The sequence below is a fragment of the Myotis lucifugus genome, unplaced genomic scaffold, assembly GCF_000147115.1.
Source record: "Myotis lucifugus unplaced genomic scaffold, Myoluc2.0 scaffold_124, whole genome shotgun sequence".
In the NCBI taxonomy this organism is placed as follows: Eukaryota; Metazoa; Chordata; class Mammalia; order Chiroptera; family Vespertilionidae; genus Myotis; species Myotis lucifugus.
The window spans coordinates 2,463,305-2,535,393 of NW_005871172.1; the positions used below are offsets into that span (position 1 = coordinate 2,463,305).

The 72,089-nt window shown below is 40.1% G+C and overlaps 2 protein-coding genes and 1 pseudogene across 7 annotated transcripts in view; 1 reads left to right on the forward strand and 2 right to left on the reverse strand.

The window, feature by feature from the left end:
• The window catches only part of PLEKHA7 (pleckstrin homology domain containing A7), a 134,125-nt gene extending 126,535 nt beyond the window's left edge, over positions 1-7,590 (forward strand). For 2 of the 6 annotated variants that reach the window (XM_006093829.3, XM_023758127.1), the window contains one exon: positions 1-1,368. This exon is cut by the window's left edge and continues 59 nt beyond it. Coding sequence is in view for 3 of the 6 variants with exons in the window: in XM_023758124.1 (XP_023613892.1) it covers positions 1,488-1,639 (152 nt within the window). In the remaining 3 variants the exon portion in view is untranslated. Of the gene's footprint in view, positions 1,369-1,487; positions 1,880-2,213; positions 2,341-7,498 lie in introns of those variants that run through there. The other 4 variants (XR_002830497.1, XM_023758124.1, XM_023758125.1 and 1 more) reach the window with 4 other exon arrangements.
• Positions 7,591-18,620: 11,030 nt separating this feature from the next.
• On the reverse strand, positions 18,621-32,317 carry CUNH11orf58 (chromosome unknown C11orf58 homolog). The gene is made up of 5 exons (XM_006093830.3): positions 32,096-32,317; positions 26,859-26,942; positions 23,804-23,864; positions 22,178-22,287; positions 18,621-19,105 (listed from the first exon to the last, which is right to left on the reverse strand). The coding sequence occupies exons 1-5, from the start codon at positions 32,156-32,158 to the stop codon at positions 18,875-18,877; spliced, it is 549 nt and encodes a 182-aa protein (XP_006093892.1). The 5' UTR covers positions 32,159-32,317; the 3' UTR covers positions 18,621-18,874.
• Positions 32,318-49,829: 17,512 nt separating this feature from the next.
• Positions 49,830-50,368, reverse strand: LOC102435131 (annotated as a pseudogene).
• Positions 50,369-72,089: the final 21,721 nt, after the last annotated feature.

Genomic DNA, 72,089 nt, shown 5'->3' on the forward strand with positions numbered 1-72,089 from the left:
TGTGGAACCAGCTTGCTCCGAGAGAAGACTGAGTTTTCTTCCCCCAAGAAAACCCCTCCCAGCTGAGCAGGGGTTCTGGCTGGGGGAGGGGGCAGCCCACCAGATGGGGGTGTCCCCCACAGGGCTGGGTCCCCCACCCCCGCCTCGTGTTAGGTGACTCCTTTTGACATGACAGACGCACTTTTGATACACACTGTAAAATGCTGACACTGTATTTTAGAATCAGAATATATTTTCTAATGTTCACCTCAAGGGCTGAGTGGCCGGAAAGGCGAGGGTGCAGGAGGTGGGGGCTGCGCACGCAGATTCAGGTACTGTTGGGTGGTCGGTGTGGAGGGGGAGGAAGGCAGGGCAAAGCAGAGGCAAGTCCGACACCGATGAACTCAGGTGAAGGCTGGATCTGAGCAGGTGCTTCCAGTGGACTCTGCCGTCAGGGTCCTGGGCCTGCTCCCGGGAAAAGAGGGGCCCTGGGGCTGCAGAGCTCAGCTGTCCCCGACCTGGCCCATGACCGGCTCTGGAGTGGAGACTCCACCAGGACGGCACGTGGAGCCCAAGTCTGTGCCTTGGCCCTTGGGTTTGGTTTCGGGAAACAGTGAGTTCAAGAGCTTTGGCTCCCGGCCGCCCCCCCATGAGGTTCTCTCAGCAAAGGGCCCCTCTCAGAAAGAAAAAAGTGGTTTGCTTTCATTTAAAAAATATACTTTGAAATACAGAAAAGGTGAGAGGAAGCACCTTTTGTTGTATCGTAAGCAATAAACTCCACACTGGGTGGCATCTACCCAGCACTACTTGACTCCAGGCTAGGCTGGGGTCGGAATCCGGGACCTTTGCTGGCTGCCCCTGGAGAACCTGAGTCAGCTTTCCCAGGACTCGGTCTGGTGGCCAGAGGCCTGGCAGTGTGCCCCACCGTCCCTGCTGGCTGCCAACCAGCAGGGCACAATGGCAGGACCTTGACTTGACTTCCAGCCTCAGATGAGGAGGGGGCTGCCAAGCCAGGCATAGAGTTGGTGGCCCTTTATTTAAGTCATGAGCTCATGACATTCTGCATACAGAAAGCGCTGTTTAAAGGAAAACAAACAAACGAAAACCCCCATCCGGTGGAGCCACGCTTTAAATGAAAATTGGTCTTTGACTATGGTCAGAAAAAACGTCTTGAATATATTTAGGAGTTGCCGTCTATTTTTAACTAACTCCATATGCTGCCAGTATCGACGTCATGCCAATTGCCAAAATAAGATTTTATTTTTGCCTTTATAAAGATTTTGTTGGAAAAATGAAATGAATATTTTGCAAGAAAAAGTTAATTTAAATAAAAGTGTAATGGTTTGCAAAAAAAATGTGATGTACAGATTAAAATATTAACCTGATACACTTCCTGCTTCTCGCTGGCTGTGTTCTCACGAGGGGCCTGGGTTAGTCTTTGGAAAATCCGCACTGTCAGCTCCTGCTCCTGCTTGTGTTCACCTAAGGAAAGTTTCTCCTGCTGACAGCTCCTTGCTACTCGATGGACCTCGGAGGCCTGGGGGAAGAAGGCCTGTGCTCCTGGCCCAGCCGCTGCTCAAGGCGGCCCGCCCCCACCCCACCCCACCCGTGTGGACTCCGTGTGGGGCCGGCTTGGCAGGCAGACTGCAATCCAAGATAGCAGGAGGGACTCCACCGGCTCCCTTCCAACCCACACACCGCCCGCCCGCGCGGCCCAATGAGGTGGGTTAGTGAAGGGCCATTGCAGAGTGGATTTGTATTTAATTCCTTTTGACTTGCGATATATGCTTAAAACAGAAGGCAAGAGGCCAGTTGCGTTTAGGGACGTGTGTATTTCCAAGTTTGTTGTAATGGCAGTTTTTCTCTCTTGCCAAGAAGAGCACCTGTGGTTTAGAGTGACTTTCCAGCTACTTAAAGGGGTGGGTGCGGGGGGTGGAGCGAATACACTCCAAGGCATTCTGAACAGGGGACACTGCCCGTCTTTTAGCTACTGATCTCTCTCTGAGTTTTACAATAAAAATCCTCTCCTATTTAAGCATTTCTTGGAGATATTTCCATAACAGAGAAATGGGGTTTGCAGGAGGATTCCCCCAGGACAGCGAGCACAGGAAAAACAAAAGGTACTGGGCGCCATGCCCCCGACATGGTGAGAGCAGGTCAGGGTTTCCTTACTGTTGGTCTCACACCCAGTCCTCTGTGAGGGGGAACGTGGCCGCTCTCACTGTTCTCTCCAGCTCCTGCAGGAAGGAGGTGTAGACTTCTCTGAGAAGCATGGCCCACATTTCAACCTGCAGAGAGCATGATGAGCCCCCAACCCAGGCTGCATGCAGAGCTCACGCTGCATCCGGGGGCAGCAGGCAGCAGGCCCAGCCCCCGTGCGAGGACCCTGGCTTCCTGAGGTAAGAGGGGGCCATCTGGGGAAGTGCTGGCTGACCAGGGGCCCTCCCATGGGGGCAACCCTGGGGAAGTCCACGTGGCCAGTTTCGCTTTTTTTAAAAATATATATATAAATTTTTATTGATTTCAGAGAGGAAGGGATTGAGAGAGAAAGAAACATCAACGATGAAGGATTGGCTGCCTCCTGCACACCCCTGACTGGGGATCAAGCCCACAACCCAGGCATGTGCCCTGACCAGGAATCGAATTGTGACCTCCTGGTTTACAGGTTGATGCTCAACCACTGAGCCACACCAGCCAGGTGAGCTTGGCCTCTTTAGCGGGGACACAGCGCCCCAGCAGTTTTAATGATGCAGTTGCAGTTGACGAAGGGGGTACCTGCATCTGCTTGTTGACATCTCCTGAGTTTTAACTTCAACCCGGGCCCAGATTGAGAACCAACGAGAACATTTTAGGATCCAGTCGGAAATATGGGGGCTGGGAATGAAACCTTTTCCTGATCCCCAGTGGAGCCTCCTGACCACCTAGATTCTCCGCCTGCCCAGGCTCTGTTTCAGTGACTAGAGCTGAGGCGGGTGCACATTTGTGAGTGCACGTGAGGCGGATGCTGAAAACAAGCATCTGTTTGTTCCCGTCATTAACTCCGTGTTTGGTTGTGGGATGGAAACTGCCCCCCAGCCCCTTCCCCCTTCGCTGTCTTCCGTTAAGCTGGGTTCTGCAGAATCTTCCTAGCCGTTGTAGGTCGCAGCCAAGGCCAGGAAACCCTCTGTCCGCCCCAGGTCAGCTCAGGGTGGAAGGCGAGGAGGATGGAGTGGATGCGGAGCCTGACTCGGCCAGATGAGGGCCCATTTTGGGCTTTGAACGTTTCCCCCGATTCTGGCACAGTGCTCCACGGCAGGGCCTTTTTTGGTGGGCACCAGGGGTGGGAAAGAAGCAGCCAATTATTTGTCTAACCTACAAATCACATTTCTGAGGCATGGCGGGCAAATGCTGGGAGCCCCCTGCTTCCGATTCAGTGTCAGATGCCGGGACTCGTGAGGGACTTTGTCCACGTGAGTTTTGTGCTGTTATGAAAAGAACAAAGAGATGAAGCTGGGGGTGGGGGTGTGTGTGTCAAAAACGGCAGCCCCTCCCGGCCCAGTAAACATGCCATTGCTTGGCCGCCTCCACTCCAAAGGCGACCACTTTCATTGCTCTCCAAGCAAAGAAACCTTTCTTCAGCGCGAGTGGCGGGGTACAAAGGCAGAGCACAAAACGTGCGCACATCAGAGTCCCCGCAATTCCGTTTGAACAGGCATATTGATTGGGTCTGACCCTGTTACATTTCCCCCTATTATTTGAAAAGGTGCATCTAAGTGTAGTGAATTGAACCAGCAGAGCTGAACTTTCCATGAGAACTTCTCGGGGTATTTCTTTAGTTCAAAGCTTTTGAATTTTAAAGGGCATTTTTAATATGAGTCTGTTGAGTATTCTCTGCCGCAGCCCAACAAGGGATGTTCAGTGCAGATGAGGCTGGAGTGTGGGGGTGGACTCGCCCGCCTGGCGGAGGCCGTGGGTCGTGGTTGGGGGTGAGGACCAGCCAGGAAGGGCTGTGCTTTGGGGTGGAGGCTGAGCCCCGCTGTGGAGCCGCACACAGAAGGGTCCTCTCTGAGCTCTGGGGACAGCGTAGGGGACAGGGAAGAGGCTTCCCAGTTGAGCTCCTCGGAGGCGCTTGTGGGAAGCAGGGAAGGATTTGCTAGGGGCTCCGTGGAATGGATGAGGGTTTCGTCTTCAGGAACAAGGGGCTCCTCACTTCTCCGTGGCTCACTGTCTCACACTGTGCTTTAGAAGCTTAGAAGTGTGCTTCCCTGGCCTGGGGCTGCAACCTACAATATGAGAGCAGGAATGGGAGGCCTAGTCCCTTGGCTGAGGTCACGGAGTCAACAGGAAGCTGCCACTGTCCTCGGCCCCTGGGCTGACGTCACTAATCAGCCCCAGATGCTTTCCCGCCGAGCCCTGAGCCGCATTCCAGTCCGTAACCGATTCAGCATTTCGGACATTTCGCTGGTTGTGTGGCCCATCGCAGTGGTCCCTCTCGCCACCCTGGCCCGGGGCCCTGGAACATCCGCAAAGGCTCGTTTTCCGCACATGCAGAGGGGCTGTCCCGGCCCACCGAAGGCACACAGCCCGGGTGGACTAAGTTTCTGGCTCCTGTGGGTCCCAGTCTGTTTGCCTTCAGAGGCCTCTTGGATCTAGAAACCCCCTCCTTCTCAGACCCAGCATCTGGGTTCAGATCGCATGGTCACTGGGAGGAGCTGGGAAATTGGGTCCTGTGCTGAGAAGACCAGGGTGTAGGCATCTCGGCAAAACCCTCCCCGTGTTCTGGCCAGAGCTGCAGCCTGGAAGATGGGCCTGGGGAGGGCTTCCTCTGGGACAGAATAAGACAGCACGGCCCCTCCGGTGTCTCCTTTGCATGTCACCTTGGCTGGCACCAGGGAAAGGAGGCAGCCAGGAGGCGGAGGTGATGAGCGCGGACCCTGGAGCCAGGCTGCTGGGATCTAATTCTGGTGCCATTTTGCCAGCCCCGTGACCCTGGGAAAGTTACTTCACCTCTCCATGCCTCACCTGCAAAATAGGGATTCATATTAGCAACTACCTCGGGGAGCTGTTATGAGGGTTCAATGAGTTATTACAGAGAAAATGCTAAGCATGGCTCCTGACCCCACAGGAAGCACTAGCAAAAGTACACATATTCGCTATCATTTACCTGCTTTTAAGTTCTAATCATTGGATGCCTGCCACATTCTTCTTTATGATTGCCGTCTCCCTCAGAAGAATATAAACTTCAGAACAAGAATGTTGCTTTTTCATTATATTATCTCTAATGCTCGGAACAATGTTTGCCACGAAGAAGGCGCTAAGAAATAACTTGTTGAATGAATGAAAGGAGTCAAGGCCTGTGGGCCGGGGAGCCTTCTCGCTTCTCCAGGTGACTTTGCTGACCTCTGCTCTGCTGTTCCATGTTTTATACTCTAGCCCAGCGATTTTCAACCGGTGTGCTGCAAGAATTTTTAAAACATACGATACCTGACTATTTAGTCAGGGGCTCTGACCTCTTTTCCCTTAGATTGTCAAATAAAATTTTAAAAATGACAACAGCCAACCGGTGTGAATGAATCAAAATTATACCTATATGTTTGGTCAGAATTTCAGTCATTAGTTTATGTGTACCATGAGAGGAAAAAGGTTGAAAATCGCTGCTCGCGGCCCCTGGGAGCATCCCTATGCCTATTTCTAAGTTTCTTGAGAGTAGCTAAGAGCAGGGATTGTGGAATTCAAACCCACCCTCATGAACACTGACCGTGGGCGAATCACGGAGCCTCCCGAAGCATGAGTTCCTGCTCTGAAAAGTGGAATAACAGTATCTCCTTCCACGTGTGATCTGAGGACGAACTGAGGTCATCCTTAGGCACTGACCTGGCATGGAGCACTCACCGACCACCACTGTGCTGGTTTGCCCTCAGGTATGAACCTTATTATGAGCCCAGGGCCCCAGGGGCTTCTTCCCAGGTAAACCCCGTCTTCTTTACCTGCCTCGGCAGGATGAACAGGTTTAGGGTCTGCTGCCCTCTGCCATCTGCCTGCCATTTTAGACAGTTGCCTGCAGCAAGCGAAGCAATGGCTGTGCTTTTGAAGTTGGGGTTCGCAGGGCCGTGCCACTGCCAGGCTGCTTCCCTGAACCCTCCGGGGGCCGGAGGACAGGCGACTCCTGAGGCCTCCCCGCAGCCTGCAGCCGCCCGTGGGCCGTCAGACCCGCCTGTGCGCCCCCTTTGATGTCAGCTCCCAAACCGGAGCCCCGCGCCGGATCTGAGGCCCTGGCTTTGAAGTCGGCCTATACACGGAGGTTCAGGAGCAGAGTCGTCTGTCATGGCTCGGAGCACGGCTGGGCCTGTAAAGGCAAGCGGAGTGCCGCCAACACCTGATAAATAATTCTTTCTGGGCCCAAGGAAGATGCGTTCCATTTAAAGGAGAGGAAAATTCCCTTGACCTTTCCATTGAAGTTCGGATGGAGGGAGGTGGTAAGAGAGGGTTTTCGCGTCTTCTCACTGAAGTCATATGGGGCAGGGCGGTTGTCTCTGAGAGCCGAGCTCCAGCGGCTGCTCCAAAAGGGCTCCCTGCACCTGACTCCTGACCGGGGCCCAGCAGCCAGCCCCGGTGCCCCTCACACTCACCTCCTGCAATGACTGCAGGAGGCTGGGCCCTGTCTCAGCCCCTCCAGGCCAAACCCTGCTGCAAACAGGGCTTCCAGGAGGCACAGCCCCACTGCCTTCCTTTCTTTCCAGTGCTTGGCACCATCAAGAGGTGAGGCATCAGGAGCTCCCACTGGAAGGGGTCCCGAAAGTGGACACTGGCTCACATATAGCCAGCGCTCCTCCAGGCCAGCCCCTTGGTCTGCCTTTGTGTGTGGCTGGATAATAGGATGTGGGTTTGTGTGTAGGTTTGTGAAATCTCTCCTTATGGCGAAATGTAACATACATATAGAAGGTACACAGAATAACAATGTTCTGCCCCGTAAATGATCAGAAAAGAAACACCTGGCTAACCCCCACCTCAGTCAAGAAGTGGCCGGGAGCTGTGGCCATACCTATGCCTCTTTGGAAGCACTCGGCTTTCCCACAAAGGATAACCACTGTTCTGACTTCTGTGGTAACCACCTGCTGGCCCTTCCTTTTTCTTTTTAATCCTTACCCAAGGATATTTTTCCATCGACTTTTAGAGAGTGGAAGAGGAGGGAAAGACAGAAACATCAATGTGAGAGACACACTGATTGGTTGTCTCCCGCACGTGCCCCGACCAGGGTGGTCTGTGCCCTTGACCAGAATCAAACCCGGGACACCTTGGTCTGCAGGCCTACGCTCTATCCACTGAGCCAAACCGGCTAGGGCTAGCCTTTTCTTTATGGTTTCACTATGGAAGCAGGCATCGCCAAATACTGTAGCTTAGTTTTGTTTGTTTTCTGAAATGTGTACGGATAGACAAATAAAGAATGCATTCCTTTGTCTGGCTTTTTTTTCACTAAACATTATGATGTGATACTCATCCATGTAACTACGTTTCGCTTATTTTGTTGTATCCATTGAAGGCATATTCAACAATCATGTATCCATTCTACTATCGAAGGACATGTGGGTGTTTCCAGTTTGGAGCTATTACAAATAAATGATGCTGTGAACATTTATATACATGTCTCTTCGGGTATGTGAACCCTATTTCTTTTGGAATATACCTAGACATAGAGGTGCTAGTTCATAAGATAAACATATCTTCAATTTAGGAAGAAAATGCCACTGTTTTCCAAAGCAGTAGTACTACTCTGTACTCCTACCCTCAATATATGAGTTACTCCACATGCTCGCTGTGGTGCAACCTCTCAGATGGTCCCCAATGACCCCATGAATAAGCCCTCCCCCCAAGTGTTCGCTTCTACTGAATAGAATATAACGGAATACAACAGGATGCCACTTTCAAGATGAGGTGACAAGACTGTAGCTTCTGTCTTGGGCATCCTCCCTTGCTTACTGTGAGGAGTCATGTTGTGAGTTAATCTATGAAGATGCCCCCAGGGAAGGAACTGACATCTCTGACCAACAGCCTCAGAGCACCTGAGAGCTGAGAGGGAGCTTGGAAGCGGGGTCTCCTCCACGTTGAACTTTGAGATGATTGCAGACCTGGCTGACACCTTGATTACAGTTTGTAGACAGCCTTGGCCAGAGGCACCCAGCTAAGCCCAGATTCCCAACTCACAGAAACTATGAGATAAATGTTTGTTGCCTTAAGATGCTAACTTTAGGGGTAATTTGTTACCCAGCAATAGATAATATATGCAAAAAACCTTTCTTAAGGCATTTTGATGTGTATGATACAGGTGTATTAGCATCTCCCTTATTAGTGACATTGAACATTTTTTCAAATGTTCATTGACCATCTTGATTTCCTTTTTTGTGACGTGCCTGTCAAATCTCATCCTTCTTCTATTGGGTCGTGTATCTTTTTCTTGCTGATTTGTAGGGATTCTGGATATAAGCCTGTCTGAGCCTGGGTTGCCCTTAGAACACAGCGACAGGGGCAGGGGCTTGCAGGTAGATAGTATATTTGGGAAATGACTCTGTGGAACAGAAGCGGAAACAAAAGGAGGGGAAAACAATAGAAAGGTAACTTCTCGAGCTGGTCTGACCACTGTTGTGTGAAACTTGGGGCTCAGTCTCACTGAGACTTGAAGAGCCATGTAAAAGCACCTCAAAATTACTCACCCGAGGAAAGAAGAGCATGTATCCTCTAGCTCAGGGTCCCCAATGACCAAAGGTTCCCTGTCAGCATGTTAAGTTCCTCAGGTCCCCAGATCCCACATGTATGAGTGACTCCCATAGGAACCCCACCCTGGGGCAGCTAAGAAGCCTTGGGGCATCCAATGGGAGGTGTAGCTAGAGATTCCGCAGCAGGAACAGCCAGAGGACAATGGGGTGGAGAGGATGTGCAGAGGAACAAGCGTGGGGAAAGCAGTTTTGTGCTTTAGAACTAATGAATATGGAGTCTTTTGGGGGGGGGGGGAGGGTGATGTATCTCTCTCTCTCTCTCACACACACACCACACACACACACACACACACACACACACTCACACATTTACATACATTCCTTCCTCCCCTCTTCCCTGGTCTGGCTAATCTTCAGGCAGAAAGTTAACCCTAGTTCCTCAGAACCCACCCTCACTGGAGTGGCCTTTTTATTTTTTTCTCACAAGGTTTTTTTCTAACCTCTAAACCAGCAGTTGGACATCCCCGAAGGGTCCTGGATTGTGAGAGGGTGCAAGCCAGGCTGAGGGACCCCCACCCCCCAATGCACGAATTTTGTGCACTGAGCCTCTAGTGTTTAACCTAACAGTCCTTTAGAAAACGGCCTCACATAATTTGGAAAGATGTGCAGGCAAAATGTCTCCATACAAAAGCCTTAGGAGGCAACATCTTGGTGCTGATGATGGCACAAGAGGCAGCATCTTCAGTAGGTGCAAGTTAGGGTCCTTCCAGCTCTGGGGGGCAGTGAAGTGTCAGGTATTGGAGGAAACAGGGAAGGCACTGCTTGGTAACTGCAGTGGTCCACCTTGGGAGGAGCATGCCGGAAGCACTCCTGTGGCTTTTCCCGTTGCCGGAAGTAACTGTGGGACATCTGAGAGTGGGAGAAAGGCTGCTGTGAAAGGAGAGGTAGTTTTCAGGGGGGTCAATTTAGGAAGAAGTACAGTAACTGCCCCCTGATCTACAGTTTCACTTTCTGTCGTTTCAGTTTCCCACGGTCAACCAGACTGAAAATATTAAATGAGAAATCCCAGAGGTAATTCGTAAGTTCTAAATAGCATCCTGTTCCGAGTAGCACAATGAAATCTCAAGCCATCCCACTCTGTCCTGCTTGGGATGTGAACTGTCCCTTTGTCCACCATATCCACTCTGTATATGCTACTTGCCCAATAGCCACGCCATAGCTGTCTTGGTTACCAGGTCAACTGACGTGTTGTGTTCAGGCAACCCTTATAGTAGCCAAATGCTGTCACAATGCCTACAGCATTAACCTTACTTCATTGTGTCATCCTACCTCATCACAAGAAGGGTAAGTACAGCATAATATTTTTATTACAGTATATTGTTACAATAGTTGTTTTATTAACCTCTCTGTGCCTAATGTATAAACTTTACAATAAGTATGTATGTATAGGAGAAACACACATTACACATAGGGTTTTGTACTATATAGTTTCAGGCATCCACTGGTGGCCTTGGGACATATCCCCCATAGATAAGGTGGGGGGACTAGTGTGTGTATAAATATATAGGGTTGGGAAATTGATTCTGTAGAACCCCTCATTTACCAGGAGTGTATATTCATTTGAAGACTACTGGTTAACAATGCCAAGTAACAGGTCAAGCAAGGAATGAAGTGAAAAAAATACCTGTTTAAGGAAAATGGAATCATTGATGTGATGAAAGTAGTTTTCAATGTAGTTATATCAAAGTTGGGTGAAACCATATTAAGTAACTGAGGAGGGAAGGGATGGCAGTGAGTAAATAGAGGCAGTAATAGAAACAAGTTATTAAAATTGGATGTAGAATGTGTGGAATTAGGATTACAGCTGAAGTACATGATATCCAGGAACAATCTTTTTTTAAAAAGATGTGAAATCTTTTGGAGTATAAATGCAGACAGAAAAGGGAGGGTTCAGTAGATTAAGGGAGGGGTTGAAGGCTCAAAAGCAGATAATCAAAAGCCCGAGGTTCACAAGATGCAAAGGATTAGCAGTAGCTAGCATTTATTGAGCACTTATTAACTACTGGTATGCTAAAGCTTCTTACCTGTTTTATCTAATTCTCACAGTAACCACCTAGGGAGGTTGCTATTGCTACACTCATTTTACAGCCAGGGACTAGGGCTTCAGGCCTATTTAGGCCCACGGTCACTCAGTTTATCAGCTAAGGTGGCAGAACTGGGATGTGACCTGTAGTAGTGAGACTTTTCCATGGCTGTGGATTTAGGTGGACATTCAGAGACCGTCTGCCTGATAAAAATCTCTATTTCTTATGTAAGCTGAAAGGCAAAGACACGTTAAGAGGGAAGGAGAAAAGAGAGGGTCATTGATGTCAGACAAGTTTGCGAACAGAGGTTTTAAAATGTTATTTAGGAGAATTGAAAAAGAGTTTGACTAGAGAAAACACCAATGCAGTGTTGAGACCAATTAACATTAACTTTTAGTAATATTGATTTGTGTACTTGGTGTTTTTCTCTAGAAATAATCTGTAGAGGATTAGCTATTTCAAGGAATTTTCCAGGAAGGCATCACATAGGGAAGGGTTATTTGGGATACTGACAACAGTGATATTGAAATGATAGATCAATTAAAAATTTAAATAGAGCTTATGAGACAGGTGAAGATAGATGGATAATAACCTGACTTGACTGTGTAAAGAAATAGAGCTGTTATGGTCAGAGGTGAATTTCTAAATTTGAGATTTCGGAGGTAAAGTTGTTTTGGATATTTAAAGTACCTAGGAGACAGTACTACAACTAAAGCTCTGTATGTAAATGGTCATTGATGTCAATCAGATATCTGAAATTTACTTCCTCAAAATTTACTGAAGGAATGTGACCTTTCTGCTCTCAAATGATCTTTATCCACAATGATCACTTCAGACTTTCTTCTGTACTGTCAGTGCCCCCAGGTTTAAAAAATTCTAGATTTGGCCCTAGCTGGTTTGCTTCAGTGGATAGAGTGTCGGCCCGCGGACTGAAGGGTCCTGGGTTTGATTCCAGTCAAGGGCACAAAAAGAAATAAATTTTTTAAATTATTTAAAAAGTATAGATTTGAGGAGAGGAATTTTATATATTAATACACACAAAATTGAAATCTGTGTTCCTAAATAACTTTTCAATCACAAGACAGTTACCCCCACTTCCCAGTTTGCTCCTCTTGCTCCTTTGTCAACTCTGGGTCCCAGTCTTGGGTGGGCACAGGTGGGTAAACAGCATGCTGAGCCTCTTCTATTTAAACTACCCAGAGCTAGCAGTAAATTCAACATCAGGTCCAGCCTTTTCGTTCAGCATTGCGTACAAACTTTTTGCTCATAATCCATTATAACCTGGTGGGACCAATGCTGTATATGCAACATGACTGAAACATGAAGCAGCACATGACTAGAGGATTTCTGAAAGAAAAAATGTAACATTCTGAGGTGAGTCCAAGATGGCAGCATAGGACACTGAACTCGCCACCTCCTAAGAACACAGTGAATATACAACTCTATATAAAGCAATTCTTCCCAAGAGACAGCTGAGAACCAAGTGAATAGCTTCCACACAACAATAAAGACCACGTACTTGTAAAGAAGGTTGGGCAAGAGCCATTCAGGAGCTGAGAGAATGCCTCAGCACCAGAGGAACCGACAGCACCACTGTCTGTCTCCCCTGCACTTGCATAGTGGGTGGGGAGCCCTATCCAGGTGTTCCTACATGGCCCCTGTATTGTGTCCCCAGCCACCCCTTCTGGAACTAACTGGAGCAGGAACATGAAGGTACCACAGCACGAGTGGACAGGGCCTCTCCATCCAGAAACTGATCCAGCAGGTACAAGGTGCGGTTGCACACAGGGCTACTCCATCCAGAGAAGGAGAATCTAGTACAAGGTTGCCTCGCTCAGACCTAGCTCTGGTAATAAAGTAACAGGGGGCACCACACATACACCAGGTCAGAAGGACAAGGAAGTGCACACACATCAGGCTGTCCTGCCCTGATTCCATTCTGACCATGGGCAGCCGGAACAATAGGGAGCTACCACACACACGTGTACACCAGGGTGTCCTTACTGGACCCTGTTCCTGGTCCATGGCTCACCAGGTACTGCGTGCACCTGCCCCAACTTCAACCTGCTGGCACTGTCTACACAGTGGTCACTTCTATACAAGACTACTGTTTCAAGATTGGGAAAGCAATATATCTATCATCTAACTCATGGGGACAAAACAGAAAGTCAAATAGGGGAAGAATATGCCCCAAATGAAGGGACAAGAAACACTGGATAAAAACTCTAATGAAATGGAGATAAGTAATTTGCCTGATAAAGAATCAAAGAAATGGTCACAAGGATGCTCAACAAACTTGTGAATAGAGGAACTCAGAACTTCAGCAAAGAATTAGAAAATATAGGAGTGGGCAAAAGTAAACTTACAGTTTTAAGTGTGCAAAACAGTTTATTCTTGTACTAGAGGCCCAATGCACGAAATTTGTGCAAGGGGCTCAGCCCCCGCCGCCATGGTGGCCGCCTCTGCCTTGGCCTCACTGCCCTCAGCCCCCGCCTGCCTAGGTGGCCATCTCTGCCTCAGCCCTCGCAGCCCCGTATTTGTCCAGAAGGATGTCTGGTCTAATTAGCATTTACACTTTTATTACATAGGATTATTTAGTAATTGTATTATTTTCCATACGAATAATTATAAACCTACTTTTGCCCAGCCCTGCACAACAAAGATCAGACATGATGAATACAGTAACAGAAATGAAAACTATATTATAAGGACTTAACAACAGGTTAGTTAATACACTACAGATTAGCAACCTGAAAGAATAATGGAAATCACTCATTCAGGAAAGCAAAAAAAAAAAAAAAAAAAAAAAAAAATGATTGTACAAGGATCTCTGGGACAAAATCAAGCACTCTAATATTCACATGGTAAGGGTCCAAGAAGGAGAAAGGGGCAGAAAGTATATTTGAAGAAATAATGGCTGAAAACTTTCCTAATCTGGGTAAGGAAACATGACATCCAGGCCCCAGAAGTATAGAGAGTTCCAAACAAGAGGAACCAGAGTCCCACACCATTTTAATTTTTGTAATTAAAATGGCAAAAGTTAAGGATAAAGAGACAATTTCATAGGCAGCAAGAGGGAAGCAAAAAATCACAAGGAAAACCCTCCATGGCTGTATCACTTGATTTCTCAGCAGCAACTCTACAGGCCAAAGGGAGTGGCAGGAAATATTTAAATGTTCAAAGAAAGGTTATCATTCAGAATTGAAGGAGAGCTGAAGAGTTTCCCAGAAAAGCAAAAACTAAAGGAATTCATCACGACTAGAATGCCTTTATAAGAAATGTTAAAGGGGCTTCTTTCTACAGAAATGAAAAGGCCATAACCAGAAATAAGTTAATTGAGGAAATAAAAAAAAAAATCTCACTGTAAAGGCAACTATATGATAAACAATGAGTAAACCATTTAAAAAGCTAATATGAAGATCAAAAGAAAAAAGCAAAATTAACTATAATCTGTCAGGGGATACACAAAACAAAAAATAAACTATAATGTCAAAATTGTAAAACGTGGAAGGGCGAGTAAAAATGTAGTGCTTTTAAAGTGCATTTGAATTGAAATGTCTATCTGCTTAAAATAGAATTCTACATAATATGTATGAGCCTAATGGTAACCACAAACCAAAAACCTAAAAAAAAAGCCCAAACAAAACATTGAACCAGAAAACCAAGAATAAATCAAGAGAAGAAAAAAGGAACAAAGAAAAAATACAAAAACAATCAATAAGCACGTACCTATCAATAATTACTTTAGAGGACTTCCAGTCCAGATGGTGGATTAAAAAAACACTGTGCTCACTTTCTCCCACAACCACATCAAAATTACAACTAAATAATAAACCATCATTGACAATCACCTGAAGAGTAGTTGAACATTATTCCTATAACTAAGGATATAAAGAAGCCAATCAAGACTAGTGGGAAGGGCAGAACAGGCAAGTCCCACATCCATGGTGTGGTAATTAAAGATCAGGAGGGATATCTTGGCTATGGAGGTCCTCACTGAGCAATGAGGGGTCCCAGCCCCACACCAGACTCCCTGACTTGGGGGCATCAGTGCTGAAAAGAGGAGTCCCCATAACATCTGGCTGCAAAATTCAGAGTGAATTGTGACAGAGAAAGACAAAGCGCTAATAGAGACCAAGCTGTTTCTTTTACTTTTACTTTTAAAGGGACCACACACACACTCCCTTGCTCACAGACCACTCACTCTAAGCTCCAGTTAAGAGGCAGATGCTCAGAAAGTGCCAGGGATACAGGAGGAACTAAATTGACTAACTTCAGAGCAAGGGCTGGAGGGGCACAGTTAGGGGAAACTCCAGAGATGGAAGCACTGGCAGGCACCAAATCTGACCTCTTCATTAACCTGGCTAATACCATTTGCCTCGCCCTGGCGATTCCAAGACCCGATGCCACCCAACTTGCCTGCCTGGCCTAAGACTCTACCATTGGCTCCTCCACACAAGTGGCCTGCCTCAGCTCATGCTACAGATTCCCCCAAACCACTCAAAGGTCCAGAAATGGCCAACAAGCAGCAGCCAGCCTTAGTGTGCCTGTAGCTCTCCCTAAGCATCCCCAAGCCCAACACAAGCTGTGACTGGTCTCAACTTGCATTGTAATCCTATCAGCTGGCACCAAGCCTGGCATAAATGGCAGCCAGTCTTGGTCTGGAATATAGCTTCAATTAAGTGACCACAAGCCTGGCACAGGGGCAGCTGGACTCAGTTCACATTGTGATCCCCACCAAAGCCTGGAACAAGTGGCAGCCAGCCTCGGTTCGCAGCATAGCCTCTCCCAAGTTCTTCCAAGCCCAGCACAAATGGCAATCAACAGATCACTTTGTAGCTCCTACCAAGAGGCCCCAAGCCAGGCACAAGTGGTAGCTGACCTTGGCCTAAACCAGAGCTCCCCCCCCTCCACTCCCAAAGAGGTTCCATATCCAACACACCCAGTGGCCAATTTCAGACCACACCAGAGCACCACCAACCAGCTCCACAAATGACACACCGAAGGTCAGACTCAGCTGGTACTAGAGCCCAGTTAAAGTGACTCCTGTTCCACGGGGTCAGCCCCAATATAAAAGCTCATTTCCTATAGTTATAGCCAGTTCTCAGTCAGCCAGCCTGGGTCATCCCCACCCACTGATGTGCCAATGGCAATCGAGGCCCACCTACAACAGGTGAGCGCACAAAAGCCACACAGGGGACATCCCTAGAGCACCCAGCTCGGTGATCAGGGAGACTGTGCCACTGGCTCCCCCAGGACAATTTCTACATAAGGCCACTATGTCAAGACCGGGATACATAGATCTACCTAATACATAAAACAAACACAGGGAGTCAGCAAAATGAGAAAAAGGAACATTCCTCAAGTGAAAAAACAAAATAAAACAAAAAAAACCCAGGGCAAAAATCCACAAAAAGAACTAAAAAAATGGAGATAAGCAATCTATCACACAGAATTGAAAACATTTTATAAGGATGCTCAATGCACTTAGGATGAAACCATGAAATGGGAAAAAAAAGATTAGATGAAGTAGAGGACCAAATCAGCAATCTAGTAGACAAGGTAGTGGAAAACACCCAAATGGAACAGCAAAAAGAAAATGAAATTTTAAAAACTGATAGTTTAAGGGGCCTCTGGTACAACCTGAAGTATACCAACATTTGCATCATAGGGGTACCAGAAGGAGAAGAGAGAAAACAAGGGATTGAAAAAATAATGGTTAAAAAATTCTCTAACCTGGTGGTACTCACATCAACAAATTGAGGGATAAAAATCACAACCATCTCAATAGGTGGAGAAAAAGCATTTGACAAAATTCAACATCTCAGCAATGTGGGGCTAGAAGGAACTAACCTCAAAATGATAAAAGCTATATATGAGGGGGGGAAAAAGAGACTCATGTAATACTTTAAATAAAAAATTTTTTAATAAAGCTATATATGATAAGCCCACAGCTAACATCATACTCAGTGGTGAAAAGCTGAAAGCTTTTTCTTTAGGATCAGGAAGAAAACAAGGATGTTCACTTTTACCACTTCTATTCAACATAGTAGAAGTCCTAGCCACAGCAATCAGACAGAAAAAAGGAAAAGAAAAAAATTATAACCAACCAAATCAGAAGGGTATAAATAAAACAATCACTATCTGTAGATGGCATGATATTACATATAGAAAACCTTAAAGAATCCAAAAAATAGAATAAATGAAGTAGCAGGATACAAAATTAATAGAAACCCATCACCTTTCTATGCTCTAATAATGATCAAAAAGAAATTAACAATCCCATTTATAACTGCATCAAAAGGAATAAAATACCTAGGAATAAGGTTTTAGCGAAAGAGATGAAAGACCTGTACTCTGAAAACTATAAGGCCCTGAAGAATTTGAAGAGGACACAAATAAATGGAGAGACATACCAAGCTCACAGACTAGAATGATTAATATCATGAAAATGTCCATAATACCCAAAGCAATTGATAGATTTAATGCAATCCTATTAAAGTATCAATGGCATTCTTCTCAGAACAAGAGCAAATAACCCTAAAATTAATATGGAAACACCAAACAACCACAAACAACCAAAGAAACCTTGAGAAAGAACAATTGGATGTATGAGATGCCCCTTGGTTTTAAATATACTACGAAGTGTTAATAATCAAAGGATATGGCACTGGCACAAAACAGAAACATAGATCAATGGAAAAGAGTGGAGAGCCCCCAAATAAACCTTCACTTATATGGTCAATTAATCAACAACAATGGAGGCAAGAATATACAATGGAGAAATGGAAGTGTCTTCAACAAGTGGTGCTAGGAAAAGTGGACAAATACATGCAAAAAAATAAAATTGAACCACTTTTACACCATATAAAATAAACTCAAAATGGATTAAAGACTTAAATGTAAGATCTGAAACCATAAAACCCTTAAGTATCTAGTTCAGTAAACAGGTTTGATTCAAGCCTTTGAACATGTTACTAAGAAACGATATTTTGAACCAAATTACTCTAAGTTCACTGACTAGCCAATAATGCAGTTTGTGTAAATTTGGTGTACAAACTAACCCCCTAACAGTAGATTGGTTTAATCTTACTCTAACAGAACTAGCAATTAATTCAGAAAGCAATATTACTTTTTAGGAATTAGATAATCAAGATAACAGCATTGGGATAAAATGAAGAGAATTTGTTTCAGCTTCTTATTCAATAAGCCTGCTCCTCAATTTTAGATAATGAGGATAAAGGTATCACAACCAAATATGGGAAACTGCTTTCTCTTTATTTAGGCCTTAGGAAGAAAATTAACTTTGGTCACATATTACCTAAAAAACAAACAAAAAAAAACCCAACAACACCCCCTCCCACCCCCCCAAAAAAAACCCCCACAAAAAAACCTTTTACATATTCCTAGATAGGACCAAATGATCAGAGATATAATTTCTTTTGCAAAACTTTGCCAAATATTATTTAAAAATCTAACATTCAATGTAATTCAACTTATATAAAGACTGCTTGAGATCACAGCATTCCAAATGTATGACAGTTATATTTCCATCCTAGCAGGTGTGAAAAGTATTTGCTCTCATGTTGCTTTGGTCCAAAAGAATAGAGCTGAATCAGTAAGAGTAAACTTAAGTACCTAACCGTTTGCCAACATTAATTTAGATTGTTATTGGCAGCAGAAATATCCATGATGAATAGTTCTACTATATCAAAGTATAATAAAATAATTCTTTTCATGAACACATCAGAGTACAGATAAACTTTTTATGAGAAAAATATGAACACAAAAAAGACAGCTACCATAAACAAAAAATAGTGTCTCCCTCAACTATTTGAAGGATAAAAAGGTGAGAATAGAGGTTTGATAATGCTAATATGAAAGGAAATTGAGTATTGTATTTATTTCTTATTTTATACAACTCTTACGCTTTACAAAATTGATTTTAGTCATGCCCATAAAAGTGTAACCCATGGCATCTGAAAGCAAACACTCTTTGTAATTACTTAAAAGGGCCTTTTTAAAAATTATAATACAAAGGTCTGTGCTCTATAAGCAGTCCTCCACTGTGCATTATAACAATAAGGCTTACTTTTAATACAAAGACTAAGTGTTTGGGAGTTATGAACCACTAGATTTAACAAACATCATTTTATAGTTGCTTTTTGCATCTTTTTTGTTTTTGGGATCCTCCTCTTCATCAGGGTGCTCAGGAGCCTGGAGTTCTTCAGCAGATTCTTCTTTTTCTGACTCTGAATCACTTTCAGAGTCATCTGGACTTTCAGGATCAGGTGAATCATCATCATCATCATCATCTCCAGCCACATCACCTTCTCCATCATGATCTTCTACCTAAAATACCAATCAACAGCTTCTTAAATAAATACAATCATCAAGTACAAAAACTAAAAAAAACACATTTCCTAGCCATTAAATTAACAGTTTTAAGACTGTATTATGCTCACAGGCTGTCAAAGGAAGAACTGAGGACTTCATGTGTTTTATACACTGGGACTTGAATAGGATTTTGTTTTAAGAAAAGGCTTTTGAAGACCACTCACTCACCTACGTGTCCCACCCTCTACCCTGTTTGAAAGCATGAGACAATTTTTTTTAAAGTAAATAAGTTAACTTCTGATTCATAGAAATGTGGAAAACATTGTTTTGGATATTACAGTATCAATGTTTTGCATATTACACTACTTTGGAATAATAAACCAGTAGTTATAATATCAAAAAAGATGACTCAGGAAACTAAGAGAATTCTCCCTAACCAGTACTGACATGATATATTTCATCTAACTTGAATGTTCTTCATGCCTATTTAAGATGTGCCTTAGTGGAGACACACACACACACACGCACGCACGCACGCACGCACGCACACACGCACGCACGCACGCGCGCACTCTGGGTAAAAAAATAATGACAAAAATGTGGGATATAGGTGAGTAAAAAATGTAGTGATGTGTTCAAATTTAAACAACCATCAACTTAAAATAAGACTGCTATATTTTGTACATATGAAATACATGGTAACCAAAAGCCTGTAAGAGGTATACAAGAAATAGAGAAAGGAATCCAAACATAACACTATATAAAGTCATCAACATACAAGAGAAGAGAGCATGAGAATAAAAAAGGAAAAGAGAACTATAAAAACAAAACAATTTAATAAAGATAACGGAAATGGAATAAAAAAGCTGAGGAAGCAATTCTTGTAAAACAATTTAAATAGACATTAAAAAAAGGCTGTATCAAGAGACAAAGGATATTTCATAATTATAAAGGGATCAATCCCACAAGAGAATATAACTCTTGTAAACACCTACATACTGAACACAGGAGAACCTAAATATATAAATCAATTACTGACAGACATAAAGGGAGAGACTGACAATAAGACAATAGTAGAGGACTTTAACACCCCATTGACATTGTTGGATAGATCATCCAGACAGAAAATCAACAAGAAAACAACAGCTTTAAATGACACATTAGACTACATGAACTTGATAGACCACGTGTTAGGCCACAAAACAAGTTTCAATACATTTAAGAAGATTGAAATCATATCAAGCATCTTCTCCAAACACAATGATATGAAACTAGAAATTACGAGAAACAGAAAAACACAAACACCTGGAGTTTAAAAATGCTACTGAACAATGAATGAGTTAACAATGAGATCAAGGAATTCCAAAGATACCCAGAGACAAATTAAAATGAAAACATGACCCAAAATCTATGGGACACAGCCAAAGTAGTTTTAAGAGGGGAATTCATAGTAATAAAGGTCCAACCCAAGAAAGGAGAAAAGCTCGAATAAACAATCTAACCTTACAGCCAAAGGAACTAGGAAAAGAACAAAGCCCAAAGCTTTGAGTAGAAGGAAGGGAAGAATAAAGACCAGGGTGAAAAAAAAAATAGTCTAAAGAAAATAGAAAAAAGTCAATAAAGCTAAGAGCTAGTTCTCTGAAAAGATAAACAAAATTTATAACAGACCAATTACTAGTAATGAAATGGAATCAGTAATCAAAAAACTCCCAACAAACAAAAGTCTTGGACCAGATGGCTTCAGAGTTGAGTTCTACCAAAGAAAAATTAGTATCTATTCTTCTCAAATTGTTCCAAAAGAACTGAGGAAGGAAAGCTCCCAAACTTATTTTATCAGGCCAGCATTACTCTGATACCAAAACCAGACAGAAACACTATAAAAATAAAAATTATAGGCTAAGGTCTTTCATGAACATAGATGCAAAAATCTTCAACAAAATATTAATAAACTGAACTCAGCAATAATTCCAAAGATCATACACCACTATTAAGTGGGATTTATTCCAGGTATGCAATGTTGGTTCTGTATCCACAAATCAATTAATGTGATAAACCAGATAAATAAAATGAAAGATAAAAATTATATGATCTTATCAACAGATGCAGAAAAAGCATCTGATGAAAATGCAACATCCATTTATGATGAAAACTCTTGGCAACATGAGGAAAGACAACTTAAACTCAACATAATAAAGACCATATGACACACCACAGTTAACATACTCAATGTTGAAAAGTGAAAGCGTTTCCTTTAAGAACAGGAGGAAGACAAGGATGTCCACACTCATCAACTTTATTTGACATACTATTGGAAATCCTGGGCCACAGTAATCATACAAGAAAAAGATATAAAATTTCCATCCACATTGGAAAGGAAGAAGTAAAATTGTCAGATGATAATAGATGAATGGATAAAGAACATGTGGTTCACATACACAATGGAATATTACTCGGTCATAAAAAAGAATGAAATCTTGCCATTTGCCACATCATGGAAGGACCTAGAAGGTTTTATGCTAAGTGAAATAAGCCAGAGAGAGAAAGAGAAATGTCATATGATTTCACTTATATGTGGAATCTAAAAAACAAAATAAATGAAAAAAAGAAACAAACTCGTAGATACGAGAACAAACTGATGGTTGCCAGATGGGAAGGATGTTGGGAGGATGGGTATAAAATGTGAAAGGGATTAAGAAGCACAAATTGCCAGTTATAAAAACAGTCACAGGGATGACAGTAGAGCACAGCGAATATAGTCAATAATATTGTAATTACTATGTATGGTCCCAGATGGGTACTACACTTACTGTGATCACTTCATAAGGTATATAATTGTTTAATCACTATGTTGTACACCTAAAACTAATATGGCATTTTATGTCAACTATACTGAAAAAATGTGCCCCAGCAATTACTCTAAGCAGAATTTACATATGCTGATATCAGAAAAGTTATTAATAAATCTCTCAAAAATCTCTTATCTACAAAGACCTAGTACGGCATATAAAAATATTTTAAGTACCTAAAAATTTTATCAAATTGCAAATTAATTATCTTCCCATTTAATGAAAATACATTAATTACTACCTCACTGAAGCCAAGTCCACAATGTCTTCGATATCTTCCTGACAATTTACTGTCCATACTTTGCTGATATTGAGACTCCAGTTCTTCATTAATTTTCTTGTCTTCTTCCCCTGCATGTCCAGGGTACTTTGGTTATGTTTCAGTCAAATTAATAAAAATATTTGATTACACAAAAAAACCCTTAATACAGATGCTATTATAATCAGGGCTGATTTTTCGAACTGTGACTAATTTTACAATTAATTTTGTGGATGGGTTTCTATACCATACGACTTAATAGACATAAAATAATTGAAATATGTATTTATGATTACTTAATAGCCAACCCTTCCAACTACAAAAATGTTTATAAAAGATAAACAGCTTATATTTTCCCACATAATTCACACTAGACATAAGAGCCTCAGAAAAAGTGCCTGGAGTTCAGATATTCTAAAAATTAATTACTAAGAACTCTGGCTATTATATGTTTTAGCTTATTTATAGTCTAAAAACTATTCTCCTGAAAGTGAATAGTTACAGAAAAACCTCCAAACAAAACCTTCTGTATTCGAACAAAAATAATGAAAAGACACACAATTCTTTCAGAGGATGGTTAAATAAAATGACCTTGTAATGGCTCTCCTTTATGACTATCTTTGCATATCAGTTTACTGAAGCAACATAAACTTTTTTATCATGCAACATATGATACATATTTTTACATATATATTGTTGTATGTAGTTATTAAACAGAAAACTAAACTACATGTGAACTTACCACATAAGAACTCGATGTTATCAATACAATCAAAGCTTTTTGTGCATGGCATTTTAATTTGTAAATAAAAGAGAAATTTCACATTTTAATCACAACTGTTGGTGCTTTTCATTATTGTCATTCATAAAGCCCCCCGTTTTATAAAGCAGTTGAATATATTTCCATTCTGCAAAGCTCAGGGACTCTTTTGTAGCAATGCAAATTAATTAGAAATTGTTTAATACCAGAAGTATAAAATACCAATTAATTTATAAAATGTGCTACATATTCTAAGTCAGTAAAAAGCTAATTTAAATACTTTAATTGTTTTGTTAAATATAAATATAAGGTCATTATGCCCTATTATTAATGTCCATGGATCAGGATCAATTTGAAATAGGAGAAAACTTCCCTTTTCAGCAGATTGAATTAAAATCCAAACCCATTTTCAGTTCTTCTTTAAAAGTTTTCTCCCCACAATTTTTTTTAAGTTAATTTTTTCAGGCTTTGCAATGAATTTTAGTTCTTCAAAGATTTCAGAACAAAACAGCAAATAAACTATAAACCAGTAAAACATGCCAATTATAAGATATGCTAAATAATTTATAAAGTAAAAAGTATATAAAGTCAATACATACTACAGTTCATAAGATGAGGCATAAAACCTTACTACCATTAAAATACATGAGTCAGTAAAAATGAAGACATAAAGGGTCAGTTTCTTGGTTAGAATATCATACTGATGTGTACTCTATAATCTCAAATCTTTTAAAAATCAAAGTATATACTAATTATTACATAATATATGTAACATGTTTACATATACTATGTACATTTCCAAGTCTAATATTTTAAATATCATTTTAATTATGTTTTAAATTTCTTACCTGTTCGGAAGTGAGATGTTGATTTGTGATCTCCTATAACAAGACGACCAGTATGTTCTTTCTATAATGAGACAGAAAATGTATTAGATTTTGAGACCACTAATCTATATATCTAAAAGCCTAAGTGACCGTTCGACTGGTAGCTATGACGTGCACTGACCACCAGAGGACAGACACTCTGACCAGTAGGTTAGCTTGCTGCTGGGGTCCGGCTGATCGGGACTGGGCAAGACAGGCCGGACACACCCTGGATGAATCCATGCAGGGGCCAGTTTCAGCCCGATCACCACAGGCCAGGCTGAAGGAGCTCACCAGTGCATGATCGGGGCGGGGAGCGATGCAGGAGGGCTCCAGGGTGTCTGGTCCATCTCACCCAGTCCCAATCAGGACCGGCCAGCTGGGGAGGGACCCCACCGGTACACGAATCCGTGCACCAGGCCTCTAGTTTAACATAATTATTGAGTGTCTACTATATGCCTGACACTATTCCAGGCTTCTGGGACACAGTGCAGAAAAAAAGATTAAGTTTAGATCCCTGTCTTTATGGAATTTACATTCTAGCAATGGTAGGGATGGGGAGGGGAAACAAAAGTAAATTATGTATGTCAGAAGGTAATAAATACCATTAAAACACATATAAATTAAACAGAGTAGAGGAAGAGGGTGGAGAGTATGTAAAGAACAAGCTGGAATTTTAAGTGGGAAGGATAGATAAATAAAAAAATGAAGACAATCTAAGTATTTTCTTTTCTAAGAAGGCCAATTAAATGAATTGCTTTAACTTTCCCACCTTCTTTTTCTGGTGCCTCAGGCATATCTCATGGAGATTGCAAATGAGACTAGCTAGCTAAAAATGAAACAGACTTATAATGCACTTTAATAGATCTTCACAATATAAAAGAAAATCATTATTACTACTGACACATCACACTCAAATTGCTAGCTCATTAGTATTTGGTAGCAATGAGCACCCAATCTCAAACTATCAAAAAGAACACAATTTAAAATAATCTAGTTTTATAAAACAAATTTTTCCATTGGTTTTTTAGAGTGAGTGAGAGGAAGGTGGAGTGAGAGAAACAACGATGTGAGAGAGAGGCATCAATTGATTGCCTCCCACATGTGCCCTGACCGGAGCCAGGGATCGAACCTGCAACCCAGGTACATGCCCCTGACCGGAAACTGAACCTGTGATCCTTTGGTGTGAGGGCTTCCACTCTAACCACAGAACCACACCGGCCAGGGCCCAAACCACTCTTTATGTTCATATTCAGTTTCATAAGGTAAAGAAAGAAATTGTTCATTGACTTTGCAAAGCAATCTTAATCATCTGTGAAGATATAGTTAACAAATCTTTCTATTGTAAAAGGATGCAGACACATTCTCCATACCCAAAGATACTACTGAAAGCTTCAGGCATTAATGTTTTACATGCCATTAACACATAAGCAAATCAATGATTCAATATGTTGTTTCTTTAGATTCTAGAAAATACCTCATTAACAAGATCTGAATATATAATGACAATGGTCTATTCATATCTTCTCAGCTAGTTCTCTCTGTGACCAATAAAATACTCATAGTTGGCTAGGATTAGGAATATACTTTGTGTCCACAATCCAGAACAAATCTAATCAGCCTATATAAAAGATCAAAGCTACAATTTTGCCTTGCTAGCAAAGAATTGAATGTATGCTAAATAGTCCATTTACTAGTGGCCAAATTTCTTTTTTAAATGTTCAATACGTTCCCTCCCCTTTTATTGATATAATTCACTATTGGTAGCTATACTGCATACATTTTGTTAGTGTTCTTCCTAAGTACTTGAAGAGTTTTCATTCCACTAGGTTTAGATGCCCTCTAAACTATTAATTATTTTATATATTCTTAGCAAATCTTTTATTTGCATGAACATAGGCGAACTTCAAAATACTTCCTATGACAAATTACAAATTATGGAAAATCTGGATTAATGAGATATACAAATGCCTCCTTTGTATAGGTCTTCATGGTTTGCATGATCTCTTCCTACCCTCAACCCCACTGCAGTAGTCTGGATAACTCCTCATCCTTTCAGATTCAGATCAATTCTATTTCTGGAAAGGTTTCTTAAACCTAAGCCAGGGGTAGCTATCCTTGTCTGTTGATTCCACAGCACTATGTGTATAGCTCTTTCATAGCAATTATATCTCTGTATTGTTATTATCTAATTTCTTCTATTACATGATGGCTCCAAACATGTGTTATTGCTCTATGTGATGCCCCCCACCTCCCACCAGACCTAGTACAGTACCTGGCATATAGTGGTCAATAACTGTTGGTAAAACTAAAATGCACAAATACATTCTCATATTAATAACAAAAACAAAAAGCAGAATTTCATTTTAAGGATCTTAAAAGGGAGAAAAGTTTCCCTATTTCTTTCACATTCTATTTTACATTCTATTTGTAGGAAGGCTATGGGGACAATGTTACAAAAATAAATGTACTTGCTTACAAAAAATAAATATCTACTTACCACTGTATTTGAATGTAAAAATGAATTGCTAGGAAAAGAGTTTTTCCAATAGGTGATGTTTTTATGGCACCTATATTTTATATCTTCTATTATGCTAATCAAAAGAATTTCACAAAAATAAATTGAACATTGAAAAAATCAGGGATAAAGGTTATTCCCTTGGTTACTTCTTCAAAGGCTGGAAGGAGTGATATGACCTACAAATTGGTCTGTCCAGCAATACCTTGTATCAAATCATTAGTCTAACAAATGACAAATCATAAACTTTAACATCTTCTTTCTTCTGTAGGAGTCCCCTCAAACCAAAAATTTTTTCTATACAGTTCCTAAAGCTACTGCTCAGAGGCAATGAGAATCCTAAGAAATTGTAAGAATTTTAAGCGCTCGCTTTGGTCAGCTATATTCCCCAAAGCCTAAAATAATCATGCAGAACAGGGAAATGGGATCCAAGTATATTCAGTCCTTCTCCATTAACATACACAGAAAAGGGCATTATTTTCACAGAAAAGAAAAAAATGCATACTGTCTGATGCTTACCTTTCCTGCACCCATAAGTCTCAAGAACTTTTGTTTTCTTTCTTCGTTACCTAAGTCTGCTGCCTCCCAATTGCTAGATCCAAGCTGGAAAAGAAATTAGCATATTAATTTGTTTTGCCTAATATTAAGTATTAAAAACTTTTAAGTTTACCAGTAAATTCTAAGTTTTTTTCCCTGTCAGTTTTAACTATGGGCTCATTCTTATTTACGAAATTAAGCACATGTATCATAAATATACAGCCAGTCCCCAACTTATGATGGTTCAACAAGATTTTTCAACTTTATGATGGTGTGAAAGTGATGCCCATTTAGTAGAAACTGGTCAGACTAAGCTATGATGTTCAGTAGGTTAAGTTTGCATTTTTGACTTAATGGTATTTTCAACTTATGATGGGTTTATTGGGATGTAAACACATTGGAGAAGCATCTTCTTCCTTTTGTTACCTCAAGGCAGAAGCTTTTAGTTTTCTTACAGCCAGAGAGCTTAGTTTTCAAATTTGTTTCTATCAGAATCATCTGAAGGGCTTGTTAGAACACCCCAGGAATTGCAGATTCAGTAGGTCTGAGGTAGGGCTCATAGATTTCATTTCCAACAAATTTCTAAAGTGATGCTGTTCATGTGGGAAACTAGATGTTAAGACCAACTACCCCAGAGCTTTATAGGACTCCAGAGCACATAGTACTTTGAACCCAGAGGGCTTCCAAGTTGTTAGTTTAAGTTAGCTAACTGGCTTTTGGGATATTAGGACAGTTTAACATCAGAGTTTAATGGACCCAATTTTAGTTTTCAGTTTCTTTTCTTTTTTTAATTTTATTGATTTCAGAGAAGAAGAGACAGGGAGAGATAGAAACATCAATGATGAGAGAGAATCATTGACTGGCTGCCTCTTGCACACCCCCCACTGGAGACCGAGCCTGCAACCTGGGCATGTGCCCTTCACCAGAATTGAACCCGGGACCCTTCAGCCCGCAGGCCAACGTTCTATCCACTGAGTCAAACCAGCTAGGGCATCAGTTTCTTTTTGAGGAGTTCTAGTTTTTGTAAGGATATGTTATGACTTTCATTTATTCTTAGAGGTCTTCCAAAGAATACAGACAACATTTACTTATTTTTTAAAAGAACAGAATAAGCCATTTTACTTTATAATTATCAAATATTGGGCCAAATCAATATCAAATATTGAACCTTTTGATAAATCTAATATGGAATCCTAATGCTATTTTTCTCTACATCTTGAAACAAATGTAAGAATTACTTTAAATCATCAATTATTCCCAACTATGCTAAAAATGACTAAAAGAGTAAGAAAATAGAAAAATGGTAGAAGTTTTTTCATCATATTGTCTAAAGCAGTGGTTCTCAACCTTCTGGCCCTTTAAATACAGTTCCTCATGTTGTGACCCAACCATAAAATTATTTTCATTGCTATGTCATAACTGTAATGTTGCTACTGTTATGAATCGTAATGTAAATACCTGATATGCAGGATGGTCTTAGGTGACCCCTTTGAAAGGGTCGTTCGACCGCCAAAGAGGTCGCGACCCACAGGTTGAGAACCGCTGGTCTAAAGTACTGCATTACTTTTAAGAAAACATGACCCTTTGTTGGTCACTTCTAGCTTTCTTTGGACACAGTTAATTTAGATTTTTTTTTCATTTCTACCCATAATTGCAAGTGGGTAAAATATTGGAAACTGACAGAAGGCATTTTACAATTATCAGACAAGTAGTTGAATGCAAACTGACAAGTGATGGCAAATTGTATATGCAAAAATCTTATGACTACGAGTCTTAGAATGATGAAATACTAAATAACTTTTCCAACCCAGAAATCAATTATAGACAAAGAAAAAGAGAGAAAAAATAAATATAATACTCTCATCCAGAGAGTCACTCAACAGGAAGGACTTCATCCTGCAATATTTTGCTATAATAGCCTGGACCATCCTGTTTTCCTAAAAAGATATATGACTTTTATTTCATCTTCTATGTTATCTGTACACCAAAACTTATTTGATATGGTTTTTAAGTGGACAAATGATGAAGGCAGGTGTGTATACAAAGGTGACTAGAATGAATGTAGAAATGAAAACATTCATTGATCATTCTAATCGAGTCTATAATTTAAAAATGAAAATGTTTCACATTTATGGAGCAGACAACCCCTTTCTCAATACAAAATTATAAGCAATCAAATGTTTAAAACAATTCAAGTAGTATTATATTTTGATGATGCAAATGTAAGAACTAGAATAACTTCCTAATAAGCTAAAATCTATTAGAAATATGTTTGTAATCTTAAATTATATGTTCCAGCTTCACACATAACAACTGATAGGCAGTTAGCTGTATTCAGAGGATGCTCATCATTTTGGGTATGTATGTCATGAAAACGTGGAATACAAATTTGATTTGGTATGGTTAAATTCATATTAGAATTTCTAATGAAGGAGATTTTCACTATTCTCCTTACTTATGAAAATATCTTGTAAAAAAAGACTAATAGAATATAAAAGAAACAATGATGGCCATTTCTTCTGGGCATATGAGTTTAAAACTATTTGTACTACATGGACAACCATGGCTCTTCTAAATTCCTTTTGGTCGGGGGCTTATATGCTCTCATAATTTTGGCTAAGTTCCAAATTTCTGCTTCTTTCCATCTGACAGCTCATCTCTTCACAGACCAGTTAGTTCTTAACTATTTCTGGTTCAATATAGTTTAAAAAAAAAATTAAAGTACTAGTGAAGCTTAAGTTCTGAATCCCACTAAATTACTTGCTCTCTGTTAACCTAGATGTGGCATTTAACTTCTTTTCATTCCTTTTCTATATAGCAAGGCTCCTTTCACTTAAAAATTGCAGTGTTTTACAACTTGCAAACTGCTTTCATTTACATTCTCTCAAGAATCCATTTAATAAATAAGGACAATGAGGTAAAGAGGCTAAGGGACTGGCTTCCATCCTCTAGCCTTAAGTCCTCTGCTCTTTCCACATTATACTGTACACAACCAAATGAGATAGAGTATGTGGAAATAGTTTATGAACTAGTTATAAAAACATATAAAAAGAGCAAATGTCTTCAATGTCTTTACATAAATAACCTTATCATTTACAATTTATAATCCTAATTTTTTTTAAGCTGTCGATATTTTATAGAACTGCAATCAATTTACCTCCAATAATACCATAGTAACTTTTGGAATTGTCAGCATTTTCCTAGAGTTGGATTCTGTGATTTAATATCTACTTTTAATATCTTTTTAAATATTTGATAATCCCCATTTAATATGTGAAGTCAGTGGGTAAAATAAAACTTCAATTATATTTTACATGCAGTGGATGTTCATTAAAAACTATTGACCAAATACATATTATAATTAGTTGATTTTCTATAATTTATATGTATGTTTACAAACATTTAAAAATATTTTACATATATTAAAATATTTTAAAAACAAGTACTTAAGAGATAACTCCCAATTACCAGCAAAAATAAAATTCATATGAAAGAAACTTTAAAAAAATCACTATCAAGAGATAGGTTATTGTATTGCTTTGTATTGCACTATAATATAAAATTAACAACATAATCAATTTTAGGGAATGTGTGATGGTGCTAAGTCCTGATGTGATTTGTAACTATAACCGTCATCTTCAAAGAGAATGCTTGTAGAAGTGGAAAAGGTCTTAAAGGTCATCTAGTTTAAAATGATCCCATCAGAAGCCATCGAAGTCTTAATTACTTAATCTCTTTAACTTTGTGTTAAATTACTTAATATCACCAAGAATTTTCTGTCAAGCTGAAAGACTATGTCTCGGAGTCTAGCAAAACAGGTACCTAACATTCTAACAATCAAGTCACAATTAAATACCAGGAGGGAAACAATGTAAGAGCTTTTGAAATGGCACCCAGGTTACTTAAAAGCCTAAATAAATTCGCGGCATGAACTGGATTACCGTATCAACAAGAAAAGATCTAAAAGCCTCTAGCAGGCAGGAACAGAGGGCACGAATAAAGCTCACTATAACTATTCATCCCCAAATCTTCACAGATTACTGATCCTTCTGCAAAGCTAAAAGAGCCTTACTATTCTGGACCTAACCCTTCCACCCAGAGAGTGCTGGGTCTTAACCATTATTTCATTTGCTACAAAAGATACACACCAGTAGTATTCAGTGAGCCTTTTATGATTCACAAAATAAGATATTATGAAAGGCACTGAACTGAAGCTTAAGAAAATAAAAAAAAACGATACATTCAGTAGTTGATAGTGCTTTAAACAATACCGGAAAGAAAACTAGATGTTGTTCCTTCCCCATCCTTAAAGATGACCTGCCATGCTCCCCCTCCCCATCAACATTCTCGGTGGGCATTCATTGACCCACCGTAAGAGGACCTAGTTTAAGTTGACTGGTTACTGCAGTCTCCATGACAATGCGCGAGGAGCTGGGGCAGATATACAAAAAGGCCGACGAGAAGCACATACTTATTCATCTTTGAATTTCCAACACCAGGCGCAGCAGTAAATATTTAATGTGTTACTTTAAGAAATGAATGGTTTGCTATTTAAACTGACGTGCTGGGGGAGAGGGGGGGATGGTGGTGGAGGAGGAAAGCAGAGGGAGAGGGAGGAGGGGAGAGGGAGATACTTGACATCAAAACGGGCTTCTAGGTCGCAACGTCTTAGACCTCACCACCTTGCGCCAGTCACAGATTACTCCCCCGATACAATTTTTTCCACTCAACACTGTTCTGAGTGTACTCTTAACAGTGCAGTTAAGATTAATTGTCAGGAGCACACTGCAAAAATAACCCCGGCCGGGGAAGCTGCCCAAATTGCACGAACACCTTGACCCTGTCACAGGAGCAGTTTAAGCCTCCAACAGGGCGTGTCTGGCCGTCTCTATCCCGAGTGGGAAGGCCCGACCAAGAGGCTTCATCAGCCGCCAAAGAGGCAGATATGACCTCTTGACTAGGCTCTCTCACTTCTCGACTGTATAGGATTTCCTTCCTCGATCCCTTCCTACGCAGGCCTCTGGTTCTCAGCGTGCGGCCCTCTTCAAACCTTGCGACCCTAACTAAAGAAGGGAGACATTTTCCATTCCTCTGGGTCCCCCGCCCTCCCTTCCTTTTCGGGCCACCTCCGGCGCTTCCTCCATCTACACCCACCCTTCCCGGCCTACCCCAACCTTTAGTAGGCCTCAACCCTCATCCATTCCGCCATTGTTATTTACATCGTCGTCTGGGGAGGCTGAACGCTTCACCCCGTGCGGATGGGACTCCCTGGCAGCACTCATCGTTGCGGGGACCCCGACAGCAAATGCCAAACCGAGTCGCTGTTCTCCTCAGCTCCGGCACCAGCAGCCTGCAACCTGCCTCTGGACCAAGCAGCGCCACTCCAGAACGCAGAGCCCGACGGCCCTTCTCTGCCACAGTCGTCACGACGCAGCCGCTTGCCACCCCAGAGCACCCTGGGAGTCGTAGTTTTCTGGCTGACTCCATAGCGGCCTGAACAAGAGACAGAGAGGTGACGGAACCTACTATTCCCAGGAAGCCCAGCGGCGCACCTCGTGCTGTGTGGCGGGAGTGTCCTCTGAGGCCCCGCCCCCTCCGGCTGGTGGAGGAAGCTTTCCCGCGGATGGGTATGGCGGTGAGCGTTGTGGCAGAGCTGCCTTGGCACAAAACGAAAGTTAGAGTGGGTTCTCGCTTTTCACTGTAAGATGCCGCACGGTTGACCTACGTATCTGTCATAGTTTGAGGCTTACTGAATCCTCACGAGTGAGCTTACTCCCAATACAAAAACCTTTGAAAAAAATATGGCTTCTACTGTTTCCACCCTGGTGTTCTCTATTACTGGTAGAGGTTTCTAGGTGAGCAGCGGTGCAGCTTTCTAGAAGTTTCTGAGGAGTATTTTGCTGCTTTCCCTTTTTCACTGAGATGAATCCAGTTTATTGGCAGTTATTGAAACTAGGGCCCCCCTGCGGGAATTTTGTAAGCTTTCCACATGGCTTTGTGTGAAGTGGCAGCGCCCCTGTGTGACCTCGATTGTGACCCCTGGTGTGTAGGCATTGTATTTTTGCCCCAATCCAGAATTTCTGCCAGAAAACCATGTATCTTTTTCCCCCCCTTAAAAAATATTTACTGTTTTTATTGAGGTGAAATTCACGAAGTTAATAATTTTAAAGTGTACAATTAAGTGGCGTTTATTACATTCAGTGTTCTGCAACCATCACCTCGATCTAGTGCTAAGACGTTTTCATCACCCCAAAAGCAAATTCCGTACCCATTAAGCAGTCCCTCCCTTGCAACCACTAATCTCCACAGAAACCGCTGCATCTAAGGGTTTTATTTAGATATTGGACATTTGTTCGTGCAGTGTCAAGGTGTCTGAATTTTTAACCAGGCCTGAACCTGTCTGCCTTCAACCCTAGCGTTCTGTGAGGATCCCTGTCTTTACTTTTGAAGCTTTCTGACCTTGATTAAAAACTTGATTTTTTTAAAGAAAAAATCAGTAAGTGGGATGACAGTACAGAAACAGTTGCATTTTGCTACTGAAAGTAGCCTGTGAAACTGCTTCACTGTTAGCCACTGAACTCAGCAATTGCTTTAGTTTGCCCCTGTAGAAATAGTATCACTTTTCTCCATTGCAAACTATCACCATTTATAGAACTGTCACCAGTGGAATATAGTTCTTTATACAGTCATATATCCAAATTCTGCTCTTTTATTTTGGAAGCAAAGGGATAACAGTACTAATTCGAATATGGGGGGAAAAATCAAATAGGATCATTTTTATAACCAAGCAAGGTCACCTTAATCAATGAGTTCTGTGAAGAATAAACCATAAACCAAGGTGGAGAAGAGTAAACCCATGAGGAGAAAAAGTACTTTTTGAAAGTGGTTGTTTGCTCTTCACTATAAATTAAAATATTTTGCCTACTAACTATGAGTCTACAAAAGTTCTGTAAATGGAAATTACAATGAAATTACAGTTAAGTAACAGAATTTTCTAGGGTGGACTGTGGTTCTCCAAAGCATTTAGAACACTTAGCTTTATTACCAATAAACCACTGGGATGCCTGAATAGGTAATTTAGATTGCTAAAAGAATTCTGAAATAAAAAGGACAATCAATAAGGCTAGCAGTTACTAAATAGTTTTAATTTAATTAGTGAAAGTCTAGAAAAGCTTAATGAACTGGCAACCTGTCTTATTTCTTCACCAGAATTGTTGGCACCTAGGTGTAAGGCTAAATCTTCAAGTTATAAAACAAGATCGCAAGCCTAAAAGTAACATAGGAGATAATGAAAACTGGATCATTTAATCAGATTTTACTCTGCTTCATATACAGAAGACTTTAGGTAAGAATGACATTATAGAGTGTAATAGAATTGCTTATATGGCATAGAAACTCAGTAATTCTCTTCCTTGTTTTGTAAAAACAAGAAGATATTCTATACCAAGTGGAACTCTGAAATCACATCCTCGGGATAGGGACTGTTCCACCTTTATTTTTTGTTTCTGTATCTTTTAGCACAATGCCTGACACAGAGTAGTTAATAAATTTTTTTGAATTAATATGGGAAGTATAAAAATAATGCAGTGTAACAGAGTGGTATCTCATATAAAGTCCAGAAACTCAGCAATGTCCTTTCTTGGGTAATAAAGACAAGGAGAGGAGACCATGATGCTAATAGAACTTTAAGATTTTTCCTGAGAGTAGAAACCAATTCCTGCAAATTTGGGAAGCTTTGTTCCAAGACAGAATTACAATATTCTCTTTCAAGACAATAAAAAAATCAAGGATTCTCTTAATGTGCTTGTGTCTAGTAATTAATGAATTTATTCATTTCTGTGTCCAGTAATTTATAAAATACTTGCATGTTTATAATGCAGTTTTATGTAACATATAAGACTACTGTGAATCATAATTTTTACACTAACAAATATTGTTGAATACTTAAGTAATTGTGTGATTTTTAGAGAGTCATAAAAATTATTTGGGCCTTCGTTTCTTCACCAAGCTATGCTTCTATGATTTGAATTTAGGTGTTCCATTGTAAAATTTAGATGATCATTTTTTTAAAAAATATGTTTTTATTGATTTCAGAGAAAGGAAGGGAGAGGGAGAGAGAGATAGAAACATCAATGGTGAGAGAGAATCATGCATCGGCTGCCTCCTGCACACCCCCACCTTGAGGATAGAGCCCACAACCCTGGCATGTGCCCTTGACCGGAATCGAACCTGGGACTCTTTAGTCTGCAGGCTGACGCTCTATCCACTGAGCCACACTGGCAAGGGCATGATGATCATTTCTTAGCTGAGAGGGAATTTAGTTCAGTAGGTGGAATTTTCTGTTTTAAGATTTTCTCCCTTAAAAATTTCTCAACTTTAGTACAGTTACTGATGGAAAAACTCGGAATTGATCATGCTTTGCTTGACAAATTGTTTCTTTATGTACATTGTGTTTGTGATTTTATATTACATACATATAAATTGCTTATAATTTCTTTATACAGTTTTTCCTATTTCATATATCAGTATTTCATAATGTTTTATAATTTACTAATGTTTCATCATTTAAACTGGTCTGAAGTTTCTAATGCTTGTATTACCCCAAATATTTGTGATATACCTGTGATATATTAAATTCAGAACACTTTACTAAACGTTTTCATGGGATGCATAAGAAAAAGATACTATGTTTTCTGCATTCTGGGAATTTAATTTTAATTGTGACATAATTGTGGCAGTTTTAATTCACTTTACTAATTAGTAAAATATATCATAAAAATTTGTCAATGAATTGGAAATGAACAGAAATGATTACTGGGTTTACTTTCAAGGGAATGCTGAATGTCTAGGGACCTGCAGATTTATCTGATTCTAAATGAGTGTGCACTTTGATCATCTTTGATTAGGCTGTTTGACAACTTTGTAGGGATAAAAATTAAATTGTAGAAAACTGAAAACAATGCAAATGTTTCTGTTCATAACAGTGCAAATGATTCCTGTCCTTGGCAATGCAAATGTATTTTGTGCAGTAAGAATAGAAATCTCTGTAAATCAAATTCTATTATGAATTGTTTTTCACTTTCTACTAGTTTCTTCTTTAATAAGTTAAATAAAATCTCTGACACAACATTTTGATTCTTTTTTATATTTATATGAGAGCCATTATTTTACCATTTGGAAGTTGTCCTTTAGAATTTTATCTACTTATATAATGCTCATATAAATAATTAAATATAAATATATGTGTGTGTGTGTGTGTGTATATATATATATATATATATATGAATGAAGTACCCATATGATGTGCTGAAGAGCAATAAAACAGCACTTATTTTTAAAGCTAAGAGTAATATTTTCCTTATCACAAACAATGCATGTCTACTTAAGATGAATTAAACTATATTCATAAGCAAGAAGAAAATTAAAAAGCAAAAACACATGATCTCACCACCTAGAAATAATAATCACTGTTAAGACCTTGGAATACAGTGTTTCAGACTTATTTTTTATATTTGTGTAATTTTTTCTAAAATAGAATAATACTGTATTCTATCTTCTATATATATAAAAGCCTAAGCGACCGAATGACTGAACAACCCGTTGACCGGTCGCTATGACACACTCTGACCACCAGGGAGCAGATGCTCAATGCAGGAGCTGCCCCCTGGTGTTCAGTGTGCTCCCACAGCGGGAGCGCCGCTCACCTGACCAACGGGCACCACATGCCAGGCTCATGGCTGGCAAGCACAGCTGCAGTGGTGCAAGCCTCTCCCACCTCCGCGGCAGCACTACCGAGCTGCAGCAGCAGCAGGTGCAGCAGGGCAGGATGAGCGGGAGCTGGGCTTAGGCTCCTCCCCGGCCGCCTGCTGCTTTGCCCACTACTGCATCCCTTAGGGCCATGGTCGGCAAACTGCGGCTCGTGAGTCACATTCGACTCTTTGGCCCCTTGAGTGTGGCTCTTCCTAAGCCTTAGGAGGACCCTAATTAAGATAATAACAGTGTACCTACCTATATAGTTTAAGTTTAAAAAATTTGGCTCTCAAAAGAAATTTCAATCGTACTGTTGATATTTGGCTCTGTTGACTAATGAGTTTGCCGACCACTGCCTTAGGGGATGTCGGACTGCTGACAGTCCAACATGCCCCGAAAGGTCCCGGATTGTGAGAGAGCACAGGCCAGGCTGAAGGACCCCACCGGTGCACGAATCCATGAACTGGGCCTCTAGTATTGATATAAGCCTCTTTTTAACATGGGTATATAAATGAGCACCTTTTTGACATTTAGCTTTTGAAGATTATATTTCAAGTATTTCTAAGAAGAGGGAGCGTACAAAGATTCTTGTTAGCTGCTTTAGCTCTAATTTTGCAAGTGACATGTCCTTTTTAAAATTAAAGCATATTACATAGGCATATGAAATCACCAAATATAGGATAAATTAAAACAAAAAAGTTTTAATACTCTAAATTATAAGAGGTATGTGATCTTACAAGTCTGTCTATATACACATCATGATGATTAAAATCTTTTTTTTTTCTTACTGTTTTTTGTTTTGTTTCAAAAAAGAAGCTGGCATGGAGGTTACTGGGGGGTTGAGGGTGGGGAAGAACCCAAGACTACAAAGAAAATGAAGCCTGGCCTGGAATAGGAAAGCAGTCTTATCCTAGCTGTTAACATTTAAAAAGCCCTTTCAAGGACCAAAGAAATAAAGGGTACAAATGTCTGGAGCTTGAAATGGCTTTTATACTTTTGAACCTGCTATGAAAGCTTTTCTTAGAACTCTCCTTCCTCCCCTTCCTCCAAAACAAAATAGTGTTAAAAAAAAAGAAAGAAAGAAAAGAAAAATAAATTACGCAAGAAAAGAGCAAACATAAAGGATGCTACAATAGCTTATTTTAAATATCTGGCCCAGAAGAATAGCTTCTTAAATTTAGATGAGAGAGAGAGAGAGAGAGAGAGAGAGAGAGAGAGAGAGAGAGAGAGAATGAATATGAATGAGAATTGCCATATTTGGAAGTCTGAAAGAAACAAAGAGAATAAGTGGTTATAACCTTTAACCTTGTGAATTGCTAGTAGCTCAAATGTGGGTGCATTTCCAAGAGGAATGAAAACCTCTTGACTTTGTCTCTCCTAAACTTGTTTTCAAACAAGTTTCAAAACGTAAAAGAGAAAGAGGCAATGTGCATTGAGACTATTCTGTTTTTGTTGTTGTTGTTGTTTTATAGTATATTTTATTGATTTTAGAGAAGAAGGGAGAGGGAGAGAAACATCACTGATAAGAGCGAATCCTTGATTGGCTGCCTCCTGCATGCCCCCTACTGGGGATCGAGCCCGCAACCCAGGCATGTGCCCTTGGCTGGAATCGAACCTGGGACCCTTCAGTCCGCGGGCCGACGCTCTATCCATTGAGCCAAACCAGCTAGGGCAAGACTATTCTGTTTTTAATATAGTATTTGGTGGAGCACCAATACTATATCTGTCTTCATAAAGAGTAAGTTTTGAAATATGTTCAAAAGACATGGATTGCTGCCTGGCTGGTGTGGTTGAGTATGACCCAGGAAGCAAGAGGTCACTGGTTCGATTCCCGGTCATGGCACATGCCCAGGTTGCGGGCTCAATCCCCACCCTAGTAGGAGGTGTGCAGGAGGCAGCTGATTGATGATGTTTCTCTCTCATTGATGTTTCTATCTCTCTCTCCCTCTCCCATCCTCTCTCTAAAAATCAATACATTTTTTTTAAAAAAAGAAATGGATTGCTAATTCTTATATAAGTTCCTCATGAAAAGGCTCTGTGACTTTCCTCCCTTCTTTTATGATTTATTCATTATTTTATTATAACTGAGGAATAAATGACTGACATTCAGTGACTTGTAGTTTTTGTCCTTTTGGCATTATAAAACATCAAGATTGTAGAGGGAATTTCAAGTCTCTAATGAATTCTAACTCTACTTAAATTAACAACTTTAAAACTTCTGCACTATAATATGAAAGTTCTGAATTTTTGTTTTATCACTGCTATTAATCTTGGCCAAGTCATCTTACCTCTCTGAGCTACCAGTAAACTAATTTATTCTGTTTCTTCCATCTCTAAAGCTCTGTAATTCCTCTGAATATTCCAATATATTCTTGTTTCAAATGATGTCTTAATCCTATAAATAAAAGGCTAATATGCAAATAGACCGAATGGCAGACCAACTGAACAACTGGTCGCTATGACGTGCGCTGACCACCAGGGGGCGTGCACGGAACGTGGTGGGCGTCGGCAGCAGGCATCAGAGTGAGAAACATGGTGGGTGTCAGCTGTGGGGGGATGGTGGAGCAGGTGAGCGGGGGTGCCAGACTAAGGCAGGGCGCTGGTCACTGTCATCTGGGCAAGCCTCTGGTGGTTACTGAAAATTCTTTGCTCCTGCGTGCTGCGGTCCTGCCCTGGCGCCAGCCCCAATTGCTCCACGCTGTCAATGGGTTCAAGCAGGGCCAGCACCCTCAGCGGCAGGAGCGGCAGCATTGGGAGCGGGGCTGCTGGCAGACAGGGGGCTGGGGATGGGCACTGTGACGGGAGGGGCTGGGCAGGGGTGTGGAGGATGAGCTGAGACCCGCCTCTGTGCCCACCACAGCCTCGTGGCCCACAGTTCCTTTCAAGGTGCACGAATTTATGCACGGGGCCCCTAGTCTATAATAATAAAAGTGTAATATGCTAATTAGACCAGACAGCCAATGACCTTCTGGATGACCTTCCAGACGAAGCTGGGGCTGCAAGGGCTGAGGCAAGCCGCCGTGGCTGCAAGGGCCGAGCCCCTTGCATGAATTTCATGCATCGGGCCTCTAGTTAGTAATATAAAAAAATAAGTATGATCATGGAATTTTATTTTTTGAATAAGTAATTTTAATTGAAATATAATATACCTACAATAAAGTGTACAAATAATAATTGTATAAGTTCAATTATCACAAAATGAACATATCTATGTAACCACTGCCCATGTCAAGAAATAAAGCATTTTCAGTGTCCCTTGAGTTTTCCTTCCCTCCCAGTTACTACCTTTTCTTCCTCCCCAAAGATAGCATCTTGACTTCTGAGAACATAAATTAATTTTCACTGTTTTTGAGCTTTGTTTAAGTAGAACCATATATGTATTCTTTTATATCTAGCTTCTTTTTTTAAAATATATTTTATTGATTTTTTACAGAGAGGAAGGGAGAGAGATAGAGAATTAGAAACATCGATCAGCTGCCTCCTTCACATCTCCTACTGGGAATGTGCCTGCAACCCAGGTACATGCCCTTGACCGGAATCGAATCTGGGACCCTTCAGTCCGCAGGCCGACGCTCTATCCAGTGAGCCAAACCGGTTTCGGCTATCTAGCTTCTTTTACACATGTCATATTTATGAGAATCATCACTGTCATGTAGTAGCGGTTGGTTCATTTTACTTCTGTATAATATTCAGTTGTGTGAAGTTATCTGTTGATGGATGTATGGGTATATGCATAGTAGTAGAAAATAATGCCAAAAGGTTTTCCAAAGTGTATATGCCTATTTGTACTGGCTCAGATCAAAGAATTTTAAACATTCCTTCATGGTTATTGAAATGAAATGATTTCCAATATGAAGTATTTGAACTTTCCTAGGAGAAAAATTATATATGGATACTGATTAAGCTTACTAATACTTATTTTTGAAAATGTCTTAATGCTACTCTTTAATAATTAGGACTCTGAAATTTCTCACTAACTATCATTTGATATACAGAAAAACAATGGATTTTTGGGGGCTGATTTTTGTTTCCCCAGAGAACTGAGAGTGGATGGGAAAAAGTAAAACTTTAAAATCATTGAACTGTTTTTTTTACTCCCTTGACTAAGCAGTATTCTAATAATAAACTTCTTTAGCTGTTGTAATGTTCTTGAATATATTGTACTTTCTGCTTTGGACAGAAACGAGATCAGTAATTATTTATTCCTATGATTTTTCTGTCCCTCCTTTATTTTTTCCTAATTCTCACTTAAAGTTTAAATTTTCATTTAAGGACCTTGCTTCTTTTTTAAATATATTTTATTGATTTTTTACAGAGAGGAAAGGAGAGGGATAGAGAGTTAGAAACATCGATGAGAGAGAAACATCGATCAGCTGCCTCCTGCACACTCCCCACTGGGGATGTGCCCGCAACCAAGGTACATGCCCTTGACCGGAATCGAACCTGGGACCCTTGAGTCTGCAGGCTGATGCTCTATCCACTGAGCCAAAACGGTTAGGGCCGGACCTTGCTTCTATGTGTTATTCATCACAATATATTAATCAAAAGCTGTTTCTCTGGGGGAAAAACAAACACCAAAAACTAACTTACTATAGAAATCTGAATGTCCTCAAAGGCTTTTTATCTACTAATGTCCTGATATATTTTTTCTTTTTAAAAAAAAAATGTTTTTATTTCAGAGAGAGGAAGAGAGAGGGAGAGAGAGAGAAGCATCAGTGATAATAATCATTGATTGGCTGACTCCCACATGCCCCCCATTGGGGATCAAGCCTGCAATCCGGGCATGTGCCCTGACCAGGAATTGAACCGAGACCTCCTAGTTCATGGGTCGACACTCAACCACTGAGCAACACTGGCCGGGCTTCTCTTCTGTTTTTATTCAATTCTAGAAAATAGACTTTCTCTAATTAATGCATTACAAAAATGCATGGGTCCTAGATGGTGATGGTTTGAGATGATGTGGAGAGAGGAACTAACTCCAAGTAGAAGATCAAAAGAATCAAATGAGGTCATAGATTTGAAAGTACTTGGTAAAATTTAAGGTATTATTGTCGTCACCATCATCATGATGAGGTGAATTTAGTTTTTTGTAAGAGGAGGAAGAATAAACATTCTAGGTACAGTAGAACTCTTTATAACAGTTGGACCTGTGCTGTTCTATAGAAATATGAGTCACAAATGTGAGTTATGTATGTAATTTTCTAGTAGTCACACTAAAAAAGTAAAAAGAAATAGGTGAAATTCATGTTAATGAATTTTATGTGATTCACTATATTCAGAGTAGTATTTCAACATGTAATCAATATAAAATGATTGAGATATTTAACATTTATTTATACTAAATCTTTAAAAGTCCACTGTGTATTTTATATTATAACATATCTCAGTTTAGGATAGTCACATTACCAGTGCCCATTAAGTTACAGGTTGCTATTGACTACCACAATGGACACCACAGTTTTGGGGCTTTCCATGATAGAATGGGAGAATGTTCCATGATTTACAGAGTAGATATGATTTAGTGATGCTTCTAGGAGTATTCCACTGTAATGTGTATTAATAGTGGGTGTTAGCCTATATTTGAGGTATAGGATTTTGAGTTTCAAAAATGAGAAAAAGAGAACTTGAACTTTACTACTGAAATTCATATTTTGAAACTTTTCCAACAGGACTATTTTACCAGACTGTAAATGATGACTTTTAAATCAGAAACCTATAGAAGGTCAGTATATTCTGAGGTAATTTGCATAGTAATGAGCAGCAGCAAGAGTCACATCTGATGGCCTAAAAAGATCTAATGAGAAGTAAAGACAGAACATTCAGAACAGCTGGTAGGTAAATAACAAAGGTATAATAACTGTGAAATTTTTATAAGGGCAAAACAATGAACACGACTGATTATATTTATAGACTAAATGTTTATGCACCCCCTCCCCCAAATTCATTTGTTGAGAGTTAATACCCAATGTTATGGTATTTGGATGTGGTACTTTTGGGAGATGATAAGGTCATGAAGGCAGAGCCCTCATGAATAGGATTAGTGCTCTTTTAAAAGAGACCACAAGAACTTCTTTGCACCTTCTACCGTGGGAGGGCACAACAAAAAGACAACTGTGTGTGAACTAGGAAGTGGGTTCTTATCAGACATTGAATCTGCCAGCACCTTGGTCTTGGACTTCCCAGCCTCCAAAACCATGAGGAATACATGTCTGTTGTTTAAGCCGCACAATCTATGGTATTCTTGTTAGTAACTTTAGGAAAATTGGATATCAAACAAAAGTTCCATAGAAGCAGATTTTCCCCCATAGAACAATGTTATAAATAATTTCTCCTTCACTAGGATAGTCTACCTAATCCTATTTGAACTGTATTATAGTAGAAATGTTTATTATTGGCACTAATAAATACTGTTGTAATACTAAAAGTAAAAGAAGAGAATTTGTATTTTATTTAGAGTACTTTTGAAAAATTATGTAGAACTAGAGGCCCGGTGCATGACATTCATGCACTGTGGGGGGAGGGGGGTCCCTCAGCCTGTCCTGCACCCTCTCGCAGTCCAGGACCCCTCGGGGGATGTCTGCCTCCTGGCTTAAGCCTAATTGCCCTGGGGATTGGGCCTAAGCCGTCAGTCAGACATCCCTCTCGCAATCTGGGGCTCTCGCAGTCCAGGACCCCTCACTCCTTACTGCCCATCTGCAGTGGAGGCGGGAGAGGCTCCCGCCACTGCCACTGCGCTTGCCAGCCATCAGCCTAGCTTCTGGCTGAGCAGCGCTCCCCGTGTGGGAGCGCACTGAACCACCAGGGGGCAGCTCCTGCATTGAGCGCCTGCCCCCTGGTGGTCAGTGTGCATCATAGCGACCGGTTGTTCCGCTGTTCAGTCGATTTGCATATTAGGGTTTTATTATATAGGACTAGAGGCCTGGTGCATGAAATTCGTGCACGGGGGGCGGGGGGTCTCCTCAGCTCAGCCTGCACCCTCTCCAATCCAGGAACCCTCGGGGGATGTCCGACTAAACCGGCAGTCAGACATCCCTCTTAGAATCTGGGACCACTGGCTCCTAACTGCTCAGCTGCCTGCCTGCCTGATCGCCCCTAATTGCCCCCCCTTGCCAGCCTGGTCACCCCTTACTGTCCCCCCTGCCAGCCTGGTCGCTCCCAACTGCCCCCTCCCCCGCCAGCCTGGTTGCCCCTCACTGCCCCCCATGCCAGCCTGGTCGCCCCTAACTGCCTCCCCCGCCAGCCTGGTCGCCCCTCACTGCCCCTCCCCCCCCCGCCAGCCTGGTCGCCCCATGCAGCCTGCTGCTCGGTTGTTTGGTCGCCCCTCACTAACCCTCCTGCCGGCCTGGTTGCCCCACGCAGCCTGCTGCTCGGTCATTTGGTCGCCCCTCACTAACCCCCTTGCCGGCCTGGTCGCCCACGCAGCCTGCTGCTCAGTTGTTTGGTCGCCCCTCACTAACTCCCCTGCTGGCCTGGTCGCCCCACTCAGCCTGTTCGGTCGTCTGTTCGCTTGCGATGGTTGCTTAGGCTTTTATATATATAGATTCTTTAAAAGATGAGGAAGGAGGTAGATGGAGACATGGCTGTTTTTAAGGACTAAAATGGTTAGTGACAGAGGTTAGTTTTTCTAGCTTTTTATTATGGAAATGTAAACATATACACAAATAGACAGGTAGTGAGTGTGGATAAAATGTGCTTATTAGGGAAGAAGTTGTTGGCAAAGAAAAAGTAAATCAAAGTTTCCTCCATTAGGTGACAGTAGTGGCTTAAAATGATTTAGAAGCTATTTCATTTGAGTTCTGGAGGAGTGGAAGGACCTGGAGGTAGTATGCAGTTGTTGCAATGTAGACTGCTTTGATTCATGGACTGAGTAAATAGACACATGGCTAAATGTTTTGCAGACAAGTGATTAGATCAGCCGTGGGCAAACTACGGCCTGCGGGCCTGATAGTTTCTTTTATCTATGATTATCATTAACTGTAGATATTTTGCTTAGTTCTTATTTAGTTTCAAACTTACATTCTGGAGGAGTGGAAGGACCTGGAGGTAGTATGCAGTTGTTGCAATGTAGACTGCTTTGATTCATTGTGGCCCTGAATCAAAAAGTTTGCCCACCCCTGGATTAGATTCTGGAAGTAGGCAGTATAGAATTACTGGGTTTGATAGTTTCTTTTATCTATGATTATCATTAACTGTAGATATTTTGCTTAGTTCTTGTTTAGTTTCAAACTTACATGAATTTTGTATTTTGTATGATTTTTAGAGAATTACTGGCTATTGAGAAAACTTATAATACAGTTTTATGAATAAAGTATGATTTCCCTAAGAAAGTTTATTCTAAATGTATTATCCATATTACATAAATTTGTTTGTTTATATTGTAAAGTAAATGATTTATGTAATGTAAAATAGAGAACCATTTGTCTATATTTTCAAATTTAAAAAACCAATTATGTAAAAGATTTTGATAATCAAATGCTTTATATATTACTGCTTAAATTTTTTTTCTTTCTTTCCTGTATTAGCTGAGGTTGTAAATGATTGCAAACGTTTTTACTGGTATTTTTGGTCACTTTGCAGAAAACTTCTTAGGCATATTTTTTTGGTGAGGTTTATCAGAATAAAGCAATGTGGTATGTAAAAAAAAACCTAAATCAGAAGTCAGAAAGCCTAGGGTCATTGTGGCTCTGTCAGTTATTACTGGGTATCCTTGGACAAATTGCTGGTTTTTCTGTATCTCAGTTTTTCCATTTTTAAAATGAGAGTTTTGGACTAGATGATTTCTAAAATCCTTTAAGGTGGTAATATGATATAGTGGAAAGAACATTGTTTTTAGAATCATATACATCTGGTTTTCATTCATCTAACAAGCATTTATTGAGAGCTATATTATGCCAGTTACTGGAAATATTAATTAGGAACATAAATAAGTTATTAGTCTCTATGTAGCTTATGTTCTATTTTGGTAGACAACCAAAATACATAAAACAATTACAAAATGTAGTAAGTGCCATAGGAAATAAACAAGGGATACTCGACAATGTGGTTTGGGACTGTCTCTCTAAGGTAGTGAGTAAGTCGGGATGAGGAACCAGCCAGGTAATTAAGGGGAAGGGTTTTAGGTTGGGGAACAGCATCTGAAAAGACCTTAAAGCTGGAAAAAGCTTAGTGTATTCTGGGTGCTAAAAGAAGACCAGTGTGAATTAGAGTGTAGTGAAAAGAGGAGGGGAGAGTGGCATGAGATAAGGTTGGAAAGGTCAGGCAAAGTTTTGTAGATCATGATACAGATTTTGGATTTTATCCTAAGTGCGATGATAAAGCACTCAAGATTTTTTAGCAGAAGAGTGATTGAGCTGATGTTTTAAAGAAACCCACTGTTATTATAATACTAGAGGCCCAATGCACGAAATTTGTGCAAGAGGCTTGGCCCCCCGCCGCGGCAGCTTCGACCGGAAGGTAGTCTGGTCTAATTAGCATATTACACTTTTATTATTATACACGGAGAATGGGTTAGAGGGGGTTTAGGAGTGGAAGTGAAGCTGTTGCATAGTCCAGGTGAGAAATAATGAGGACCTGAGTTAAGTGGTAGTGGTGGAGATGGAGAGATGTGGAGCAATTTCTATCTACTCAGAAGGGGGAAGTGGACAGATTTTGGTGGGTATCATGATTTGATTTTTTTATTTCTTTGGGAATAAGAGAAGACAGTTAGATATTCAAATCTGAAATTCAGATAAGTCAGGGCTAGAGATACATATTTGGGGACCATTAACATAAGAATGGTGTTTAAATCCATGGGCATTAGAGAAGTTGCAAAGGACTCTGATCTGAGTCTGAGGAACCTAGAATTTACAAGTTAGGTAGAAGAATTAGATTTACGCAGTGGAAGCTAAGAGGTAGTGGCTAGTGAGGATGCAATGAATCAGTAGAGTATGATATTTTGAGGCCAATAGGTCAGTGCTTCAAGAAGGAGAAACTGAACTTACATATGTAAGGTACATGGATTTCTTGGAAAAAATCTGAATTTCCTGCTGAAAGTCTTGACATAGTCAAGCATAAGATCGATGAGTTCCAAGATAGGGCTCTGTGCCTTAAGCATACATGTGTAACTTACATTGGTATGATGCTTTCAAAGGAAACATACTGTATTTGGTAAATTACTTACCTGCCCCCTCCAAACTATGAAGTTGCTTTATGGTAGCTTTAACATTCTACTGTGTAACTGGTATCACAGGTTGCTGTTGTATATACCTTGGTCCCAGAGCAATAGCATGTGCAAACTGAAAAGCAACCTAAAAGACTTCGTACTGTGAATATTACAAACTGAAACTTAATTTTATTTCTCTTTATTTCCTTTTTGTGTTGATATTAGATTCAGTATCTATTTTAGTAGCCCATCCAATGATGGGGTGTATAGGCATCCTGAAACCTGAAAAAATGATTGAGGTGAACTCAGGGGAAATTTTTACTATGCTGAAAGTAATTCTGTGTGGCTTATTTCAATTTATATACCTTTTCTTCAGAATTACTGTAAAGGTTTTCTATTTCACTCATTACAGCACAGTGTTTTTCACATTTGAATAGACTGCATCAACATGAATTCTTTATAAGGACCTTAAAAACAAACTTTGCCAAGTCTCAGAATACAGAAGTGAATTCACATCCCAATTCTCAGCTGCCTCATGAATAAAGGAGAGCCTGTGCCTGACACTTTGAAGCTGTAGCTGTTAAACCATACAGAATATTTACCTCAATAAATCATTATAAGAAACTAAGGTACAATTATACCCACAGAGAAAAAGAATTCAAAACACTGATTTATGTGTTTCCGTGCCTATTCCCTTTCCCACTATGTTTTGAATTTTATGCGTGTTTGTCATCTTTGGCTGCTCCTATGTATCTTTAAACTAATGGGTTCTGATTTTTTTTTAACATTCCTCATTAAGTTTGTTATTTTTCTTAGACACACAGACATGATTTGCATAGTGTACAAAGTTTTACATTTAAAATTAACTATATCTCATTTCTGAGGGCCGAAACAAAAAATGGAAAAAGTGACTTAGTTTAAGTAAAACACTGATTTTGTTTAACTTGTAAGCATTTAAGCTGAAATTCCATATTAAGTATTTCAATTGGCATTTATTTTGGAGTACTAGTAAAGAATAAAGAACTGGGATATTAACAGGAAGTAGAATATGGCCTTTAAGAATCACCTTTTATTATTTTGCTTATTTAAAGTGATAATAGTATTATGGAAAAGTACATTTGTTCACCGATGTGTATTTTGTCTTTCTGAAAGTAAAAAAATCCAAAAGCAAACATAAACCAGTAACATGAAGAAAGGAACAACATGTAAACTTGACCAAGAGTAGATGTACAGATAGGAGAATTTTTGCCTGGAATAATTTCTTATGGTCATCCAAGTGTACTAGGAAAAAAATGGTTTTCTAATAATATGCTATAAAGTGAAAGAATATAAAGTATTTTAAAACAGCTAAAATATCATCAAGGATAAAAATCTTTTACTTCACTGGTTTAATTTAATTCTTATAATTTTAGAAAAACAAAGTACATATTAAACCTAAGCCTTATCTATAGAAATCAGGGACTGAATTTAAGTTGATTGAAATGATGTGATCAGTTTGGATCTTAGAGTTGTACTCTTAAACAATGTAATGTTATCTACATTGTATTAAATATTATAAGTAATCTAGAGATGGTTTAAGGTATATGGGAGGATGTGTGTAGGTTATATGAAAATGTTACACCATCTTATTTAAGGGACTTGCACAACTATGGAGTTTAGTATCCATAGGGGTCCTGGAACCAATCCCCATAGATAGCAAGAAATGACTATATTAAGCTCCTTTGATTTAACACTCTAAAGGGGTGAATTGTATGGTATGTGAATTATATCTCAATACAACTATTATATAAATGCTTTCAAGGCACTCTATGAGAGCTCTGGAAAGATATAGATAGAAGGAGTGAGGAAAGGGGAATCAGAGATTTTGAGGATAGGGAAGGTGTAATGAAGAAACCATGGGTTGTCAGGTGGCAGTTAAATGGGACAAGTTGGGAGTGTTTAAAAAGGATATTTTCTTTCTTACTTTTGAATAAGAAATTTCTGGGAATGAGGGAGACAAGTAGTTAAGACTGGCAGTAAGAAAACAGGTGCTTACAGGAAGAGTGAAAAGTCTATAGGTAAATTTCACTTTAGCATAGTCCTCCGTGTGGGTGAATGAAAGAAAGTGGGAGTGAGAGTTAAAAACTAGGGAATAAACAGAAGAAAACAATTGGATGTTGGAGGTGGTTAAGGGAAAAGGAAAATAAGTAAGAGAGTTAACTAGATGAGAAGGACAGGGATTGAAGGGGTAGGAGGGGAAGTGAGAGAAAGTGATGTTAATGGCCTATTCTTTTGCTTTCAGTTGTTCAGGCATTCGTGGTTCCTTTTCTGGTTCTTTATCTTCCTTCAGCAACCCCATCCCATCAGGCACCCAGTCCTTTCCTATTAGTTACCCTGATATCTGATCCACTCATTTACTCTAAGAAGTTAGGAATGGTAGGCTATTCTCCTTTCAAGATTTTTTATTTTTGAAAAGGACTATAAGAAGAAGGCACTGTTTAACACAAAGCTATTAATGATGGAACTTAGATATCTGATTAGAAAGTTTGACTTTTTTCTTTAAGAGGTAGAAGGGTATGTTCTTTTCATATTATATAGGGAGCTGCCTATTTCTTTATGAGCATGAGCAGAAGGAATGGAAGATTAGATGATCTCTAGCTTCATGTCAAATAGATTTTTTTTCTATTAAGTAATTTTTTTTCAAATGTCAGTTTGATTTTTCGTTTCCTTCTTTTAAAAAATATTTTTATTGATTTACAAAGACAAAGGTAGAGACATCAATGCCTTCAGCTTGCCCCCCACACTGGGGATCGAGCCCACAACCTGGGCATGTCCCCTGACTGGGAATTGAACCCTGACCTCCTGGTTCATAAGTCGATGTTCAACCACTGAGCAACACCAGCAGGGCTTAAGTAATGTTTTTAAAGCTGCCAAGAGAGTGAGTATTATTTTTTCCAAAAGCTTTATTGTTTCACTTGGTCCAATGCATGGGAGAGGGCTTCAGGGTGGTTAAAAGAATGGCTAGTAGTTTCAGGAAGAGGCTCAGGTAAAAGCCAGACACCAGGGGAATGCAGAGGGGCCTCTCAAAGGCCTCTGGACTCCAAAGGCTCCTTGTTATGCTTCAGGGTGAGCCTTTCAAAGAGATACTCGCCCAACCCAGCTTGGGGGCCGGCCAGCCTATGGAGGTTAGTCAGGTAGTTGCCTGTCGTCTTCATGAGTTTCACCTGCTCATCCAGGAAGTGTTTCTCCAGGAAGTCACAGAGATGAGGGTCTGGGCGGGTAGAACCCAGGGCATGCAGCTCCAAAAGGGTCTGGTTCAGGTACCACTCCAAGGCCAGGGCAGCTTCCATGGCGTCCTGAGTTTTGCCCCACCCACTCATCTTGGGAAGGCTTCAGCACATCCTGGAAGAGAAGGCGGCCACCGCGCTCGTTTTGCAACTTCAAGAGATGCTCAGTGCCCTCAAGCTTCTTCTCCGCCAACTCAGGGAAGAAGTGGCCCTTGCCCTCCAGAGCCACATCATCAGTTGAAATAGAAGCCCAGAGAGAGGTAGGTGTAGGAGGCCCACAGATGCAGGTTGGCCAGGCGGTTGACCACAGCCTCCACCTCAGTGAAATAATTCATGGTTGTTCGGCAATAAGGAGTTAAGGCAGAACAAAAAACCTGTGTGTTGGCTGGTCCTGGAGGTGGTTCTGAAGGTGGTGACTGGATAAGATGCAGGAGAGTGGCTGAGACTGGAAAAAGGGGCATCTCTGGGTCTGTTCCATCCAAACACTGTTGAAGCAAGAGACAGATCCAGGACCACCGAGGGCACTGCCTATTTGAATATTCTTGAAAAATTTAAAAAAATTTTTTACCTTCCCCCAAATTCCATATCACTTTGCACCTTAGAAGAGTTGAACCCTGAACTATGTTTCATAAAGTCCACCTTTAAATTTGGGAAAATCCAGTCTAGATTTGTTAACCGATGAACTGTGAATTTGGATATTTTGTAGAATACTTAAGTTTTAAATATAATGTTCTATTCCTTCTTCTTACCTGTGTAATTAGGGCACTTCACTAGACTTTATTCTTTCAACAAGTTATTTATCAAATACCTTCTGTTTTGCCAAGTCCTGTGCTGAAGAGTAGGGCCCATATCATATATATTACAGTACTTTGAAAATTGTAGGTTTCTATGTACTTACAGAAAGGAAACTCATTGTAATTCTTGAAACAAAGTAAATTATTTTCTTATTTATTTATTTATTTATTTATTTTTAACTGTCCAATTATTATAAATGTTTCTTTTTTATTTATTTTTTATTGCTTAAAGTATTACAAAGGGTATTACATATGTGTCCTTTTTTTCCCCCCGCCCTTGACAATCCCCTGGCCTCCCTTACTCCCCAGTGTCTTATGAAATTATTTTCAAGTAATGAATTGGAGAAGATCATTTAGCTGAATTGAGCACCTTTGGTTTCAGGCTTCTTAGCAAACTAGAATAAATAGAAAGTATTGTTATCTAATAAAAGGGAATTATACCTGTTTATCAAATGGTACAAACTTTAGCATTCACATCTAAGAGGAATTTATTGCAGTGATCTTTATGTAACTGATGCTGAGTATAACTGACAGTGTCTTCAATAGCAGATTAGATTTATGGTTTGACATTGGAACTGTTCAAAGATAAGAGGTTAAGGTGGAAGTTGTATAATTGGTAAGAGAAATTAGGACACCACACTGAGCTTTATTTATTCATTCATTCAATAAGTATTTATTGAGTACCCGCTAGTGAGAAAAATAGAAAAAAATGTGTGTATGAAAGCTATTTGCAAGGTGTATTACAGAGTGATACTATTGAGAGAAATACAAATTCGTCTGTGTTGTAACTCATGTGTTACTGCATGGGTAAAAATTAAACATTAGCTATCAGGTTTAGCACGTTGTAAAAAAGATGAAATAAACAAATAAGCACAAATAAAAATTTAAAAGTAAGTTTGTTTTTGTGAGGAGAGAAGTTAAAGCCAAAGATATATCAAGTTTGTTTTATAGCACTCAAGATTTCCATTAGCATTCCCCACTACTTTCCAGCTTATATTTCTAGTTTATATTATTATGAAACACTTTGAGAAACTCAAAAGTGAAAAAGATCTTTGTAATTTAAATAAGTCTTTGTAATTAAAAATTCCTCTGGGCTGGAAGTTGGCACAGAGGTCTCTTTCTATTTTGAATAGTCTTTTTCATAAAAAAATATTCACCAGCCATTTTTTAATCAAACAAAAATTTAAGAGAATGTTTCTGGCAGTCATGAGACATTATACATTCATAAAAATAATAAAATGTTTTTTATTACCAGGTGTTCTGAGAATCTTACATTAACCAGTTTACAAGTGTAATTTGATCATTTAGTATTAGCATATGAAATATTTTGTGATACCCTCATGGTCATTAATCCATATTTGTGAGCTATATATTTTCCATGTATTGTATCACACTGATCAGTGTGATTTGATCATGTAGTAAAACACATTCTATGCACACACTATGTAACTTGTTAAAGTACAAACATAAAAGGCACATTTTTAATGCTGCAGGAAAGCAAACTCAAATTTGTGACCTTATAATAATTGTTTTATTGAATATTTATTTATTTGCTAAATGTTCAAGTGAAACCTATTCCTTAAAGAGATGTGTGGGGAAGAATTATATATATATATATTGCATAGCTAGTTTCTTTCATATGGACTATTTCAGTTGAGATGTAAAATACAATATTCAGGATTTTTCTTTCCTTGTTCATAAAATATTACAGCACAACACAGGCATTCTGAAGGTGCCTGGGACATCAAACACCTTCAGAAGATTAGGACTCAGGAAAACAAGAATGCTGGCCACTGGGTTTGAAATGGGGAATTTTCCAAATTCTATATGTCTAGAAGGAATGAAGGAATTTTCCAAATTCTACATGTCTAGAAGGAATGAAGGATACTAATGGAAAAAAGGGACTGAACTTCAGAGCTAACCAGTGTCCTTGGACTAGAAAAAGGTCGATAAGAGGATTCTGATGTTTGTAGAAGTGCCTTCTGAGGGTCGATTCAGGAGATCATAAAAAGTGTAACAATTTACAGTTCCCATGTTCTCCCCAAGTAGCATATTCATTGCTTGCTGGTACATGGACACATGCTTTTTTAAAAATGTTTTTATTGATCTTAGAGAGAGGAAGGGAGAGGAATAGAGAGATAGAAACATTGATGAGAAAGAAACACCATCGATAGGCTGCCTCCTCCTACTGGGGATTGAGCCGGAAATCCCAGCATGTGCCCTGACTAGGAATTGAACCAGTGGCCTCTTGGTTCATGGATCGATGCTCAACCACTGAGCCACACCTGCTGGGCAGATACATGCTTTTATTTCATAGATGGGTTAAAGCAATTTAGAAAAGTTACTTTTCCTGATAAATACCAGAATAACATTGAAAAAATACTTGGAAGATTTTCTTTAGAATATAAAATCTTAGATGACAAGGATTTGGGATTTAGTTTTGATATGTATAGTGGCTAGCAAAATTGCATAAATATTAGTATACATAATGAACACACTAAAAATACAATTAGATAATCCATCAATTTGAACTTTTACTAATTTGTTAATCATTTGTAAATTTTCTCAAATTATTAGTAAAATATTTCCTTCAAGTTCCAAAACGACTTTAAAATAATTAAATAAAATATCTTAAATAGTTAAATTTAGGCTACCTTTAGGAATCAGAGAATATGTGTTATTTTATAAAACTTTCAATTAGTATCTTTCCTTTTCCAGACATGAGCTTTTGATCTTATTTAAGGTAGAACTGTCATTAAATGTTCACATTTTACTTTGCTTTGCTGAACTCGATTTCTGAGGTTTTCATAGGCCATAAGACCCTTGTTAAAAATCAGGATAGGGGAAAAAAAAAATTAACTAGAGAGAAACCAAGATGGCGGCATAGGTAAACACCGGAAATTGCTGTCTCGCACAACCACTTCAAAAATACAACTAAAAGACAAAACGGACATCATCCTGAACCACAGGGAGGCTGGCTGAGTGGAAATTCTACAACTAGAAGGAAAGAGAAAAGCACACTGAGACTCAGAGGAGGTGCGGAAGTAAAGTGCAGAGGTATGGAGGCGCACGTGGAAAGGGCTGGCAACTGAGGACACGGCTGTCCTTTTCAATCGGGAGGGAGACACAAGCCCCCAACATCTCTGAACTCCAGTTCAGGGCGAGTCTCTGGGGACCCAGACTCATACGGGGAGAAACTGGACTGTCTGGCATCGGTCGGAACTTGAGGGCGGCTTTCTCTCAGAGGTGCTTGCAGCGATTACCGGGACACTGAGACCCGGGGCCTCTTAGGGTAGGACTGAGGAGCAGCCATAGCTGCTTGCTCCACCCTGTTGATCCCCTGAGACCCCGCCCCACCCAAGCTGTGTGCAGAGGCTTTTGCATATGAAAGGCCTGGCCCTTTGCAATCTGAAAATTACCTAACAAACTGCAGCTGGGTCAGAGAGACCCAGAACTTCCAAAAGAAGGCCCAAGGCCCCACAGCAGCTTGCATTGCTTCACAGCTGGGTCTCATCTGGGCACCTCCAAACCCCAAACAAAGAAGAGGAATCTGCAGATCTCTCCTTAGCTCCTGCTGAGTAGCCTCAGGCTGAGGCTAAATTAGCACCTCCTTAGAGATCCAAGAGCCGGTGTACCCAGTGGTCAGAGTGGGACCATCCAGATTACTACTCCTCAGATCCATAAGGGACACACTCAGGGGGCAGACTCAGTGAGCAACAAAGCCCCACTGAAGCAAGTCTTGCCCCATAAGGGTGTCTCCAGCACAGAAGTTCTCCCAGTGCAGACACAGCTGATTCTCACAGCCAATTGGCCTGGAGGTCAATTCCTCCCAGTGATACCTACAACAATCAAGGCTTAACTACAACAATACTGTACACACAGCCCACAAAGGGGTGCACCAAGAGTGTCCACCTCAGGTAATTGGGGAGGCTGAGCCACTGGGCCCTATAGGACACGTAGCACAGAAAGCCACTCTATCAACACAGGGAAGCATAAAAAATGCAGAGACAGAGAAACAAGTCACAAATGACAGAAATGGAGGAAAGCAAACTACTGGATATAGAGTTCAAAACCACACTTATAAGGTTTTCCAAGAATTTTCTAGAAACCGCCGATAAATTTAGTAAGACCCTCAATAAGTCTAGTGAAACCGCTATAAATTTAGTGAGACCCTCAAGAAATCTAGTGAGACCCTCGAGGTTATGAAAAAGGACCAACTAGAAATTAAGCATACACTGACTGAAATAAAGAATATTATACAAAGTTCCAACACCAGACTAGAGGATCGCAAAAATCAAGTCAAAGATTTGAAATACGAAGAAGTAAAAAACACCCAACCAGAAAAGGAAAAAGAAAAAAGAATCCAAAAATATCAAGATAGTGTAAGGAACCTCTGGGACAGCTTCAAGCATACCAACATCCGAATTATAGGGGTGCCAGAAGAAGAGAAAGAGCAAGATATTGAAAACCTATTTGAAGAAATTATGACAGAAAACTTCCCCTACCTGGTGAAAGAAATAGACTTACAAGTCCACGAAGTGCAGAGAACTCCAAACAAAAGGAATCCAAAGAGGACCACACCAAGACACATCATAATTAAAATGCCAAGAGCAAAAGACAAAGAGAGAATCTTAAAAGCAGAAAGAGAAAAACAGTCAGTTACCTACAAGGGAGTACCCATACGACTGTCAGCTGATTTCTCAACAGAAACTATGCAGGCCAGAAGGGAGTGGCAAGAAATATTCAAAGTGATGAATAGCAAGAACCTACAACCAAGATTACTCTACCCAGCAAAGCTATCATTCAGAATTGAAGGTCAGATAAAGAGCTTCACTGATAAGAACAAGCTAAAGGAGTTCATCACCACCAAACCAGTATTATATGAAATGCTGAAAGGTATCCTTTAAGAAGAGGAAGAAGAAAAAGGTAAAGATACAAATTATGAACAACAAATTATACACCTATCAACAAGTGAATCTAAAAATCAAGTGAATAAATAATCTGATGAACAGAATAAACTGGTGAATATAATAGAATCAGGGGCATAGAAAGGGAGTGGACTGACTACTCGGGGGCGGGGGGGAAGGGGTGTGTGTGGGGGAAGAGACTGAACAAAAATCATACCCTTATGGATGAGGACAGTGGGGGAGGGGGTAAGGGCAGAGGGTGGGGTGACAACCGGGTGGAGGGGAGTTATTGGGGAAAAAAGAGGAACAACTGTAATAATCTGAACAATAAAGATTTAATTAAAAATAAATCAGGATAGGCCTGGCCTGCATGGCTCAGTGATTGAGTGTCAACGTATGAACCAGGAGGTCATGGTTCGATTCCCAGTCGGGGTATATGCCCGGGTTGCAGGCTTGATCCCCATTGTGGGGTGAGCAGAGGACAACCAATCAGTGATTCTCTCTCATCATTGATGTTTCTATCACTCTCTCTCTTTTCCCTCTCCTTTCCTCTCTGAAATCAGGATAAAAGTTAATAATAAGAAAAAGTATATAACATGTTTGAAAAGTTTATTTTCTGTTTAGAACTCATAATATAGAAGGTGATAATGCAGTATGTTATAGTTTAAAGAGCACTGGGATTATAATAGGGGATCTGGATTTTTGTCCTTGCTATACATTAGAGAGGTAGGTTATTAGGTCTCCGTTTTAGTTGGAAGACTTTGACTGACAGTATAAGCATTGTGAACTTTATTTTTTAATCATTTGGTTGCTATTGAATACTTTTGTACAAAGGAAAGATAAGGTAAAAATAGGGTTTTATAAACATTAATTCAGTATACAGAATGACTTGGAAGAGAAAACATTACTATAAAAGAAAAAGTAATCCAAGTTTCAGATGACAAGGACTTGGCCTAGAGCAGTAGGAATAGAAAGGCATTGATTTATGACCTACTAGAAAGAAACTATAAAATAATATTATTGATTAGTTTGGTCCTGTGGAAGAGGGAGGAATTCAAATGGTAAGGAGAAAGTAGAGAATTTTTTTCTGCTCTAAACATTCAAAGGACTATATGTATATGTAGCATTTGCTTGACCCCTACTAGTTTCTATTTACCTTAAAGAATTTCTTTTCAGTCTTTTAGGAAGCTTAAGGATCTCCTAGGGTATATTTCATTTATTTAAAAATATTATTTACTTATTTTAGAGAAGGAGGGAGAGGGAAACATAGATTTATTGTTCCACTTATTTATGGATTCATTGGTTGCTTCTTGTATGTGCCCTGATCAGGGATCGAGCCTGCAGTTTTGGAATATCAGGATGACACTCTAATCAACTGAGCTATCTGGTCAGTGCCTCCTAGAGTATGTTTTATAGGATAGAGTCCTGGGCTCCCCCCTCCCCCCAGATTTAGAGGTATATCTTTTTTATAAGTATGCTGAATGATTTGATGCAAGTAAGTGGTCTGCAGACTGCACTTTGAAAACATTGCTTTACTACATTGACTCATGGTAAGTTGATGCTTTACTTCTATAGGCCGATAAAAGATACTTGAGACTTTAGGTTCTGAGTAGAATTATCAGAACCGTTCTTGACAGTGTGTTTTCCCTTATGTACCAGTTCTTTAAGGACATTCAACTTTATTTCCTCTCCTTTCAGCTTTCTGAAATGTTGGTATTAAGAATCAGAAGTATTTACTATCCTGTCCTAAATTAGTCCAATAATTCTGCAACCAGAGAAATAGAAATAACAGTCTGCTCATTCCATTTTCAAAGTTGTGCTTTTTTTGTGAACTGCATTGGTATTATGGTGGTGTCTGAATTTTTTGGGATTGTTGTGGTACACACACTCCTCTGAATATCTCAGAAAGAAGAGGAGGAGTGCTGATTCTTCACCTTCCTAACATGTATGATTTTGTCTTCATTTTCCAAATGCAATGTATATGTGTAGAAAATCTATAAAGATACATATACAACTTTTAATAGCAGCACTCTGAGAAGTGGAATTGGGAGATGAAGAAAGGAAGTGGGGGCTTTTACTTTTTATTTTATACTTCACTAGTAGCCCTGCACATGAATCCGTGCGCCTGTAGGTCGCTGCCGCCCTCCTGTACCTCTCCAACCGCTGCCGCCCTCCCGTAGCTCTCCGTCTGCTGTCCCGCCCTCCTGTAGCTCCCCTGCCTCCCTCCCCCTCCCCCCTTCATAGCTTGCTGCCCTGCCCGCTCCTGTAGCTCTCCACAGCCCACTTGTACCTTGCTGGCCCACCCTCCTGCTTCTCCGCGATCTGGTCTCGAAGCACTTGGTCATTACACCTCAGGGCATAATGGCTAATTAGCATATTCCTCTCTTATTATATAGGATAGTCCTCCATACTGTTTTTAAAAATCATGAATACATGTTAATTTTAAGAACTTGTCTTTTCCTTTTCATCTTAGAGTAACTAGATGTAATAGTGATAGTAGCTATAAAAGTATAAAGTGTCTTTTCTCTACCATTCCTTTCACATAATTTTATTTAATATTCACCAGAATCCTGAGAGACAAGTATTAATATTCCCATTTTACATAAGAAACAGATATTTAGAGAGTTTATAAAACATCCTACAGGCATACTATTAAGTGGCAGGTTTCTTTGACCCAAGGCCATGCTTTATCTACACTACAAGGGCCTGTTCACCCTAATTCCTTTGGATGGCAAGAAACCTGTTGGTGTCAGTGGTAATGGTTACAGTCCTCTAAGAATCTTTTAGTAATTAAGACCAACTACTACGAATAAAGTAAGCTATGGAAATAAGAGGCAAAAGAAAATTCCATGGAGTGTCCTATGACTGGAGTAAGTTAGTTTGGTCATTTGGTTACAAGATATTTATTGAGTGTCACTTTGTTCAGATCTTTTTACTAGGCCCTAGGGATTGACTACCTCACTTGCTATGGCCCCAGCAGCAAAATGTTCCACTCAGAGGAAAAGCTTTAATGAAAGGAGATGTGGGCTGGGTTAAGAAAATCAACATGAAATGCTGAGGCACCCAGATACCAGTAAAAGGAGGAAGCCATTACCATTCCTGGGCCTGAAGGAACAAGACAGAGGATGAAACAATGAGCACTATTGGAGCCCAGAGCCCTAGAGGAGTGCCTGCTGGCAGGAGTCAGTGTTCAGGGATGCAACTACCACCAGAGCTGAGACCCCAAAGCAGAATGAGAGTGAAGAAATACTCTGACTTTTCTTTCTTCCTGCCAGTCTCATGCAGGTACTTTCCATTGGCTAAATATAAACAGAAGCCATCTGACAAGGAGCCTAAGTGGGTAATGAGTCTGGGGGTGGGGTAGAATAATAGAGAATCACTAGTTTATCTCTTCATTCCTCTGCCATTGCTTTTAGGATAAAAACAAAATCCTTCACATGGCCTACAAAGCCCTACACTATTTGACCCCTGATGATTTCAGCATCTTTTCGTTCTGTGCATGCCAATTTTACTTTCTGTTGGTCAATCTTTGTTTTTGCCATGCACCCATCTACCACAAATACCTTTTCACATGCTGTACTCTTTTTCTGAGCACTTCCTTTTCTTTCCTCCCCTTTCACTTAACTATTATCTTTCAGGCCTTAATTTAAAAGTTGCTTTCTTAGGGAAGATTTCCCTGACTTCTCTGACTAGACCAAATTCCTTTTTAATAAGTTCTTTTAGCCAAGTGTATCTTTTCTTTATATCATTCATTTACTACATTTATGTGATTTGTGTTTTCCTTGGTCTGATTACTAGATTAATGGATTTTCCCTTGCTAGATCAAAAGCTCCATGAAGGAACTGCATCTGATTTTTGCTTACCAGTATAGTCCTAAGTGTCCACATAATGTTTATTACTCAGTAGGTACTTAGTAAATAGTTTCCAGAAGAACAAAATAAAGTAAAAGATGAATAGAAGCCTCCCAGGGATTTATATTCTGTTTGACAAAAATAATAAATACATGCATAAATAAAACAATATAAAAGCAAAAACGTAGCAGCAATTATAGCAGGTAAGGCAAGATCTCAAAGATTCCACAAACGTCCTGTGCTGTAGGTATTTGTATGTGCCTTACTGTCAAGTGTTTTGCTTCCAATTAGACACAGATGTCTCATACAGCAATGTATCTAACGTGGCAGCTAGCGTAGTATGACTTGTATATTGTGGTCATTCATTAAATATTTAACTAATGAATGTAGACAAATTATGAATGATACTAGAGGCCCGGTGCACAAATTCATGCACGGGTAGGGTCCCTTGGACTGGCTGGCGATCAGGGATGATCGGGGCCAGCTGGCTGGGTGGAGGGACCATGGGCGGTCGGCCGGCCTCAGGAGGTTGGCTGAGGCAGCTCCTGTGTTGAGCATCTGCCCCCTGGTGTTCAGTGCACATCATAGCGATCAGTCGAATGGTTGTTCGTTTGACTGGTAGTAACGGTCGTTTAGACTTTTATATATATACTAGAGGCCCGGTGCACAAAAATTTGTGCACTCGGGGGGGAGAGGGGGGTCCCTCAGCCCGGCCTGTGCCCTCTCGCAGTCTGGGACCCCTCGGGAGATAACGACCTGCTGGCTTAGGCCTGCTCCCGGGTGGCAGAGGGCAGGCCCAATCCCTAGGTGCAGCCCCTGGTCGGGCTCAGAGCAGGGCCGATTGGGGAGTTGGGGCGCCGCCCCCTGTCATGCACAGAGCAGGGTGGATCGGGAGGTTGCGATGCCAACCCTAGTCACGCTCAGGGTAGAGCCGATTGGGGGGTTGGGGCACCGCCCTCTGTCGCACTCAAGGCAGGGTCGATGGGGAGGTTGTGGCGCCACCCCCTGTCACGCACAGAGCAAGGCCGATCAGGGGGTTGGGGCGCCGCCACTGTCACACTCAGGGCAGGGCCGATGGGGAGGTTATGGCTCTACCCCGTCACACACAGAGCAGGGCCCGTGGGGGGGGGGGTTGGGGCGCCACACCCTGTCACACACAGAGCAGGGCCGATCAGGGGGTTAGGGCGCCGCACCCTGTCACACACAGAGCCGCAGGGCGATCAGGGTGTTGGGGAGCTCCCCCCTATCAGGCACAGAGCAGGGCTGATCAGGGTGTTGGGGCGCCTTCCCCTGTTACGAACAGAGCAGGGTGGATAGGGAGGTTGTGGCCCCTCCCCCTGTCACACACAGAGCCGCAGGGCGATCAGGGGGTTTGGTCGCTGCCCCCTGTCATGCTGATCCCGGTGCCGGGAGGCCTCGCGGTTCCGCTGATCCCAGTGCTGGGAGGCATATTACCCTTTTACTATATAGGATAGAGGCCTGGTGCACGGGTGGGGGCCGGCTGGTTTGTCCTGAAGGGTGTCTTGGATCAGGGTGGGGGTCCCCACTGGGGTGCCTGGCCAGTCTGGGTGAGGGGCTGAGGGCCGTTTTCAGGCTGGCGGGTGACTGAAGCTCCCAACCGCTCCTTTTTTTCTTTTTTTTTAAAATTCTGGGCCAGCTTTAGCTCTGAGGCTTGGCTACAGCTCTGAGGCCTCGGCTGCTGAAAGCAGGAATCTGGTTTGTTTGGGTTCTATAATCGAAACACTGTTTCAACTCCAGCTCTGAGATCCCGGCTGGCTGAAAGCAGGTTTCTGGGGTTTTGTTTAGCTTCTATATTTGTAACAATGTTTCAAACTGCAAGCTCAGAGGCCGGCAGCCGCAGGCGGGGAACGTTGGCTTCCTCCGTCACTGAAGCAAGCAAGCCTCCTGTTAGCTTCAAGCTGCCTGGCTACCGGCCGCCATCTTGGTTGGCAGTTAATTTGCATATCGCCCTGATTAGCCAATGGGAAGGGTAGTAGAGGTACGGCTAATTACCATGTTTCTCTATTATTAGATAGGATATATATATATATATATATATATATATATATGATAGTAAGTTTCAGAATTATTATGTATAAGAATCATCTGGCCCTAACCGGTTTGACTCAGTGGATAGAGCGTCAGCCTGCAGACTGAAGGGTCCCAGTTTCAATTCCAGTCAAGGGCATGTATCTCGGTTGCGGGCACATCCCCAGTAGGGGGTGTGCAGGAGGCAACTGATTGGTGTTTCTCTCATTGATGTTTGTAACTCTCTATCCCTCTCCCTTCCTCTCTGTAAAAAAATCAATAAAATATATTTTTTTTAAAAAAAGAATCATCTGAGCAGAATCACTTGTTTAAAATAGAGGCTTCACTCCAGGGACTATTGATTTTGATAGAACTTGAATAGAGCCTGAGTATCTGCATTCTAAATAAGCACCCTGAGTAATTCCAATGCAGGTGATTTGAGCACTGCATTTTGAGAAATATTGGGTCATCAGCTCCTTGGTGGCAGCATAATGTTCTGGTTAAACATGGAATTGGGATTCAGAGATTCATGAGTGTGAATCTTGGCTCTTATACTAAATAGCTATTATTTAAACCCTCTAGATCTCTCTCTCTTTTTTTTTTTTTTGGCCGTAAAATAGGGTATAATAACATCTATCTCCTAAGACTATTGTGGAGATTAAAATAAATGAGAAAGTATATGTAAAACATTTATTAAGGTGCCTGTCATATAAATCTTCAATAAAAGTATAATTGATTTTTGATAGTCAACATTTAGCCTGGTGCCTAGAAAATAATTGATGTTCAGTGAATGTTTGATAAGTGAATGGAGTATAGTTATAAGATTATCATATTTATGAATAGAAGGTCATTTTAAATAATCTGGTCCAACATCTTCATTTTACATATTAGGAAGTTAAAGCTCATAGAGGTTAGATGACTCATCCAAGATTACATATATAACCATCTAATTAGTGGCAGAACTGATACCAGAACTAAAGGGTGAAATAAAGATCTGGTCATTACGATTTGTCTAACCACCATTTGTGATTAGTAGGTTACATTTAGATTTTAAGTAGGTAGATTGACATACATTTTTACTAGTATTTGTAATCAGTGGTAACTTCTAAAGTATTCCCTTCTTAAGCATTAAAACAACAAATAGTAAACCAGAAAGTAAAACTAAAAGACTGTGTAGTTATTGTTGCATTCTATTTCTTTCTAAATATTACCTCAGAGACCCAGTGCTTCCCAAATAGCATTCAGATATCATGTGTTCTTAGAACAGTAGACTCACAAGCTAATTGAAGGGGCTAAATCTGTCTCTTGGAGAATAATGGTGGAAATAATAATAACATCCTGTGTCTCTCTAAAGCTCTTACTTATGGCCAGTTTGTCATTATATATAAATTAAAATGAAATTAAAATGCCTAGTGATTTACTTTGGGGTTGAAAATATTGTTTCAGATTTTTATGTACTCCACTCAGATGTGTTTCTCTACATTTTATTCTACTATATTACTTTTACATTTTAGTTTTGCTACCTAGGAGACTTATTAGATTACCAGGTTTATGACTGATTTATTTATTTTAAAAGTATCTTTATTGATGTCAGAGAGGAAGGGAGAGGGAGAGAGAGATAGAAACATCAATGATGAAAGATAATCATTGATCGGCTGCCTCCTCCATGCCCCCTACTGGGCATTGAGCCTGCAACTCAAGCACATGCCCTTGACTGGAATTGAACCTGGGACCCTTCAGTCTGCAGGCTGAGGCTCTATCCACTGAGCCAAACCAGCTAGGCAGGTCTTAAGATTTAAAGCAGTTTTAAATATATATATATATAAATATACAAAATGTCTTCATGAAGGAACACATATTTTTAAAAATATATTTTTATTGATTTCAGAGAAGAAGGGAGAGGGAGAGAGAGAAAGAAACATCAATGACGAGAGAGAATCATTGATAGGCTGCCTCCTGCACACCCCACATTGTGGACTGAACCCACAACTCAGGCATGTGTCCTGACCAGGAATTTAACCATGACCTCTTGGTTCATAGGTCGATGCCCAACCACTGAGCCATGTTAGCTGGGCTAAAAAATTTTTAAATTCATTTATTTATTTTTAAGATCCTTACCAGACAACATGCTTAGAGGGAGAGACGGAGAAAGGGAAAGAGAGAGAGAGAGGGAGAGAAAGAGAGGTTGCCTTCCATATTTGCACCGATAGGGGATTGAACCTACAACCCAGGCATGTGCCCTGACTTGAATCAAACCAGCAACCACTCAGTGCACAGGACAATTTTCAACCAACTGAGCCACTTTGGCTGGGCTAAAGTAAATTTTGCTTATTTTTGTGTTGGATAGAATTTTATCTTCATTTCTAGATTTGGTAAGTGTACAATGCAGAATTCACCTTTGTTTAACCTATCTCTATACAATAGTGCATGGGATCTGTGGAAATAATATTGATGAAAGTTTTCTTTTTATCTCTGATAAAATCCTCAGAGAATATACTTTAAAGATTATATTCTTGGTGAATTACACTGAGTGGCCAGATTATTATGACCACTTGACATTTGTAGGCAAATTAGCCGTACACTGCATCGTATGGGATATGGAAGCCGAAGGCCTGTTCGAACACCTTTGCTGTCTGCAGTTAACAAGACAAAACGTCTCCAGTTCACACAGGAACACAAGGATTGGACAGTCGAGCATTGGAAAAAAGTCATGTGGTCCAATGAATCACATTTCCAGTTGCATTATGCAGATGGCAGAGTGAGAATTTGGCGGAAACAGCATGAAAGCATGCACCCCACATGCATGAGTACAACCCTTCAAGCTGGTGGGGGCAGTGTTATGGTTTGGGGCATGTTTTCCTGGCATGATTTGTGGAACAACGTCTGAATAGCACAACATACCTAAGTATTGTTGCTGATCAAGTTCATCCTATCATGTTGATGGCGTATCCCAATGGAGATGGCTTCTTCCAACAAGACAATGCACCATGCCACGGTGCTCGTATTGTGCAGGAGTGGTTTCAAGAATATGAGGGAGACTTTGCCTTGATTAGGTGGCCCCCACAATCACCAGATCTCAACCCAATTGAGCATTTGTGGGACGAAGTTAAAAGAGCCATCAGGCAGCTGGTTCCACAACCATCAAATCTCACAGAACTGGACAGTGCTATTCATCAGGCATGGTGTCAGATTCCTCGCATCACCTTTCAACATCTTGTGGAGTCAATGCCAAGAAGAATTGCCGCAGTATTGAAGGCAAAAGGTGGCCCAACGAAGTGCTGATGGGGTGGTCATAATAATCTGGCCACTCAGTGTTAAATCGCGTTGTTTACCCATATCTTCAGAAAAAAATCACTTCTACTGTTGTGGTAAACAACCTGCTTCCCTATTTATAATTGTCTGACCCTCTTGCAACTTCAGCGTGAAATTATAGCTAATTTGCCTACAAACGTCAGGTGGTCATAATAATCTGGCCACTCAGTGTATATATAGAGAAATGGCTGCTTTTGGGGAAGCTCTATGACTCTAAAGTGGTAGATGAACTATATTTTGTAGGTTCATCCATGCCATTCTCAGTTACTCCTTGTCAATTATATAAGGCAACATAAATAATAAGACTTTTTACATAGTAAATATATAATACAATTATGTAAAGAATTAAAATTTTGTTGTAAATAATATATATGTACTTTTATGAGGTTGTAAAGTATCCTAGTTTTAGCATGCATTTTATTTTTCCTACAGTACAGAAATCATGGCCTTACTAAATCCTCATTTTTGAAGTTTGACAAAACTGAATAGAGAGAGATTTTGGGGGACTGATTAATGGTTCTCAAAGGTAGAACTCATCTGTTGTGTTAGAAAGAGGTGATATACATACTCATGTTGAAAACAAGTTAGGTACTTGGTTTGGGAAAAAATAAAGAGTAATGCTCAGCTAGGACAATTAATTACTTTTTCTAGCATAGAAAGTTACATGAACTTATTTTTTTAGGACCAAAATGTATCCTGAAATAAATACTGAAACTTATACCATGACCATAAACTTAATAATACTTGAGTTGGAGAAGAATGTCAGTATCTTCATTGAATTGTTAGTGTCTTTCTCATAATATATGGAACCAATACTTCTGCTCTACTATTAGAACATAGACATGTTTTTTGATTTTTTAGTGATGAGGGAATTTATAGATATACTCATATTTGTTTATCTGTTTTGATATTGTGAACCATAATGTTTACCTTTGGGGGTACAGTTTTAGAATAAATATAATTTTTATTATGTTTAAGTAAATGTGATAAAGGAAGGCCTCGTTGACTCTGGCTTACGGGACTATCTATAATAATAAAAGCATAATATGCTAATTAGACGAGATGTCCTTCTGGATGACTTCCGGATGAAGCTGGTGCTGCAAGGGAAGCCCAGGTCCCGGGTGCCTGCTGGCGGCCAGAGGGAAACCTGGGTTCCAGGTGCCAGATAGTTGGGATTGAATAGATTACATTAAAAGTTAAAGCTTCTGTACACCAAAAAAATCCTTAAATTAAAATATACATGTCAACTTGTGATAAAGTATTTGTAGCAGAAATGATAAACAAAGGATTAGAATTCTTATTTAGGCAATAGTACTAATTGGAGAACTGGCCATAGGTCATCATTAGAAGAATTACACACACAACTGTAATTAGTGAATAAAAATGAAAAATTGCAAAGATAAATAATAATAAAATACTATTTATTGAGTCTCAAGTTTTTAGTAACAATAATTCTGTCCAGGTTATAGTAAGATGGAGATATTTCTGAACTACCAGGGAATTGGTACAACCTTTATGGAAAGTAGTTATTTAAAATTATCATTTATACAATTTGACCTAGTTTAATCTCACATCTAGGAATAGGGCTTAAAATATTAGCCAGAGATAACAAAGATTTATGTACAAAGATACTCATTGTAGCATTAATTATTATGGGGAAAATGGAAAACACACTAAATGCCCAATAGTAAGGGAATAGTTATTAGATTGAATCATATGCAAATGCTGATATTTGACTATTATTGACATACAAAAACATTGATTTCATATGATTCAACCTAATGCATAACATCATGGTTTATTATATGATGGAGTTTTATGTAGCTATAAAATAGTGTTTATAAAGAATTTATAATTAGATCTCCAGGGATCTGTGGCTGGAATTTGTTGGGATTAGTGGCAGTTCTATTGGAGTTTTCTCCCCATATAAATAGTCTCTTCCCCTCTTCTATTTCATTCTCTCTCTTTTCTCTCTTACTTTTTTTTTCTCCCTTTTCCCAATTTCATTTTTGCACTCCTTTTTTTTTTCTTTTTCTCTTGTATCTTTTTCTCTTCTTTCTTCCTTATTCCCTAATTCTCTTTGCTTGGGTGGTGACCTTTATTTGGGGTTATTAATATCATGAATACATTTGTGTTCAGTGCCTTGTACGTTGTGCCTTGTTGTGTTGTATTTTGTGCCTTTAAATCAACACAGCAGAGAGATCTCTTCTCCAGGAGAGATCATGGGGAGACAAAGAACCAGCCCGCATATGAAAGAAGAACAGGCATCACCAGAAAAGGAAGTAAACAAAATGGAGGCAACAGAGGCAAGCAACCTGTCAGAGAAAGAATTCAGAGAAATGGTCATAAGGTGGATGAAAAGAATGGAAGACAAATTCAACAATATGTGTAAGAACCAAGAGGAAATGAAGAAAAACCAAGAAGAAATGAAAAATGACATCACTACTATAAAGAACACAATAGAAAGCATCAACAGTAGACTCGAAGAAGCAGAGGACCGCATCAGTGAGCTAGAAGACAAGGTAGGAAAAAATACCCAAGTAGAGCAGCTTCTAGGAAAAAAAAAACATTAAAAAGCAGGAGGAGAGCCTAAGAGAACTCTGGGACAACACGAAACAAAACAACACCTGCATAATAGAGGTGCCAGAAGGAGAGGAAACTGAGCAAGGAATAGAAAACCTATTTGAAAAAATAATGACAGAAAACTTCCCTGATATAGGGAAGAAAAAACTCACACAAATCCAAGAAGCTCACAGAGTCCCAAACAAAATGAACCCCAAAAGACCGACGCCAAGGCACATTATAATTAAATTGGCAAACACCAACGACAAAGCAAGAATCTTAAAAGCAGCTAGAGAGAGACAGAAAGTCACCTACAAAGGAGCCCCCATCAGCCTAACAACTGATTTCTCAACAGAAACACATCAGGCAAGACGGGAATGGAATGAAATATATAAAGTCATGCAAAGGAAGGGTCTGAATCCAAGAATACTGTACCCAGCAAGGCTATCAATCAAAATTGAGGGGGAAATCAGGTGCTTCACAGACAAAAAAGTACTTCGGGAGTTTATTACCACCAAACCAGCAATGCAAGAAATGCTAAAGGGTCTGCTATAAAAAGAAAAAATAGGAAACAAAGAAGGAACGCAGGGGTAAGGAATAAAAATGGCGACTAACAAGTATCTATCAATAATAACTTTAAATGTAAATGGATTAAATGCCACAATCAAAAGACATAGGGTAACTGAGTGGATAAGAAAACATGACCCATATATCTGCTGTCTACAGGAAACCCATCTCAGAAAAAAAGACACACACAGACTGATGGTGAAGGGATGGAGAAAGGTCTTTCAGGCGAATGGAAATGAATAAAAAGCCGGGGTAGCATTACTTATATCTGACAAATTAGACCTCAAATTGAAGGACATAAAAAGCGATAAAGAAGGCCATTTCATAATACTAAAGGGAGCAATCCATCAAGAAGAAATAACTCTGGTAAACATATACGCACCCAATATAGGAGCACCCAAATACATAAGAAATCTTCTGGAGGAGATCAAGGGAGAGATTGCAGCAATACAATCATAGTAGGGGACTTTAACACCCCATTATCACCATTGGACAAATCCTCTAAACAAAAAATCAGCAAAGAAACATCAATCCTAAATGACACACTAGATCAGATGGAATTAATTGACCTCTTCAGAACATTTCACCCCAAAGCCACAGTATATACATTCTTCTCAAGTACACATGGGTCATTTTCAAAGATACACCATATATTGGGTCACAGACAAAGTCTCTTCAAATTCAAGAAAATTGAAATCATATCAAGCATCTTCTCAGATCACAATGGCATAAAACTGGAAATCAACTACATTAAAAACAATCCAAAAAAATCAAACACATGGAGACTAAATAGCACGCTATTAAACAATGACTGGGTTACCAAAGAGATCAAAGAAGAAATAAAAAACATCATGGCAACAAACGACAATGAAAACACAACAATCCAAAACCTATGGGACACAGAGAAAGCAGTCTTGAGAGGGAAGTTCATAGCTCTACAAGCCTACTGCAAGAAACAAGAAACAGAATTGAAGGTCAGATAAAGAGCTTCACAGATAAGGAAAAGCTAAAGGAGTTCATCACCACCAAACCAGTATTATATGAAATGCTGAAGGGTATCCTTTAAGAAGAGGAAGAAGAAGAAAAAGGTAAAGATACAAATTATGAACAACAAATATGCATCTATCAACAAGTGAATCTAAGAATCAAGTGAATAAATAATCTGATGTACAGAATGAACTGGTGATTATAATAGAATCAGGGACATAGAAAGGGAATGGACTGACTATTCTTGGTGGGGGAAAGGGGTGTGGGAGATGCGGGAAGAGACTGGACAAAAATCGTGCACCTATGGATGAGGACAGTGGGTGGGGAGTGAGGGCGGAGGGTGGGGCGGGAACTGGGAGGAGGGGAGTAATGGGGGGAAAAAAGAGGAACAAATATAATAATCTGAACAATAAAGATTTAATTTAAAAAAAAGAAACAAGAAACAATGAGAATAAGTTACCTAACCCTACAACTCAAAGAGTTAGAAAGAGAGCAACAAGAAAAACCCAGTGTAAGCAGAAGGAAGGAAATAATAAAGATCAGAGCGGAGATAAACAACATAGAGACCAAAAAAACAATACAAAAGATCAACAAAACCAAGAGCTGGTTCTTTGAAAGGATAAACAAGATTGATGAACCTCTAGCCAGGCTCACCAAGAAACAGAGAGAGGACCCAAATAAACAAAATCAGAAATGAAAGAGGAGAAATAACAACAGACCCCACACAAATACAAAGGATTGTTAGAAAATACTATGAACAACTCTACTCCAACAAACTAGACAACCTGGAGGAAATGGACATATTCATAGAAAAATACAACCTTCCAAAACTTAATCAGGAAGAATCTAAAAATCTCAATAGGCCAATAACTATGGAAGAAATTGAAGCAGTCATCAAAAAGCTCCCAGCAAACAAAAGTCCAGGGCCAGATGGCTTCACAGGGGAGTTTTACCAAACATTCAAGGAAGAACTAAAAGTTATCCTCCTCAGATTATTCCAAAAAATTCAAGAGGAAGGAACACTTCTAAGCTCATTCTATGAAGCCAGCATCACCCTAATACCAAAACCAGATAAAGACAACACAATGAAAGAGAATTACAGGCCAATATCCCTCATGAACATAGATGCCAAAATCCTCAACACAATCCTAGCAAATCGGATCCAGCAGTACATCAGAAAGATCATACACCATGACCAAGTAGGATTTATCCCAGGGATGCAAGGATGGTACAATATCCGCAAATCAATAAACGTAATACAACACATAAACAAATTGAGAGATAAAAACCACATAGTCATATCAATTGATGCAGAAAAAGCATTTGACAAAATCCAACACCCTTTCTTGATAAAAACTCTCAGCAAGATAGGAATAGAAGGATCATACCTCAACATAATAAAAGCCATATATGACAAACCCACAGCCAACATCATAATGGGCAAAAACTAAAACCATTCCTCCTAAGAACAGGAACAAGACAGGGATGCCCACTCTCACCACTCCTGTTCAACATAGTACTGGAAGTACTAGCCGTTACGATCAGACAAGAAGAAGAAATAAAAGGCATCCAAATTCGAAAAGAAGTAAAACTGTCCTTATTTGCAGATGACATGATACTGTACATAGAGAACCCCGAAGACTCCATCAAAAAATTATTAGACTTAATAAATGAATTCGGCAATGTAGCAGGATACAAAATTAATACCAAGAAATCTATGGCATTTCTTTACACCAATAGTGAACTTACAGAAAGTGAGACTAAAAAAGCAATCCCATTTACCATCGCATCAAAAAAATTAAGATACCTAGGAATAAACTTAACTAAGGAGGTAAAAGACTTATATGCGAAAAACTACAGGACACTGAAAAAAGAGATAGAGGAAGACATAAACAGATGGAAGAACATACTGTGTTCATGGATTGGTGGAATCAACATCATCAAAATGTCCATACTACCCAAAGCAATCTATAGATTCAATGCAATCCCCATTAAATTACCAATGGCATATTTCACAGATCTAGAACGAACATTCCAAAAATTCATCTGGAATAAAAAGAGACCCCGAATAGCTGCAGCAATCCTGAGAAAGAAGAACAAAGTAGGTGGGATCTCAATACCAGATATCGAACTGTATTACAAAGCCACTGTACTTAAAACAGCTTGGGCTCAGGTCTGGCAAACTTTCCTGCCCAGAACCCTGGTTTCAAAAAGAAGATAAACAATCCAATCAAAAAATGGGCAAAGGACCTAAATAGACACCTTTCAAAAGAGGACATTCAGAATGTTATTAGTTTCAGCTGCTTACTCTGTTTGCTCCGGGACAAGACCAAATCAAAACAACAATGAGGTACCATCTCACACCTGTCAGAATGGCTATCATCAACAAATCCACAAAGGACAAGTGCTGGAGAGGATGTGGAGAAAAAGGAACACTCATGCACTGCTGGTGGGAATGCAGACTGGTGCAGCCACTGTGGAGAACAGTATGGAGCTTCCTCAAAAAACTAAAAATGGAACTCCCATTTGACCCAGTGATCCCACTTCTAGGAATATATCCCAAGAAGCCAGAAACACCAGTCAGAAAGGATATATGCACCCCTATGTTCATAGCAACTCAATTCACCATAGCTAAGATTTGGAAACAGCCTAAGTGCCCATCAACAGATGAGTGGATTAAAAAACTGTGGTACATCTACACAATGGAATACTACGCTGCAATAAAAAAGAAGGAACTCTTGCCTTTTGCAACAGCATGGATGGACCTGAAGAGCATTATGCTAAGTGAAATAAGCCAGTCAGAGAAAGATAAATACCTCATGATTTCACTCATTTGTGGAATATAGAGAACAACATAGACTGATGAACAGGGACAGATACAAAGACAGAGAAACAGCGATCAGACTATTAATCCCCAGAGGGAAAGTAGGGGAGGGAGGGGGCAAGGGGAAGAGATCAACCAAAGGACTTGTATGTATGCATATAAGCCAAACCAATGGACATGGACAACAGGGGGATGAGAGCATGAGTGTGCGGGGGCGGGGGGGG

Bases quoted from the DNA above. Each gene is read 5' to 3' on its own strand.
- CUNH11orf58 (XM_006093830.3), bottom strand. From the start codon at position 32,158: ATGAGTGCTGCCAGGGAGTCCCATCCGCACGGGGTGAAGCGTTCAGCC. The intron at 23,865-26,858 runs GTAAGCATCAGA...GTCTCATTATAG, and splicing joins GACTTATGGGTGCAGGAAAG to AAAGAACATACTGGTCGTCT. The intron at 19,106-22,177 runs GTAGTAATTAAT...TTGGTATTTTAG, and splicing joins GTGGACTTGGCTTCAGTGAG to GTAGAAGATCATGATGGAGA.